The following is a 72,089-nucleotide window of genomic DNA, read 5'->3' as shown; positions in this document are numbered from 1 at the left end:
AGAGTCTCAATCCTTGGAGATAATAAGCCATCTGGACATGGTCCTGAGTTACTGGCTGTAGGTAGCTCTGCTAAAGGCTGCTCAAGGTGACCTCCAGAGGTGCCTTCCAGCCTCAGCCACTCTTGTGGCACTGCCCTTGGCAGCCTGGAACAGAGACAACAGATTGCATCTGCCTTACACATTGTGTGGGGGCCAGGTCTCCGCTGGGGCACATCTGACCTTGCTCCATGAGCACTTTGCCTTCATACCCAGGAGAGAATCAGGCACGGAGGAACTTCTGTGCACCTGCATTTCTCCTGGAAGGGAGCCCAGAGGAATTGCAATGTGTTTGTTCAGACTCCAGCCCAGGCCAGTAGACAAGAAGTTAAAATTCGCTGACTAGTGTCGTCATGACTGGTGATCCGACTTCCCTTATGGCTTCTGGATGCTGCACCAGCACTGGAAGAGCTGTCAAACAAAGGTGCTTCATGTCAGCCACACTTAAGCCACCTGACAAACCAGCTCCTTCTCCTGAGGGACAGGCCCCCATGGCTGGCACACCCGATTTTCTAGTCGATATTTCATCATTACTTTTCAAATATACCTTCCAGCTCATAATAATAAATGGAATAGGCTTTCAAAAGAGAGGTTGCTGCAGGAAAGAATTGCTGATACATTATTGCATACAAGTATTTGAGCCCCTCTAAGGCAGAAATAATACTACAGGCAGTATAGGAAAATCTTTGAATACATTTGTACTTTCATACACTCTAAGTCTTGATTACAAAAGCAAAGTGTTTTTTCCAGAAAATTTACCTGGGAGATTAAGACCTGGGAAAAAAAGGAGCCATTTATTCTTTAGTATGTGGGATTTAATTTAATTTTTAAACCATGTCAAATTAAATTATACATGCCTTTTTTAATATTAACAGAGGCTCGAATGTAAAAAAAAATAATAATAAAGGGAATATGGCATTGTGAAAGGAAGACTTTTTCAGTGCAGAAAACAAAAATAACCACAGGAAGTTAATACCCACCCTGTGAAAAGTTAAAGGCTTGTCACTTGAGGAATTTTTATTGTTTATGCATACATGTATTCCTTTGGCTAGGGTGGTACACCTAAATGGAATTCTTACTTCCCCTCTCTGTGCTCAAGGTCTAATAATACAAATATAATTAGAGATAAATGTCATTTTTATGCTTGTTTTTCATCCCTGGCAAGTCTACAAAGTGATCTCTAGGTAAAGTTTCAGGGCTAAAATTAATTCACACACTTTGCAGTAAGTCTGGATGGGCTGCAGACATAGTTACATTGAAATGTCATCTAATTACAGAAAATAAACACTTCCTATCCAAACCCATACCAGCAGCTTGTGTCCCATCTTTTTCCCTTAAAGAGAAAATCCCAGAGTTCAGGCATTAAATATTCTTAGGCTGGAGTGGGCTTGGAAGGCAGCTTTAGAGCACACAGCACTATTTGTAGAGGATGCCTTGAGCAGAGGGAGAGAGGGGGTCACACACCTTGCCTGCAAAGGATGGGTCACCCTGGCTCTTCGTACTTTGCCCCTTGCACTTGCACAGGACTGGCCACAGGGATGGGAATAAATTGGAACTTTTTAACACAGCAACGACACCTGCTGCAGTCTTGGGGGGCACTGACAAGCAGGCCTGACAACAGCCTCTCATTACCACCCTCAGAATTACGGTGAGTGACAGCCAGAAAATTGTTAAGTATTTCAGCAGGATTGGGGCACAGCTCTGATTAATATTTAAGCACCCATGTTTGCAGAAGCAACATTCTTATTTGCTTTTAAAATACTTCTCATTACAGTGTAGTCCAGCATTCATTAAGCAAAATGTAGCCATGTGGCATTTGTGAATAATCCTATCCTTCATTGTGTTCTTTGAGACAATTTCCATAACCATATGGAAGTATGTCAGAAATTCACACTGTAATTGAACTGGAACTGCTGGATTAAGACAATCTTCCATCATCAGTGCCTACCTGCAGAACCAATTTACTTCAGAACCTACCTCGCAATGGAACACTGTGGAAATTGACAATTTTCTGATTGCAACTATTGGCTGCAGGTGCTGGAATGGCAGGAGACTGCACTGAGCCTGTGAGTTTCTTCTGTTTCTGGCTCTTACTGCCATAAAACACCTCAACCATGAAGGAAAAAAAATTGCTCTCATCACCTTGAATTATATCTCTGTCTGCAACGACAACAACAAAAATCTGAGGTGAAGGTATGGAAAGAAATTGAAGTAAAGTAATTTTCTTTGTTTAGGTGGGAGTTCCTGGAATCCAAACAAACTCCTCTCAAAATAGTAAATGGTCTGAACCCAAATGTGGAAAATGCAAGACCTGAAGTACTGGTCTTGAAAAAACTACTTGAGATGAGACTGAAATACAGCAGGGCCCTTCCTCGATGGTACCTGTGTAGTAAATCTCTTACACTTTTGACTGTTTGAAACCTTGGGAGCCTTTGCTGGTGAGCCTCTGGAAGGTCACAGGAAGTGACCTTAAAGACGAATCACAATGACAAATTTTCACCATCAGTGCCAAGATGGTTGCCCTTCTAACTCTGTCCAAAACATAAAAAAGCAAGGAAACTTAGTTTTCAATTTGGTATTGAGATTAGCTATGTTATGGATAAAATCCTGGTGATCCATTAAAATGCAGTAAAATCCAATGGACACAATGAGACCTGTGTGCATCTAAGATCAAAATTTCAGGTGTGTCACAAGCTCATATATTTATTTTGTCATTGGAAATGGATTTAGGATTCAGTGACCAAGGTAAACTGGAAGGGGGTTAGCCCCTTAAACTCTTACTGCTGCTGATGAGCAGTACTTTCAACCATTGTCATTTCTGATATGGGGCTGCAAGGACTATACATTAATTATTAAAAATGGATGGAATCACATATGCATCGCATGTGCAGATGATATGTAGGCATAGACTTGGTGTAAAACCCCACATCTTCCTGTGCATCAGTAGGAGGGTGTTCATTTGCATCAGCTGAATTTCAGACTGACAGTGTTCAGAGTAATTCTTCAGAAGGGTTTGAAATATGAGCCTTCTTAATAAAAGGGTGGATTTACTTATGAGAGTTTATATCTGCTTTACTTTCTTGCTACTAGTAAATCTGTCAAATGAGTTTTCAAGGTACTCTCTAAATTCACTGCTCCAGGAACCTAACGATGATTTCATGTATCTTAAAGCACCGTGCATTACTACTAAAGTGTTAGATGAAGCTATAAACCAAATTCAAATGATTTTGAAAATACCATTATTTATCTTAAAGCTGTCACTGTAGCTCAGGAGAGATTGTTTCTACTCAACCACACAGAGCATCATGCAAAGTTTTTATAATAAAAGAGTTAAATGGCTACCAGTGAGCATAAACCAGAATACTGTGGATCAGATCTTAACAGAAATAGAGAGCAGAGTGAGTTTTGTGCTTGGAAATATTCCATTGAGTCCAACATAGTAATTTCATTTGATAAAGGAGATGTCAGTCTGTAATTCATAAGGCACTTCAGTTCTGTGAGCATTAAAAACTGAGCCAGTTTAAAAGATTGCATATATTAAGGTCCTGGTCCCTTAGTCAGGCAAAATAAAATATTTTGACTATGTCAAAGAAAAGCTTTGCCATAAGGCTTCAAGATTGTATTGTAAGGGAGAAATATTGCCCTCTCCTCAGGCACTAAAAGCCTGGTATTCAGTGAGCCACTATGCTTCTGAAGTATGAACACGACAGGATTTCTGAGCAAGGAGCGAGCAAACCCATTTTGGAGACACATCTGCACACTGACAGGAGTCTGAGAAGGGGAGTCTTCCCAGCCACAGTGCTCTTTAAAAAACCCTCCCTTTGAACTGCAAGACTCTGCTTTGCCTAAGTACCCCTTTCAAACCTTGTTTTGAAAGGTAATTCATAAGGAGTGTTCACACATCACTAACAGCATGGGGTTGCTGCTTTCATCGACCCTTGAAATGTAATCACTCAAAAGTATAAAATAGCTTCTGCTGAGGAGAATGGATTTGCCTGAGGGGAGACGATTTGCACACCAGGGCCACCTGTCAACACCCCAAAGCAGCATGAGCTTAATCCCTTCAGAAGCAGCTGTGATGTGCCCCCTTGGAAAATTATTGGGTGGCCAAACCACATATCTACCAAATCTAGACAGAACATGTGAGCACAAATGCTTTTGCCTGCGTCCACAGAGGAGTTAGGAGGCAGTCACTCAGAGAGAACCAAAGGTACTGATCTACCTGACCCCTTTCCAATCACATAAGCTCACACAAAAAGAGTTTACAGGCTATGTTTGGATGTGTATAATTGTAAAACTGTATTTAGGAACCCACAAAATATTACTCACAAGTGCTATCTTCCTAGAAAAAGATAGGTCTTCCTTACCCCAGAGAGAGATTTCACATCATAGAAAATGCTTCTTGCTCCGCTGACTGCACCACCTGACTGAGCTGGTACAAAGCCAATGCAGGTCGCTGAGAGGTACCTTCTTCATGTTCAATTCAGAAAACAATTCTGTGAAAGGAATCATTTCATAGAAAAATAAATTTCTGATGTATGTTCAATTCAGAAAGCAATTCAGTGAGTGGGATAATTCCATAGAAAAATAAATTTCTGACGCCCCTGCAGATAGATATGTATCCAAACCTTGCTTTAAACTCTGTATTGAAGGAAGCTGAGCAGCAGTAAATAATCAAAATACAAATCCACATTAAGCCAACAGGGAGGTAAAAGGCAGTGTGCCTACCCAGGACTTTCTGTTCTGGCTTCCATGCAGTATCCCAGCATCTCTGAGCAAGAGCCTAAAACTCCCAAGTCTGGTACTGCAGGACAAAACAGATCACTTGAGTGAAGAAAAACTGAGTTGTTTAGGTATTGTGGCATGAGGTCCATACAGGGAAGTCATCTGCAGTAATATGACTATTTCTGATGTCTGTGCATTTTAAACCACACTGGTTGAAAAACAAATTAATCATGCAGTCATTTACTGCCAAACTCTCCTGCAAAGCTGAGGAGGCACAGCCAAGCCCTTCATATTGTAAGAAGATCTGAAATACAGAGCATATTTTACTTCTGTAATTGGCCTGAGGAATAACTGTAACACAACAAACATTCCTGTGATTAGTGGTATCTCAGATAACAGCATGTACCGAAAACAGAATATATTGAGAAATATGGGAAACTACGTGATTTGTTCCTGTGTTTCTTCATTCAAATGTTAGAGGCAGTTTCAGACAGTTAAGATGACAATGAGGAATGAGACTGCAGAATACCAGCCTCAAGTATGTCGCGGCCTTAGTGGAGAAGGCAAAGTCTGGGGATGAAGAAAAGAAAAGCTCTAGTCTTAGCTAAAATACAGCTACTTTCTTTCCATCACCAACTTTGAAAACACTAAAGGATTTCCCTCCTCTGCTCCCCAGAGTGGCCTACTCCAGATAATTGTGTCCAGATTGAAATTAAGTTCTGGTAGGGAAAACCCTACAAGCTATGAAAAGCTTCTCACATCATTGTATTATTTCTAAAATTTTTCCTTCACTTAGCTACAAAGTATCAAGACTACTGTGCTCTGGTTTTCTCCACAACTTTTCAGTAAATCACTCCTGTTACACAATAAGTACTTAGCAGGATAAAAATTGAGTCAATCTCATACACAAACCCTTTGTTTTTAGTGATTTTCCAAAGCCGTTGATTGCAGGGTTTTCTTTAAACTGAATATGTTTCTATCCCCAAAAGGTTTAAGTGAAAGGGATAATAAATAAGAATAATTCTCCTGATTTTATATAAAAGTCATGACTTAAAAGGATCACAACATGATTTGTTGTTTATTAGGTATTACAGACCAGATTTAAACTGTGTTAAAATCAATGGAAATCTTTCCTTGGGGCTTAAATTGGCTAAATATCAAGACACACACACAGATTCCCTCCTCCCCAGTACCTCAGAAATCTTTCAGGTTAAATGGATAAGCCCTATTACACCAGTTGCTGTAGCTTCGTACCATAAATTCATAGATGCCAACTCTCTGGGAAAAGGGCACACAGAAATTGATAAAACACATATATCCCAAGTATACAAACTGTTTTGAAAGAGCTGGTATCCAGCTGTGAAACCAAGCAGACAAAATAGCCCAGGACTGAACTGGGAGTGCTTGCACATCCTCACAGTGGGGCTTTCATGAGCTCACTGCTCTGCGCCTACCCACACAGCTCAGAGGTCTCTGCCCACTCCTCCCAGCTTGAGGCTTCAACCCAGGCAGCTCATGTCTGCCTACACCTCCTGGAGTGCAGGATTATTGCAAGAGCAGCACTGCACAGCCAAAGCTACCTGCCTTCTTTACACAGGCTCCACTTGAACTGATTTGGCAGCTCTTTCATTTTGGTTCATGACCAGCACAAGGTTCAGCCCAGCAGGCATGAAAAACCAGTTATGTGAAATGTCCTGCCCCCTCAGATCCGCTGTCCTTTGTTCTGATTTCATTCCTCACATCTTATGCTTGTAGCCTCTTCCCAGTTAACCTCCTGCTGACAAAATACCTGTTTGCTCTATATCCCTCTGGCCAACCATTTTCCTAGAGCATTCTGACGAGAAAACTCTAGTCCACTGTAGTAAAGCAATCTTTACACCTCTAGCAGGTGTTTCCAAATACGGAAAGAGTTTCACTTTGCTTTTTGGCATGTTAAGAAGTTAACTGGAAAGTTCTGTGGATTTCTCTTTGCAATTGGCTTGGAGCCAGCCCAGAAGTGTAGGCTAGACCCTGGAAATGTTACTCAAAAACTCTTTTGGCCAAGGGCCAAAAGCCCACCTAAGCAATTAGGTACTAAAGAGAGAGAATAAAGGAACTCCACACTTTTCGCTTTTCGCGTTTCAAGGTGCTGTAGCAGGAAGTTTGTCTCTGTGCTGTGCTCAGCTTTGTTGTTTTGCATTTTGTATATTTTTCCATCTTTATTAAAACCCTTTTGATTTTTCAAGGCACCTGCGATCAGCCTCTCACTCATTATTATTAGCCATGTTTCTGCTAGGCTGGACCCTCAAGAGTGTGGGTTAAACCCACAGTGCACTAATTCCTCCATATCTTCCTCTGCGAGGACTAAGTTACTGGATTTCACTTTGGGCTGGAACATCTGATAAATGGCCAAGCCTGAGACCAGGACACCTTTGTCCCTATAATTATCTTCCTGTGTGCCAGGCAAAGAGCAGCTCTATCCCATCCATATAGGAGGAAAGCTTCACAAACTCTGTTCAAACTTCCAGAATCAAAGAAGAGCTGAGTGTAGTACCCACTTTCTGTTCTCCTTACACTTTTAGCCACTGTTTGCATCTTTTCACCTCATATCTAGAATTTCAAATGCTTTTCCCCGGTCTTTACTGTATCGTTCCTCATAAACAAGTAAATAATAGAAATGGGGAAATATTGTTCTGAAAAGAGATTTTTTTTGTTCCCCTCTAAGAAAAATGGTAATATTGAAACAAGTTTGTATTGTACAGAATTTGACTGGTCATTTCGTTCCAGAAATTATCATGTTATATTCATTAACCAGAGGACAATGGTGCCTCAAGGTGAGTGCCCAAGGTCTGGGAGTTTAGAATTTAGGTGACAGCAATTGTATGAGCCATGAAAAAGGCCACACTCGGTTAAGCCCTGTTTAACATGCTGCCTACATCTGCATGGTAACAATGAGGGTATTATGTCCAAATCCTGTGATAACATCCACATCTGAAACTGAAATCCTACATTTACATGATAAGACGGTGATGAAATCCATAGACTGCATGACAAAGCAGCATCTGCAATCTCAGTCCTAAACTCTGAGCTGATGGGAGACGGACCTGAATGCTAAGGGAACAAGGAGAGTATCTATCACTTTTATATCCTATATTCATGACACAGAGGAAAGATACTACATCTGAACAAATAATGCAGAATGATCCTGGTCTCTGAATACTTTGTGATTGAAAGGAGTGGGCACAATACATCCACAGAGCTGTAGGCCCCAAAAAGCAGTAATTAATTGACCCAGTATGCCTCTCTGTATTTTAAAAGTGGCTAATGCTCATCTGCCTAGTCTTGTACTGGAACAAGTATCTTGTACTTTAAGGACACATTCCAAAGAGGTGATATGAACATCAGAAGGATGGGGAAGAAATTTGTGGGAGTTTTGTTATGTTGTTACCAGAGCTCCTAGTTCAAAATCTGTGCTTTATTTGCTGTCTCCACTGGTGTAATTTTAGCTTGCAACAATAAGATCATGTCACACGCTTGTCTAGACTTCATTACTCTCTCTCCTTGAAAGAACTTCTCCACTGTAAACCTGTCACCTCTTGATTCTCATTGTTGATAAAATAAACTGAGATACTTAAGTCTTGTTTCAGCACCGGTCCCTAAGCCCTCAAAGAACATTCATTCTCACTTCATTTATGTTTCAAAAAATGCTTTTGAAACACCAGGCACTGGAAGACTCGGTAACAATCTCACTGTGGCCACACATGGGTCACATACTATTAATTAATAGCTCACTTATAGTTGAGTTAATAATATTAACACATAGATCTCAAACTATTAACTAATCGGTAAATCAGCCACAAGAATTATCTTTGTTTCACCTGTATTTCACCCTTCCTGAAGTACAACAGTCGTATTTCCTGTATATCATCTTTCTCTCTCCTTCCTCACCTCCTTTGAGAGAGATTCTAATTTTTGAATTCCAGAGGTTCTTTGAGACCATTACTCCACTCCACCAAAGCCTGTTTGTACCATCAGTGATAACTTATTAAAACCAAAAGAATCTCAACTACCAACAGGTAAGACGTTGCAAGTTTGACACTTATTTCACCTATGCTTATGTTCATTTGCCTCCTCCACTTCTTTCTATAACAGATAAAACTCTGTTCTTCATCAGCCAGTTGTACTATTCCATAGTTTCTTTTATATCAGTGAAAAATAGCAGGTGCTAGGAAAGCCCACGACCTACTCTGATTATTTTTAAGAATGGTTTTCTTCTAGATCTCAAATCTAAACTCACTTTCCTTAATATTAGTCTGAAAAAGTAGCACTTTTATGTCACAAGCTGAGATGCTCTGCACAACAACAATAATTACCATGTGTAATAAAGCACTTAATAATCTCTATTATGATGTCTACTGAGACTCATTATATCTCAAAATAAAGTCTTAGCCCTCAGAGCAGTATTTTGCAGCTCTATAAATCTTGCTGTTGACATAAGGAGTAGTCAGTGGTCATGACTGAGATTTCAATGGCATTGGTACAGAACACAACTGAAATTAAGAGAAAGCTAAGTAAATATGGCAAAACAGACAGCTCACCAGTGAAATAGTCTCACATTCATCTGTGGATGACAAAAATAAGACTGATCTTTGGTTCTTCCCTTCTAGTGACATACACCAAAATTAGTCACATATCTGGATTTGGAATGTCGGTCTGAATGACCAACAAAGAATTTAGAAAATACTGTGACATTTCTAAATTGAAGTCTACTATTAAGGAGTGAATATTCACATTAATTTTAATGATCTTCTAAATGCACAGTCTGAAACGTCTCAAATCAGCAAAATTAAAGTTGCAGCATTCTCATGATTTACAACATTTCCAATGTCCAGCTCATCCCCATCTTTTCAAACTGAATGCCACTTGCATTCTCTTGGTTTAGGATTTGGTTGGGGGATTTTGTTTGGGTTGGGGGTTTTTTGTGAAAGTCATCTGTAGCAAACTGTCCTTTTCAAAAACCTCCCTCAGGAGCCTAAAAACTGAAACTGGCACACCCCATGCAACAGAGGGAAGTAAAGACGTAAGATCGATGAGTAGAGAAACTTTGGAGAAGCAGCTGATCCCACTCAAGACCAAAAGCTCCTTGCCATTTTCTACTGACTTTGCTAATCAGGACAAAGCAATTCAGATGTAAGAGCTCATTTATAATGTCATCCTTCAGGTCAGTCTCAGACAAACAGTGCAAAGCAAAAGCACTTTGGTGTTCAATGAATCATGTTGTGGGTTTTGAATATGGAATGTGAATGAGCTTGCTGCTAAGGGAGAGCAATGGGCAGGAGCCCAAAGTGTCAACAAATGGAGAAGTAGGTGTGAAAAATGAGATTGTTTGTGAGCCTGGTGAATGGAGAATGAACGGTCAGCAGGATGAAAATGAACAAAAGTGAGAGATCACTTGGCTAAAAAGAGGCAGTGTTTTCTACAAAATGCCAAGGTGAGTATCCGAAGAGCAATCTACTGTCTTTTCTCCCCAGCAATCAGAAACTAGGTGGGCTTTAAATCACTAAGTTCCAGAAAACTGCATCGACAACAGGTACTACAAAGAAGGGAAGATGCAACTGCCACCACTTTGGGCTATCCAGGGTGAAACCCTCTAACAGGCAGGTATCTCAAGGTCTTGGAGTCTCAGCAGTTTCCGAAAACAGGATCCATTTAACGTGTCCCAGTTGGAGCATCAAAACAATGAGGTTTTGTTGTTGCTGAGAGACAGGGATAAAGGAAACAATCAGTCAGGGATAAAGGAATAAATGTGAGCGAAGCAAGCCCCTTATTTCTGCAAAGATATCAGTTCTTAGGTATAGAATTCAACATAGTGGCATACAGCCACAGGTTTCAGCATGAGCAAATGTGCACAAACTGGTAGCCACTCTGATCAGCAATTTCCTCTTAACTTCACTAGAGCAGAAATGGATGCTAAAGGCTAATTCTCTGGCCTGAATTCTTCGAATTCTCTGAGCAGCTGCAATAATTTGACCTGTGAAGTACAGAGGTGAGAAATGATATCATCATTTAGCCCCAAGGATTTTGTGAACCCATCTGACTCAGAAAGATCCAAAAATGTAAACATTTTCCAAGCTCTAACCATAGAGGTGATCCTCACAATGCTGTCAGTGCAGAGGACTTGAGAGACAGCAGCTGAAAGGTCATAAAATCAATACACAGAAAGTCATCTCATAGAAAAGCCAATAGGAGAATACCTGTCCATTGTTTCAGAAAAGGAGAGGAAGGTACATATCCCTGACGGTTTCTAGGTGGCAGCTTCTCTCTTGCTTTGAAAGGCCAAAGGGCATCTTCGGTTTTGTATATCCAGCTTACTTTTGCAATCAGTCCCATCTGCAGACCATTATAAGATCAGTCCTTTAACCCACAGGTAAACAGCATTTCTCCTGGATGATTTATAAGCAAGGAATGAGAGTAGTGCTATCTGATCCTTGAGCTTTCAGGACAGACCATAAGACTCCTCTGTGCAGGCTACAAAAGGAGCAGAGCTTGGGTGCCTATGGCTAAAACAGGCAGTGCAGGTGGCAGGGTGAAACCACACAGGGTGCAAACCCAGCCCAAATAAGCCCTGTAGCACAGCAGTGCTGAGGAGAAGCCTAGGATTCATTCACTTCCATCCCACAGCTGTGCATGCTTTCAGGACTCTACCCAAACCCTTCCAAGGATAAAGTACAGTTGCATAGACCATCTCCAACTGTCAGTCTCTGTTGTGGGAAGTGTCACTGGATGGATGTCAATCATTTAGTTTACAGATGGTTTTCCATCTGGACATGGACTCTTCTGCATGGTGGTGAAAACTGCATGGGCAGGATGTCAGCACACTCAGGAGGGGATATGCTGTTTATTATAAATTCTCATCTGGCTGAACAAAGACACCAGTCCACATGTCAGGGATCTCTTATCTTTTATTATATAGTCGGCGTAAGTTCAGAAACCAGCCCACTATATAATCAGAAGTGCTGACTAACAAGCTCTCCACTTTTACAACACCCTTTGACAAGTTCCCAATCCTCACAGCAAACTTCAGAACAGAGCAGAGGATAAGAATATGATAACTGCACTTTGCCAAGACAAAGCAAGGGAGGACAGAAATAAAGACAGAAAAGGGAGAAAGAGAAGGAGGAAGATCACCAGTCCTTAAATCTCATGTTGGTCCTGCCACCATCGATAGTTCAAATCTGGGGTCAACAGAGAGAGGGAGAAAGAGAGAAAAGGACAGATCCATTTCCTTTTCCAGTTGATCTGGTGCACATCTCTTATGTAAAATAGGTTTTTCACACCGTTCACTTTACATTATCTGTGCATGCACAGAGAGCCTTTTAGAGCCCTCCAGGAAGTCAGTCGTGCTGAGGGGGAATCATGATGAGCACAAGCCTCAAGGCAGTAAAGGAAGCTGGCTGATAAGAGTGCTGCCCCATCTCCACAGGACCCTCTGTTCCATTAACAACTTTCCTCTCACAACAGTCAGAATGCTTGAGAATAAAACATGTTATCTGCTTATGCCTGGTCCTCCACACAAGATTACCCTGGAAATGATGCATTTTCTTCTTGCATGAGCTGGCAACCATAAGCATAGAAAAATGGACTGTCACACTGCAGGTGAAGAGAAAAAAAAATTGAAGACCCACAGAAATGCTAGAGAAAGATATGATACACAACTTGCTATAGTGTATGAAATCCCAGCAATTCAGCTTAGGTTACAAGCACACGTAACCCTTCGTGTGCATAATGCATTTACTGCAGTGCCTTTTCCCCAGCAACCTCCCTGTCTCCAAATTCTACAGCCTAATTTCTTTTACCTGTTAAGACCCCAGTATAAAGTCTCCCACAGAACATTTTGCATATTTTCAGGTCCCAGCTACAAGTAACGCAGCTAACCTGGGCATACCAGTTATTCCTCCGCAGTGTTTCCAATGCTCTTGAGGGGTTATGGGCTAAAAGTGTGAAAAGCTCTAGCAGCACCTGTACTTTGGAGAAGCTTGAGGAAAAAAAATCCAAGCATTGTAGCTAAAGAGGAAGGTTCCATTAAGCAACAAAACAACAGAAACGAGCAAGAGCCTCACTTGCATCCAGCTGGCAGTGGAAATCACCCTGGTTGCTCTGTGTCATGGTTTAGAAATGGTACTCCCCAACTGAGTGCTCCCACTGAGACTCTGCAAACTACATGGCCTTCCCTCACTCACTCCTTCTCCCTCTTCCCCTGCAGCAGGATGGAGAGGAGAACTGGTGCCACAAAAGATAAAGATCATGAGTTGAGGAAATAACAATTTACTGGAAACAAAAAGAAATATGAAAACTAACAATAACATCAATAATATTAATAACAAAGGCGTGACGAAACAAAGGATTTGTACATGACTTCTCTGACAATACCCAGCTTCTCCCTCCACCATGCTACACCAATCTAGAAGAAACCCCTTCCCCATCCCTGGAAAATGACCTGAGGTGGCACAAAACAACCTCCAGGTCCCCTCCTAGCCACTGCAAAAATTAATCCTGTCCTCTCAAACCAGGACACTCTGTTAAATGCATAATGAGATCAGGAGTATCTACTTGTGCTTGCTTCCCTCAAATATTTGTTCAAAGGAATAGAAGCAAAAGCAATCATCTTAAGAGTGCAGTACCAACAAATGCATTTTTTTATTTAAAATAATTGATTGGGAAAAAGAAAGCATAGCCATACGATCTCTCAATAGAGATTCATATGATCCATATGAATCTCTGCTGATCCACCGTTCACCACACTTTTGCCTTTGAGATACCTCTGAATAATTTCCTGCTGAGCAAAAAAAGGATGATTGAAAATACAGTGGAGTACTCACAGGCCATATCTGGTCTACAGTACTGTTCATCCAGCTTTGTAATGAAGCATTCCTCCAGATTCTCACACGCATATATTACATCAATGTATTATATAGATATTTGCACAGGCCATTCACATGAGATTATTTCCAAGATGAAAGGGACATGGGGATGCTTTTTTAACATTGGAGTACAGCTATCTGGTAATTTGGACTCACTTCCTATGAGAAAGTATATCCATCCATACATGTGTGCATGCATGAAAGGGTAAAAGAGCAGAGAGAGAACACTCCTTGCAAAACTGAAAAGCTCCACGTTAAGGTGAGATGCATTGAAGAGTAAAATCTCCAACCTTATATGGGCTCTGAGCAACCAGGTCTAGTGGGAGGTGTCCCTGCCCATAGCAGGTGGTGGGAATGAGATGAAGTTTAAGATCCCTCCCAACCCAAACCATTCTGTGAATCTATGATGATTCTGTTGTTATTTTAGATGAACGGATTTTGAAAGCTTTTCCCTATGAGTTTTTATTACCTTAAAAACCTGTTCTGTGCTGCTGAGGCTTCTCAAGCAAAACCATGTGAAATTTTTCAATATATGTATCATTAAAGATAAACACACACCTATATATGCACATGCACATATATATATGTCTATTTATACACATGGACATTTATAAAATATGCTTCAGCTTGCACTATTTCTGAATTTACACACAGATTTTGGATAAACATGAAAGAACATCTACCTGAGGCAGCATAATTATTATTATTATTATTTCACAAAATTTCAAGGAATATATGTTATTAGCAATTTTACCCAAATCTGACATGATACCTCCATCATACTTCCTGTTTGACTAAGACAATAAAGGCATACAAGAGGAACAGTTTACTAATACTGATAACAACATTACCAAAGTAAAGGACCATGTTTGCCTGAAATTTTTACTTTCTTATGCCTTTGAACTTGTCAGCTTGTTAAATCATTTCCAAAGCAGTGAAAGGGTGGTTTTAATTACATTAATATACAGGCTTGATGTTGATATATTAATATTCAATTCAATTTTGAATATATATGCAATTTTCATATAAGCCATATTCTGAAATGCAGGGCAATATTTTATACAAGTTTTACGCAGTTCATTTTTAATTTAGCCACATACTCTCAAGTGATCAAGGTCAGAGACCTCATTTAAAAACAACACCTGAACGTATTTTTTAAAATGTGTTTTAAGATAGTTGCTGCACAAGGTTTTCAGGAGGTGCAGTATGGAGGGTTGGTACTGGTGGGTGTTCTTTCAGGTTTGCACAAGTAGACTATGCTGTCTCAAACATGCAGCATTATAGAGCCTTATAAAAGGTGGGAGGGATCATTAGACCATCTGTCCTGATGCTCAGTTTCATCCAAATATCCTGATGCTGCAGCTTTGCCTCACTCCTGCAAGAGTCAAAGTATGGGTCACTCATTGGAAACAAGATGGAGGTATGTATCACCCTCACCTGGCAGCTCTCCAGTGTCTGACCCTGTGTGGCAGACATGTGCAGGTGTCCCCAGCAGCTGAACCTCTCTGCCTGTAAAGAGACAGAACACCAACACCCTCTAACCTTAGAGGGAATGTTTTTTTTCTTTCCTTAGCATCATTGATTACCATTGTTAGAAGCATGTGAGCAGGACACAGTCATCAGGCCTTTCAGAGAAGGCTCAATGTCAGCAGCAAGCTGCTCCACTCAATTTTATGCCTATGAAAAATTCCACATGCTTATCAGCAAGGTCAGGAAGCAGAACTACTCTGAGCCCCCTGCAGTGTTCAGGTGCCTACAGACACTAACAAAGCATATATCCATCCATATGTGCGCATGAAAGGGTGAAAGAGCAGAGAGAGAATACACCTTGCAAAATTGAGAAGCTCCTTGTTGAGGTGAAATGCATTGAAGAGTAAAATCTCCAACCTTATATGACCACCCCACCTCCAAACAGGCTAGCAGAGGAAGCTGAAATCTTAACACGCCCCTCAAAACTGGCTTTCAACATAGGCAATTTTTTTTTTGATTTTTAGTGAAACAGATTGTCAACCACAGGAAAACACCTACTGCCTGATTTCCTACTTTGCTTCTACTGGACTCCTGGCAAACCAATCCAGCTGCTGTGGAGCAAGAGGGAAAAGAGAGACCCTGACGTAAGAGATACTGCACCAGCAGTTGTCTGCACCCTCCCTTTGCTTCAGCTGTAGCACCCCAACACTCCAGCCCAACTCCTTTTCTCCAGGCACACTGCCAGCAGACACAGGATTTCCCAGTTCTGGGAAGAAAGATAAACAAGAGCCCTCCTTGGATGGTGTGGCATGAGACTAACATAGAGGTGCCATGTGAGCAGCTGTTGCCTCTATAAAACCAGTGATCACACAAATTAATTTGGACCTGCTGGGATGCCAGCACTCCACTGTGCACCTCTGCAACGCAGCTTTGGGGCTGGGTGTCTGCCTGTGGCCAAACAGGATCTGCATTTATTTAAAAGAACATAATTGTTTTGATTTCAAGAAGATCCCTTTCAATAAGTTCCAAGTGAATCTGGCCTTGTTTCAGGTTATGTTTTGCTTATTCTAGCTCTTCCTGGAGAAGGAACTTCTAACTAAGCCTTTGTAATTTTGTTTTCTTGCCTAGGTACTTTAGTATCTCAAATCCAGCTGAAGACAATAATAGTGAAAGTTTATAGATTTAACAGCTGAACTCCACCCAAGCTTTTATTTTAGTGTGCTACTCGGACCTTACCCATTCCTTGGTCTCTGTGTGGACTCCTCTCATCAGCATTTGAATACACAGAGAGAAAAAAGGAAAAGCAAACAAAATAAACATAATTGGAGACAAGAATGTCAGGGTGTAAGTAGAGGAAACCGCTTAATTTTAGATAAGCGTTTGGCTCAGTGTGCTAATCTGCTGTTCAGGAACACCCACTCATGCTGGGAGTATTTCACTCACTGTTAGCCCCAGCACTTGTAACCCCTCTCCTGATGCAGCACCTCTCTCTGTGAGGAGTGGCAGAATGAGGCCTCCATGATTTATCCACCTTCCCTGTAGAGCCGCCACAAAAATCTGCACAAGTTGCATTGTTCTCCTTGTGTAGGCATGACTGGGATTGGTCAAAAGTGATGATACATTGGTGCAATTAAAGTGTTCATCTGCACCTCTGACCAACTAATTAGGCTGGAGACACATTAATTAGGCTGTAGAGCTGAACAGGATCTTGGGAGCTGTTTGCCTGGCACAGACAATTGTCCTGGCTTTCTAACCAGGGCAGAAGTGGATGAAAACACTGGTTTGTTTACTTATTTGTGTGTTCTGATTCCCCTGAATATGTCCTAAATTACAGCTTCCACATTTTTGGTTGGGTTGTTTAGGTTGGTTTTGTTCTGTAGTTCTTCTCAAATACAGGTAGGATGGAGAGCTGGGGGTCACTGAGTGAAGGAAATACCTCATTTGTTTAAGTCTAGGGGTTCTGGTTTGTCCTGGGCACAGAAGACTTGGAGACAAGACCATGTATCCAGATGCCTCTGCAGCAAAAGCTGTATATAAAGCTGATGACAGACTCAAATTAATTTGTATGAGTTAGGAGACTTGATATTTGGGTAAAAGATAGTGTCAGAGTGAAAACCGCTGAATATACTTTGTCAGCCATGCCACTGTATTTATTCTACTAATATATTTCTCAGCCATGCCAGGGAACACAACCAACACCCTTTTTCTCAGTAAGGTTTCCTGAAGGATTAATTTCACCCTCTGCATTTTGCAGGCAGCCCCTGTCCTGCCAGCCTTCCGACTGTGGCTCCACAGCTCTCAGCTTGTGGCAGGTGATAGAAGCACAGAGAGAAAAAAAGAAATGCAAGTGAGAGCCCCAGGCCAGGATAGTGCTGGCAATAATCGAAGCCCAGCTCAAGGTGTATGCAAATCAGCCAGTCAGTGCTATTCCTTCCAGTCAGGCCTTCATAATCTCATTTGCATCCACTCCTCCAACTTGTTTGCTTCATTCCCCTTCCCTAGTGCCAACAAGAGCCCTGTGCTACATCTTCAAATGCAGACAGCACCTAAAATACCAGTGAAACACTACAGCCTTACTGCTCCTACCCCAAGGTCAACCTGCAAGCACACCCATTTGAAAGGACAGAGGCAATCACTCTAATGTAGCCACAAGGGGAAATGAGGAACTGGCTCTTAGCTAGATAAATTGTTGTGATATCATCATCAAGCCCAGCGAAGGAAGAAAGCAAAGCAATGGACATCATCAAGGTTAGGGAGGCTGTATTCAGGCATTAAACACACAAAGCAATATACTTACCTCAGTGAAACTTAAAACTGCCACAGATAACAAACAGCAGACAGCAAATCAGTCCTTCAGATACCAGGAGAAACTTCTGAAAAGCAGTCATTAATTTGGCTACTGTGATGAATTCCTCCATGGTGAAAGCAACAACCCACTTCACTGCTTCACTGATTCATTGCCTGGGAGGCCATGAAGAACACTGTGATAATTTAACCTGTCTTCCTGCATAAGACTTCAGCTACCAGCAATCTTTTATAATGCCTTCAGTTGGTAGGAAAGGGGTGGTTTTCATGAAACAACATTTTTCATACCTTTGTGTGCAGATGTTGCCTTACTCAATTTCTTGTAGGGAGCCTCCTCCCACCTTCCTGCACTGGCAATGGAGAGGAAGCCCAGTGGCAGAATTACTACAACTGGCCCTATTTTGCTTTCCTTTTGTACTCAGAGAAGCAGAGAAACATCCCACCAAAAGACAAGCTCTGCAGAGCAAACCTGCCTGTTACACTGACAGGGAACAGTTTACAGCTGCCAGATGCTCCCACACTTTGCATGGTGATATATGTAATTCTCACACCTCACATCTTGATTCCAGCATTGCAGTCTGGGACAGACAGAAGTTCAGGGTTCAAGGGATTCTGCATCTCCTAATGGTTATTTAACCCCTAGTTAAGACTAACTCAGTCCCTTCCCTTTCCCCTTTGATTTCCCCTTTCCTCGTTCTCCATCTGTCTGAAGCAGCAACTGCTGACACACAATTTCTGCTCTCCAGATGTGTTTTCACTGCTTAGCACTCCTTCAGCTATTCTAGATAGTGCAAAGACATACAAAAGGCTTTTTACTGAGTGACGGAATGTATCATGTCTTTGGACAGATCTGCCTTATATGAGGCTTACAGAACTGAAAATACCAAATGCCCTTACATTGAGCTTTACTCAGAAGCTCTATTTGGTATTATTTGGTTTAAAGATACTGGAAATGTCCACTATGCCTGCCTGTTGATGGCACAGGGGGAAAATATATTGCTATTTGAGAATGTTTTCATCCAGCTTTCATCTGGAATTAACAGCTGTACTGGATCCTGAAATTTCTTCATCTGTTAGACTGCAATCTACTGAATATCCATATTTCATGCCAAATTATAGGTCTCCCTCAGGCCTTTTCTCCCTTAACCACTTTAATTTTTCACTAGTGAAATTGTCTCTTGCACTCTCCACCTGTTCTCTTTGGCTAAAAGCTCTCCTGGCCTTCAACAAAATTTCCACTCTTCCACAGATTGTATCTCTTTTACTGTCTCAGTAAGTGACATAACTGTCATCTGTACGTAGTTTTGATGTTGGCTACTCTTATTACAGCCTCGAAGAGGAGCTTGTGAGTACAATAATTCATTAATTTCCTGCTAATTGCTTCAAGTAATAGAACATTGTTGCCTCACCTAAGCTTACACTCCTAGTTCACCCCAGCTAAACCAACCATAATCTACTATGCTATCATAAACAAAGTGCACTGTATGGTTTTGCCTTGGTTTTGATACTAAAACCCAGTCAGGCACATCATCACCAGGTATTTCCCTTTGACAGTGTGCCTCTGCAGTTCTGCCAATTGGTATCTGTCCCCATCTCAGTGGAATTTCTTAGTTGTTTAAAGTGATGTCATGAAAGCTGTGTTATAATAATAATGAAGAGATTTGGCTTCTGGTGACTGCAAAACTCCACTTGCCTTGGGATGAATATCGGAAACCATTGCCACTTAAATTCATCACTCAAGACTAAAATATATGTATAAAATGCTAGAAGAGGCTGCATTTTAAAAGAAAATAATTTGCATTAAAAGAGGCAAATATAAAACCTAATTTCCTGTGCTGTCTCACTGTTCACTGCAAGTTTCAATTTGAGTCTTTCTTCTGCTTAAGTCTTTTATTGGGGATCATCCCCCACATGGTCTTTATAATGAGATTCAAGTACACACTGCAGATTTTTCAAATATTTGTGACTAACAGGATCTGTCTCTCTCTTCCGTCTACTCTTCTACTTACACATCATCAAAACAGAAATTTAATTCTCTTTTGGATAGCTATCACTGCATTAAATTAGGATTGAAAGGTCACTGGAAAGGGACACACACATGCAGAGTACATGGAGGTATGTCTCATTTCCACAGGAAATCAGGCTTTATCAAATATAAGATTTACAAGGAAAATAAGCCACACCTCTGTTCACTGACTTGAAACTTCAGAGATTAGTGAACATAAAAAGTTACCTCTATCTATTGGCCTTCACTCTGGGTGTTGCAATTCCTCAGAGGTCCTCTGAAGTCACTGGATTTACATTCATTAACACCAGTAGCCCATTAATTCCATATTTGTAAGGATGTATGTAAGTTAAGGAGGTAAAGAGAGCGTCTCTAAATCTACACACATGAGCATAGACATGAGTGTGCATGAGCACATGTGCACTCAAGCATCACAGAGAATTCATAGGGAAATATCGCAACAGCTCCTGTCCCAAAGGAAAGAGATGTGCACCTAAGCCAAGACCAAAATTGTACCAAACTGGAAAAGGTAGAGCTGACCAGGGAAAGATGGGGAGTGCAAACCATTTTTCTCCCTCTCTCTCACAAGCTTTCAGTAGCGGCTTTCTGATGGGCCACTTGAATGTCACCTCCACCCATCTGAAAGTTGGCCAACAACCTCAGTCTTTCTTAATTACTGCACAACTCTATTAAAGCCCTCAGTGGAGCCAATGAGTGAATGTCCCAGCCAATTTTACTTCTTGTATTAAAAAAAAAAAGCCCACACTAGTCTATTGAAAGTAATTTTTAAGAATTTTAATCATAGCAAATGTGTCTGAACTGTTCTCATTAAAGTGGCATTTCCACCTATACAAACGACAAGACTACAGAGGTTGACCTACAAAAGTACCATGTATTAGAACAGGGGCAGGGAGAAGGGGGTGGTTAGAAACTGAGCAGCATTTGAGACACTTTCTAGGCCAAACACAGCAAGCAAAGAATGCTTCTCCAGACATTCTGATTTATCCAGCACTTTGATTTCACACTTATAAAGGTAAAAATTTTGCAAGGTTTTGACATGGTGGCCCAGCAGGTCCTGTATCTATAGAGGCTGATTGGCTTCACAAGAAAAAAAAGGGAGAAGCTATGGAAAACCAAGTGATACATGTTCTTGCCTCTGAAACACATCAAGGACTTCAGTTCACAGCCACTGAACACTGCCAGTCTGCTTATTTAGCTAGAATATAATTAATGAGGACTGAGGAGGGAGCCTAGGGAAGGCAAGGGACCATGTAAAACAGAGTGTAAAACAAGGAGCAGAGACAGTGGTAGAGCTCTAGGAGAGCCATGTAATACCTGTGTGCCTGAGGCTAGACTCAACCTTCCAGTTTCTGGTGCAACTATTCTTAAAATAAGAGACAAGCCTTCATTCAGCTCTTGTTTTAATTAACACACTAAGTAGGTGAATAGAGACACACATCTTCAAAGCTGGCATTGAGACAGAGAACTAGCTCTCACTTCAAAGATGTGCTGAGGATACTTCAGCTGACATAAAGACTGTTCAATATTTTTCCTTTGCCTTTTTGTTTTAACACCTGTCAAAGTTTATTTGCCTTCAAAAAAAGAAAATAAACCCCAATCATCCAACCATCCTCACTCCTCCCTATCTTCCCTAGTAATACAGAAACCTTTGCTAATGGGGATAGTGCAAAGACAGGCCCTGTGGGATGGGCTTTTCATGTCTCCTTTAGGTTACCGCTCACTTGCAATGTCTTTGGAGCAATCAGAGGGATACAGTAGCTGAAGTAATTTAAACAGATACCAACTGCAAGCAGCGCAAAATACACATTGGGAAGCCGTCAAGCAGCACCTCGAGAGAATCTCTGTGTATGTGCAGCCAGTCCTGCCTCCTGCTGCTGCCCTGTGCTGCACCAGCCTGCTGGTCTCCAGCATAGGGAAAATGCCTCGCTGCAAGGACTGCCACTGCTCCTTCCAGAAACCACCGACCACATCTGCTCACTCCTGGGACTTCAAAAAAATTTTTCTTCCCAGAGGTCCTCTGCTTAGCAAGGTTTAGTCTCCAAAACAGGGAGCCCAGTGGGATTCATTCGAAGCATAGCTGAAATTCAGAGGCACCTCTGCTTTCTCCCAACAGAGTTTAAATAGATACAGAACAGATGGTATTAACGTGGCCTGCATGAAGAACAGCTCTACTCTTCTTTTTGTTTTTCTTAGTGTCTGTTTTTGTTTTCTCCAAAGCAATTATAAGGAAAAAAAAAAAAAAAAAAAAAAAAAAAAAAAGGGTGAGGGAGGAGGGGAAGGATGAGAAATACTTTTTAGAGGCTATGCAAAAGAGCATCTGAGCAGCACATTAACCCTCAGTGCATCATCAGACACAGTGCCCTGCCACATGGCAGGTTACTTTGGGACTTTCATCACCTGAAGCTGACAAGAGCAGCTCCTCTACTTTGCAGAGCACCTGATGGTCAGAAGAGCTTTATATTTCTGTCAACTTAGAAAGGTGAAGGAATCTTGCAGAATTTTACTATTTGTTTTAAAGCTTAAAAGTCCTATCTACAAGAGATTTGTGGTGGGTCACACCCCATCACCTCGTTCAACATCCATACCAAGACACCTCCTTCCTCTGGGCCACTAAGCAAGAACAGCAGGGTAGGACAGAGCCTGGACAATTTAACCAAATTTCCATTTCCTTTAGCAAAAGCTGAGTCATTGACCAAATCAGGCATTCAAGAATCTCTTAAGGAGGTGCATAACTTGCCCTCAAAACCTGTAAATGTCTCAAAGGCTGGTTGCTTTAAAATGTATCAAAGGCTGGTTGCTCTAAATCTATAAAGTTCGGGCTGCCACTGCATCTAGGACATATGACAGATCCTCAGAGGCCAGGCCTGCTAACAGCTCTAAATGAGGTATAAGACTCAAGTTTGGTCTCAGAGAACTGACAGTCACCACTAATTCCACATGCAGAGCCCTGGGTGCTCGACAGGCAGGAACAGGCTCTGCACATTTCAGCAGGCATTTTAAACTCAATAGGCAGCACGGGACATTTCAGTAAGATTTCGGTGCTACTGCAGCTTTCAGCTGTTAGGAGGTTCATGAGGTTTTACAAAACAGAAGCACATACACACATTCTGAAACTCAGCAGATCTAATCCGAGCTGTGAACGTGGGTTTTATTCCTTATCTCCCTCCCTCACCAAAGGAAATGGAATTGCAATATTAATGTCACTGATAAACTGAAAATAAAACAAAAAACAACCCACTTAAAAAAGACTAACAACAAAAAAACCCTCTAAAACCAAACAAACAAACAAAAAAAATTACCCATTCATGTTAATAAATGATCCTATCTTAAAAATCAGATTGCGCAAATTATCTCTAGTCTCCAAGCTGCTTTATCTTGTTCTGCTGTTGCTTTCTTTCCAAAACATTTGGGTTATATTAAAGAAACAATAATCCAAAATACTGATTTAGAAAGAACCTATGATAATAACAGCAGATAATGGGGTATTGGAAATAGAACTTGGGAGCCCTGGAGATGGTTCCTGTTTCTGTGAAGACTTTTTGTGAAGTCACCAGTTTAATCACCGAAAATGCAGTAGAAATTTGTAGTCACTCATTCACACAAAGATAACTTTGTTCTTGCAAATCTGTAGGGAAACAGGATGGCCCCAAACAAAGGGCTGAAGAAGAAGAAAAAGAAGACAGCACGCTTCTAAGGAAGCAGCACAAAGTGATTTTTAGGCTGCTTGTTACAACAGACAAAAGAAAGAACCCCAACCCAGAGATGTCAAGCATCAGCAATAACAGACAGTATCTAAGGTATTAAAAAATATCCTCATTTATGCACAGCTCCTGACATTTCTCTCAGTCCCAGGGGTTTGCTGGAGTTGCTGCAAGCTTGTTCTGCCTGGATGGCTGCCGAAAGACATCAGTGTTGCAATCCTTTGTTTATCACAAAACCACACTCCTTGCTGGTAACATTTTACAACTCTTATCACGCTGTTCAATCCAGCTACAACTGTCCAAATCTTGTCTTCTCTAAACCAGGGGAGGTCAAAATGAAAGAACACACTATATATCCATTGCAGTTAGCTGGTTTAGCAAATACAACCATTAAGCAGGGATTCAGTTTTATCAACCTGTAGGTTTAGCAAATCCCTCAGCATTTCAGCATAGCAGAAAAGAAGTGATTAGAATTCAGTTTATTTCTCCCAAGCTTTTTAAAGCATCATTGTTCTGGATTCTTAAGGTGGGTTTTGGTGTGGGTTTGAACTGCAAAATTGTGGAGTTTTCCACCATACATTAAGAATGGTCAGCTATGTTGCAATAAGCAATTAAAAACAGGAGCTACAGAAATAAAAGTTTTTAGACTCAAATGCTTGAAAACAGCTGCCTTAGGATATTAAAGAGCCTCTCCTAATCAATATTCCTTCAAATTTCAAAATAAAGCCTCCCCAAAGCAAAGCTTTTTACTTCAAATGTTCCTTAAGAATTCTGCAGGCTAGACAAGCATCAAGAAACAAATACGTGAATGTAAAGTCTACCTCTGTTCAAAGAAGTATTTAATCACCTGTGACTGAATCCCTTTGGCTTCCTCAGATTTACTACTTTGGTGCTTTCTCAGCACATTTTCTGAATTGTGTCCCCAGTATTAAAATACATTCTGTAAGCAAATCTTCCAGAAACAGCTGCAACCATTACTCAAAATTTAAGGGAGGAATTATTAATTTGCAATTCAATCAGCAAATTTGCCATACTTGGGAACTGATCTCCCTGCTATGCTCATACCCAGCCCCATGTATCTACCACATGACAGACTGCTTTGACAGTCTTCTAAGATTCACCACCGTTTCTAAATTCTTCAGTGAGATCACACACTTTACAATGACACCTGAATTCAAACCATCTTGCGGAAGATTATTTTCTCCCCCACCCCCTGATCTTGAGGCACATCCAGACTTCTCTCAAACAGATGCAAATCCCAGTGGTTCAGATCAAGTAAGGGCGTGCAGGCACCTATGGGCAATGCTTCCCAAACTGATGAGTGCAGTGACAGCACACACTCATCTTTTCATAACCCTCAAGGTAGGAATGTAAATAACCTTCAGCCACTCAGGTTTCTCAGTTCAGGTTTGGTTTGGTTTATTTCGTCTTGAAAACAAACCCAGAAAGCTACAGACCCCTAACCTAATCCTACTGTTTCTTTTGAGTGCAATAACTACCACATAGCCATTTCTTTTGTTTTCAGCTTCTCAGATCTAATAGGTTCATTAAGCCCTGTTTTCAGCTGTTTGGCATTACCAACTTTGTCAACTTCATTATTTGTCCTGGGACACGCATGCAAGTTTTTATTTCAAACAATGTGACTCAACTGCACAAGCTGAGAACTAAAGATTTGGCTTTTTTATCCCAGTTTCCCCCCACTGAATTCCTGTTCAGATTTAGTCCAAGTCCTGAGCTTCAGTGACGATTCTGTACCACAATAAAATTTCTGTACATCCATCAAGTCTTTCAGTGAGGTAGAAAACTGCACTTTTGAAATAGGCTGCTTCCCAGCTCAAAGGTGTTGAAGGAAAAGCAAGATCTGGAGTTTCAGTGATATTCCTGAGCCACAGTTTGATGGATGTGACATAAGCAGGCCACTGCAAAAAACACGCCCAGTAGATGTTTTTGCACATACAGATCTGAATTTCCAGGCTAGTGTCTATTCTTGTGCTCATTTTCAGGTGTCCTTTCTTTCTCCACCCACTCTTCACTCTTTCAAACCAGTAAGGCAAAATCTCTATGTTGCCTTCCAGCTTGCAAGAGTGCTCTATGCAGTTCTGTATCGAAAGAATTCCAGTTGATCCTACAAACTCCATATAAACTAAAATCCCAGGCATCTGGTTGTTCCCTTCTGGGTGGCTATTCCAGCCTGGAGGAACAGAGGAATGTGTGGTTCCTCACCTGAACTCCAGAAGAGGCGCCAGCTGTGGAGCAGACAGCTCTATCCAAGAGAGAGGAGTTGGTTTGCAGGGGACAGCTCAGACGGGGTGGCAACACATCCCACAGGAAATCCAGGTAGCCATAGCAAAGCTTCATGTTACCAAGCCATCCCAGCACCATAAAAGTACATGACCTTCCTGAGACAGAAAAGCCTGAGGCTCTTCTACCAGCCCTCTTGATACACATGAGCATGTGCTGTGTGCATGCGCCCCCAGAACAGAAATGCATCCCTGTGCTCGTATGCATAGGTGCTGTGCTCCGTGCATGCCCATGAATTCCCATTTCATCCCCATGATTATGTGCTCCAGTGTGAAATGGATAAGGTGAGTGAAAACAGACGCATGTAGATCTGAAAGGGGACTGTGGGATGGACTGTGAAATGTTTTCTTCTGCCAGTGGATCTTAACTAATCCCTTGCATTGACACTGATATCCAGGAACATGATTAGCATAAGAAATTATAGGATTTAGAACTACAATAAAAATATATTTAGGCACGAGACAGTGCTTTTAAAAATGCATTTTCTGAACATTCATTAAGCATTACATTTCACTGATCTTGGAAGGTTAGTTATTTTCATTAGAGATGCTCAGGGCAACTTAAAAAATGTCTTGAAAATTGTTCAACTTGAGGCTGAAGCAAGAAGCTTTGCTTGCTGACACGAGCATGCAAGAGGTAAAGTGACAGAGAGAGAGAATACAACATGCCCAGCTGTCATGCCTACAAACACTGTACAGCACCAGAAAGGTCACTAACATGTTTTAAATCCACTACATTTACAGACAATCTTGTCCTATTGAAGCTCTAGCACAAAAACTTTGCCTTTAGGGCCAGCAGATCTTGCAGCAGCCTCCCAGATGTTGCTGGGATTCATTTGCTGCCTTCTTCCCTCCCTTCCCCCTCCATCCATCCACAGAAAATGTCTAGGAAAAACAAACCTCAAGCGACACTTTCTGTATAACTTGGATAAAAAGGCATTTCAGCCCTAAAACTTACTAGAGGTGTTCACTGAACATCTCCTGCAGTACTCATGCAAGTGTCTCGTTCCAGTTGGCCCCATTCCCTGAGGCTAGTTTGGCTGTGGAGGGTGGTTACAGATCCATTCTCATTAGTGTGAGGAAACAACATCCTCTGCTCCCTGGCATAGCTGTGAAAAGATCCAGACAACACAGGCTCAGCATAATTTACATGATAGACTTATGCCTGGAGCTTTTGGTTCTGGGACATCTATGCAGGAGTTCAGACCATGTATTAATTGTTTGGTTTCAGTTCAGCCCTGCTGTGAATGTAAGAAAACCAGTGTATAATATCGATCACCTCTACTCCAGAAAACCATTTGCACTTTCAAAAAAAGCTGCCTGCTCATGGCTCCAGCAATCATGTGACAAGGAAGGTGGGGCTCAAGGCAAGAGGGAACCACCGTATCAGAGTGCACAATGCAAGCCAGCAATCCCTCATTCCTATAAGCAAAGCTTTCACTTAAAATTTTTAATTTAATTAAAACAGGAAAAAAATTGTGTGGCTCATTAGTCATCAGCCATAATTCTGTATTCCATAGTAATTGAACCGGAATGTCCTTTCACTATTTACCACAACCCACACTTTACATATTGCCTTTAAACGCCGAGTGATGAATTTCAGCCACCCTCTCATAAAACATGGAGCAATTCTGCCAAATTCCCTTCCGTGCTCTTCAATTGATGGCAAAATAAGAGAGGAACCATAATTCACTTGCTATCATTCTTTTCCTGCTAACGTTTTATTCAGAATGAGCTTCATTAGTAAAGATGAAACTTCGGACTCATGACTGCTCCATGTTTACAAAACATACAGGCTCCTTTACATCGTGGTTAAGCATGAACAATCACTGAACATACAATTTCCTAAAAAAATCCTGCATACCAAAATTGCATATTTTGAATTTTTAAAATTCACTAAACAAAATTTCACAGAGTGAACCCTAAAGTCTGTTTGCCAGCAAAGCACAAGCCAACAACGGAAGTTGGGACCATCCAAGAAAAAAAACCTGAAGCAGGACCCCAACACACACATCCTTCCTATTAAACAAGCAAATAAATACACATTCATACAGAGTAATGTGCTCTAAAAATGCAGGTGCTTGAATAATTACCCACACATTTTAGCATAAGTTTTGGTTTCTCAAACAGTATTGGGTCACAGTAAGCTTCTGTCTTTCTTTTTGGTGGAACTGGGCAGTGGAACTGGACTTCTTACTGGACACCAGAAGACAAAAGCTAACCTGGAACCTGACGATTTTGGCACAAGTCCAAATGTGTTTCTCCACAAAGGAAAAATTACAAAGACAAGGCTGGTTTTTTAAAATAATGATCATTAAAAAATTAGCAGTATCACTTTTTAATGCCAGGTATTAAACCAAGGAATGGGACAGACTGCACTGCATTTTTAAAGTAGTATGACTATTGACATACTCGAGAAACATTTTAACACTGTACATTACAACAAACTATTTAGTTCATTTCTACACAAGTCAGCAAAAAAGCTAGGTGATCTAACATATATGAGAGCTGCAAATTTAAAATTCTAGTCACAGTCCAAAGCCAGAGCAAAAACTTTTCCAGAAATCTTATTTATAAAAAGGAATGAACATACACACCATGCGCGTACACGCAGGCAAAAATCTTGAGGTTTTACTTATTGCTCTTACACAAGGCTGTGAGCAGGCAAATGTCTGGATCAGAAATTAGGTCAAACATGCATTTCAGCAGGCACAAAAGTACAGGAAATTCATATTAACAAAACAATGTACTGTGTTACGTAGTACAGGATGGTATTCTGCTAATAAAACACTTACATCATTAATTCCGGATAAACTCCAGGTCTGCCTGTTGTATAATGTGTTATGCAGTGTGGGTTTTTAACCTAATTTCTGATTCCTCTTTTATTCTGCACTCTCCATATGGAGATGAAGAGGGCCTTTCTTTGCAATGCCAGAGAATCCTCGGCCTCAAGAGCTTCAGTCGGGCAGGTATGGCTGGAAGGAGGTAACGTTACCACCACTGTGTCACCAGGACCTGCTCCTTGACTGCCTCATGGTTTTGTGCATTCACTGATAACTCAGACAAACAAATGCAGAAGCTGGTGCAAAATGCACCAGCACTGTTCTTGGAGCATCTTGCACCTATGCCATAAGCTGCTGGTACATCCAGCAATTGCTACAGGATAAGGCAGTAGAGGGTCAAGTCCTGTGTCTGGTCAGTTCCTCAAGGGTCTTATAAAAGACAGGATTTTTTGTGAACTGGCTTTCCTTTACACAATAAGCAGCATAGCATGGATGTCAGCAGAAATCTGGCTAGCTACTGGCGACAAGAGACGAGCACGTTCACAAGACACATTTGGGAATACCTGGTGTTCCCTACTGCAACCAAATGAAACATGCTGCAGAGAGGTGTTCATGTCATTACAGTATTTGCAAGCCAGGTTCAAGGTATACTGCACATGGGCCTTGCACAAAAAAGGCATTGAGTGTGTTGTCTGCAGACTTTCTTTTTTCTCCTGTGCTATGCATACACATGACAGTAGATAAAAATCAGCACAATGGTTCCTCTCCATATGTGACCAAACACACATAATCACAACTAAGGACACTATATTCTACTCTTCTGTTAAATGGGAAGTAAGGAAGAAAATGGTGGTTTAGAAACAGGGAAAGAAAGAAATCCAGCATGAAGTCAGAGGCATGTTCCTGACAGAAGTGTGAACTGAGAACGTTTATCGTGAACCAGCAACTGGATTTTGTGACAAAAACCAGAAAACCAAGGATGACTACGGAGCCAACTTGGGCACTGCATAGTCAAAACTATGTTATTAATATGGCATTCGGCAATCTCCAAGAATTAGAAAGAGCAGTAGGTAGACAACAAGAGGACACATTTCAGGGATGTTATGCCTTGTACTCACAAAAAGAAGCAGTGCAAATCAACAGGTTTTTCTGTCTTATTAAAGGTCTGCCATGTGCCCCTTGATCCAATCCCTAAATGTCATGTAACTTTTAGCCATCAGACTTGCCAAATACCTAAATTCACACTGGGCTCTATTTTACTTATGAGCAGTACTACTGAAGCTAGTGGGACTGCTTAGAGCAAGGTGCTACCACAGTGAACATTCAGGAATTTGTCTCCTCCCAAGAAGTGAACTGCAAGTGACTGGGGTTTCACGACAGTCACAGGTGGAGGGAGACACTTCCTGTGTTTGTTTTTCAGATCTGTCCTTATGAAATCACTTACATTAATAAAACTGAAACGTGGGAAGAGGGTCTGTTATGCTCACCCAGACATTCTGACACCAGGACAGCCACAGCAGTTTAGGAGGGGTGGCCCACCCAGTAAGAGGTTAGGCTGGCCTGGATTCTTCTCCGAGACATGTCACTGCCTCTTACTAGATAACTGCATACAAGAGTCCTTGGTCTCAGTTTCAATGGTGAAGCTTTCTTAGAGCAACACCTCTAGCAAACCACCCATTAGTGCACAGTTGCAACTCCTAGGAAAGAAGGAGGCAAAATAGGTCTAAATTCTTCAAAAGCAATTAAGTAAACCTAACCTGCAGAAAAAGAAAATTTAAGAGCAATATGTTATCACATCCTTGCAGGAGTCCTAGGACTTCTCATGACTCATTTCTTCACTAACAGCCATGAAGGCCAGGTCATCAGGAAGTCTGCAGCCAGACTGGAGGTAAAACACCATGTCCAATGTTTACCATGCAAAGCCATCCTTCCCAAAAAGCTAATTAGGCAGAACTATTTTGACTGCACTTTCAGGTATTCTTTCTAGCCCACTTTGAGTCCCTTCTTGAAAGCTCCTTCAAATAGAAGATGCTGGAAGTACCACTTCCCTGTAGTTGAAAGAAAAGGGGAAAAACAGAAGCAAAAAACAGACACCAAGGAAGGAAATGATTGCTTGTAAAATGCTTCCTTTTAAAAACTATCGTACAACTCCCTAACTTGGTTTAATTAATGCTCCATTTAAAACATAAAATGCTTTACCAGCTAAATGATATCTCCATTTTACGAGTCTCCCTCCCTCCCCTCATTAAAAAATAATGCATGTGTGGACTGGTATTGAACACCTCGTACAGTTGTGCGCCAGTTCTCATTTCATTCTACGTGGAGCAGTTTTGATTTTAATATACTGTGTTTAAAGAAGAGCCCATACTGTATACTTCACAGTATAACCAGCTACATGGAGGTCTTTAATCTCGTAACACAATAAAAAAAGATCACTGTGAAGTTGCAGTCCCTTTGATAAATGGTTGCGGTGACACATGCAGTCCTCCTCAGTGCCACTGCCGCCAGACGTGATTTTCTCCGCGGGCTGCCGAGAGGCCTGAGGCCACCCCTCTGGAGAGCACTGCCCCGGTGCACAGCGTCCTGCACTCACTGGGGAAAGCTGCACGGAATTGTCTCGCTCAATACCACCACCACCGACCCAACCCGACCCCCGGGGGAGCACAGCCCCCGCCGCCTCAGCCGCAGGAGATCACCGTGAAGCGCTTGGAAATGCACGACATGTTGTGGAGGACGATGCCCAGGAGGAAGACCAGGACGCAGGCCACCAGGATCACAGTGCACACCCCTGACCAGGTGGAGCTTTTCACAGCGCCTCTCCGGTCCGGCTCCTCGGCTCCCGCCTCGGCGGGAAGGCCGCCCTGCAGCGGCTGCTGCTCCGCGGGGATCGTCACCACCGTCAGGGACTTCTGCTGGCTGCCGGGCAGGAGACGGCAGCCAATGTCTCCCGGCAGCAGCGCCCGCTCCTTGGAGAGAGGCAAGGGCAGCATGTAGCACCCATTGCTGGGGAGTTTGATGAAGACGGGGGTGTGCTCCGAGGCGTGGGGGATGGCAATGACGGCGATCACCTCGGGGTCATCGGGCAGCTGTGACACAGAGTACCCCGGAGGCAGCTTGGTGATCCCACGGCACCAGGGGCAGCGCAGGTCCTTCTGGCTGGTCCTCATCTGCTGCAGGCACACGGAGCAGCAGGTGTGCTTGCAGTCCAGCAGCTTGGGCCGCCGGCGGGGGCTGTAGTAGTTGAAGCAAATCTGGCACTCCAGCAGAGAGTCCTGGGATAAGGTCTCCATGGCAGCCGGCGCAGGGAAGCACAGCAGGCCTTGCGATGAGCCTCGCCCCGACACGCCGTAGGCAAGGGGTAGCAGCCTTCCCACCACTTCTCCTCAGGGCACCACTTGCCCTCCCAACGCTGCTTTTCTTCAGGGCAGCACCGGACAGCAGCTACAGAGAGCACAGGAAAACCTCCAGCCTGAAACCTTCAGTACCTGAGACAAACAGAAAAATGTGAAAGAATTGGTTACTCATAGGAGCCAGTGGGAACAGAAGTGTCCAGCCAAGGGAGAATGAAAACTAGCACAGACTTTGTTATCTGGTGGGAGAAATAAATTTGTTATATTTCACTAGAAAGCATCTTCCCACTATCTCCACCAAACAGTCCAGTGGCAAACCTTCAAGTCAGTCACCAGTACTATCACTAGGTTTCCTTTTTTTAATTTTTTTTCCTAATTTTCCCAGCAATCAAACTCCCATCAACCCATCAGTCCACCGCTCACAGCTATATTTCTGCCCATAACAGAGGTGGCTGTATAGTTCACTAGCCAGGTCCCGCAGCAACAACATCCTGTCATATTTTCAGGACTTTTCAGCCCTTCCTACACCAAAACAATTGTTCTCGTTTAATCCTTTAAATCCCTGAGGATTTTTAGGTATTTGGCCCAACTGCTAAGTCTGCATAAAATGTGGGGGAAAGAAAAAGTATGTTTCAATGGAAGCATTTCCACAGGCTCCTGAATTTGTGCCTGTGCACAAACGAGCAACCAAGCGACTATACTGCAACACCGACATTTGCACATAATGAAGAGCAATGGTATCATTTTCAGTCAAATTAACTGTCTGCCCAGTTACACAAGCAGCTTGTTGAACATGGCCCTCTGAAATATAAACCTTCTCACTAATGAAAACCTCAGCCGAGACAAAAGGCTCTGTTTAGACCCAGGACCACTGAACACCACAAAGAACAGAATAAAACAGAAGAAAAACAGAAGGAAAGACAATACACTGAATTAAAAGCAAATTGTTACTAATCTTGTTCTAAACCCTTACAAAGGGATTTCCTTTATAATTTCTATTTTCTCACTTACTACTTACATCTTTGGAAAAAAAAAAAAAAGGCATCTATGTTTGCCTGCACAGTGCATAGTTTAGCTTTGATTTTGGTCACTACAACCCAATAAATATGAAGAGGTGACAGTTTTACAACATTTTACACTTTCTTTCTGTGTTTGAAGAATTATCAGCCTGATTTTGCTTCCAGAAGAAAAAAGAAAACCCCAAATATTTGCAGGGTGACATCTGAACTTCTCTTTTTGCAATGTTATTGCCAAACAAGAGTTAACACTCAAGGACCACAGCTTGCAGAAGACTTCTTCCTTTCTATACAAGGACTTCTTGCTCTACTCTCTAGATTATAGCAACTAGGTTGCAACATACAAATCAATGGGTGATTTCAGTAAAACAAATATTGTAGTTTAAGAAGAGAAGGCAAGCACAGGCATGGGGTTTGCAACCCAGGACAGCGCCCTGGACCTCACAGTCCTGTACCCTGCTTCTGGCAGTTACCAGTATTTGAACAGGGAAAACAAAATGCACGTCATCCCTTCAGATGCTGATGCCTGGTATCACCGACATTGGCAGAACTGGCCCTGCTTGCTGATTTTGTAACAGCAGTGGATTTTGGCTCACAAGATGCTTCAACAAACACACAGTGATAATCCTGACTCAGGAGGGAGTGGGAGCTGCAGTTAAGAAGGCAGGAGCTCCTGAAACACACACAATGGCTGCAGGGGGAATTGGCACACACTGTCCACCAGCACTTTTGGGATGCTTTATCTTTATGTGGCACAGAGGCCACTGCTGAGAGAGATCCCCACCATCATGAAGCCCACGTGACACGTGCTTCACACCAGTACCTTGCTACACAAAGGCATCAACAGATACCCCGTGTGCTGCTGCAGAAGGGGCTACACATCTGCTGCCTGTGTGCAGGCCACACCGAGAGAAAGTGGAAGAAAATGAGGAGAGGTTTTATCTTCCTTATCCATTACTATCTCCACATCCCTATGGTACAGGCACACACAAAGGAAGACTATCAAGAAAGGAGCTGACATGATAATAGACTAGCATGCAGCTGAGAGAGAAAAATGAAAGAGATATCCAAGATGCTGGGCAATTTCTGCCTGAAAAAAAAAAAGTATTAAGAGACAATGGCCAGAATAGAAATTAGTTAAAGAAACTCAAAAGAATCACTGAAGCTACCAGATCCAGTTTTCAGCAACAAGCAACCTAACAGATCTGCATTTTGCATAGAAGTATCCATACAAAATCTGCAGTTACAGACCGTCCAAGTCAAAGCTGAGCTCAGACATCACAAGACACAACTCTTATCTGCTTTATCTGCAAATCTATAAAAAAAATCCTCAGGTACAACAATACTACAGTATCATTACAAGAAATTTCCCAATGTCTGAAATTCAGAAATTAAGGCTGATCACAAAATCATAGAAGAGCCTCAAAGATCATCTGGTTTCGACACCCCTGCTTGTGGGTAAGGACACCTTCTGCTAGACCAGGTTGTCAGAGCTCCATCCAGCCTGGTATTGAACACTTCCACAGATGGGGCATCTACAACTACTCTGGGCAACCTGCTCAGTGCCTCACCACCCCCACAGTAAAGATTTTTTTCCTAATATCTAACCTAAACCTATTCTCACTTTAAAACCATCTCTCCTTGTCCTGTGACTACTCTGGCCAAGGACAGAGTGGAGGTACTCCTTCTGCAGATGTAAATTAGTATTTCTGCAAGGTCAAGATTGGGCTTACCACCTACATGACATAAATTGTTCATACTTTCCCGAAACATCTCAAATAATAACCAGAGGTGTTGATCAGCAGTAATGTCCAGTAAGCAGAGAGGTTCCTATGATTCCTTCAGAGCATAACTAAAGACAAGTTAAAGAGTAGCCACAGCCCTCTAACCCCTTGGCCTTTGCTGACATTGCCCTGTCCAAAGGTTGGACGTGCAGCTTCACAGGTGCAATGCAACTTTATTTCCAACCATACAACCCTCCTGCAATCTGACACAGCTCAGTTTCAGGATAAAAGAAAGTCAAGCCATCACCTAGAAGAAATAAGAATCTATTTGAAAAAAAATTGCACTATGTACCTAAGAAGGAAAAATCCATGGGAGCTCTCAGTACTCTTCCACCTCTTCACTTTAATAACTATGCCAAGAGAAGCAAGTTTCCTCTTGGACAGGAGAGAAGCTCTTTAGTTTGTGCTCAATGCACCCTCACACCAGCTGAAGCTACTGAGCTGTCACAGGTGAACAGCTCATTCAAAGATTTCTCAGACTGGACACTTCTCTGTGCTTCAAGCACAAAGATGGAGAAGCGGCCAGGACTGCACATGAGGGCACAGCTGACATCCAAGTATCAGCCAAAACCACTGTTGTGTCATTTGCTCTTGTCACACAGTGACACTCAAGGTGGGCAAGGGGACCGTTGACAGAGGAAAACAGAGAGGGGAGAAAAAGCAGAAAACACTGTCAGGGATACCCACAGGTCTGCAAAAGCAATAGCACATGTGTAAGTATGAATAGGAGCACACCTGTGGAACGGGCACTACGACAGAGAAACCACACACACAGAAGCAACTGCAGCTACAAGTAGTGACTGCCTGGCACAAATCTGACAGCAACTGGAAGTTCTTCAGGGCTGAGATCTAACTTGCAACACAAATAATAACTAACTGGAAATGAAAATCCACAAGCTCCAAAACTCATGTGTCAGAAAGGTGCAGCAGGAGCAAAGGAAGCAACAAGAGACAGGCCATGAAAAGAAGCCTCTCTGCCTGCCCTGCACTCTCTTTCCCTTTCTGTACATCTGCCCAGTAACCACAAGGTTGTTGCTGACTGGCAAGGAGAGGAATTCACAAGCAATTACAGAGACCCAGGGTGAAGCCTGCAAAGCAGATGACTCCTGCAGCAGTCAGGTGGCTGAGAACATGGCACAAAGGTGCACCTTGCAGATTTGGGCTGCCCTCACCTCTGCACAAGCTGTGAGTTTTTCAAATTATATGACTCAAGAGCAGTAAGGCTCTAAAGAATAAAGCAAGTATTTCAGCTGTTTGTCAGTCATGCTATCTGATCTGCCAGTACACCAGAGACCACAACAATGGCCCAAGTCCTATTTGTTTGGGTGAGCAGGAGGCCAGGAATGCCAAGGCATCACCTTCCTACTCCCGAAGAAGCAGAAGCGGCATTTGCTGCTCTTAGTACTGACGCTTTCCCAACACCATGTGGGGAGGTGTGCAGGAGGTGAACAGATGAAGGTTGCTGTAGCTGTGACAGTGGGAAGAATGCACAAGTTAGCTCTGCACAAATGCTAACTACAAACTGGTCCCCAACCGGCCAGGTCAGAAAAGACAGCTATTTTGGGAACCAAGTGCAAACAAAGACACTGAACGTCCAAGCCCAGAGCTTGTATATAAAGTACATAAAGCTTGTACATAAAGTCAGAGAAGACAGTAATTAATAGCAAATCCTTGCCTAGCAACATGATATTTTTCCTATGTTAAGGATATAGCCCCTGTGATGTTAAGCAATGGAAACCACAGGCTTGAAGGGGTGACACATTCACTGAAGGACTCAGAACTACCTTAAGACACACTTCCTAACTTCCTGGGGGACAAAATTACATTAACTTGAAAAGCCCAAAAATATACTTCAGTGATGCCTGTAGAATCCAATACAATTCACAGATGATTAAACATCATATAACATTTTAAAAGGCTGGCTCTGGGGCATGCTGATGTAGTTAACTGATCACTGAGAGAAAGCCTCAAAAACTTTGCACAGACTTACACATGGATTTAGGCAGTCTACTTGCCATACACCAAGGTTGTAACAGAATTTCAGCAAGGCAGTGCATCAACAATACTTCACCTTTACCGAGGAAGGTTCATTATGTAAACTCCCCAAACACATTAACAATTCTTTGGCAGTATTACTGACTATGTATGATTTATGAAGAAGAAAGAATCATTCGTTTCAGGTGCCCTTAGGCTGTAGAGGAGATGGGGTGAGGAGAGAGTGCTGTTCTCAATAGGAGAACTAATTGCAAGAATCATGTGCCCACAGATACGGAAGCAAATGTGTGCCAGAGTTACTTCAAAAAAGATAATTGGAAGCATTTCTGCTACAAAAATTCGGCATCGGTGAACATTTTTTACAAATTCATATTTGGACAAAACACACAGGTTACTGCAAATGCCTAGGATGTACTACCTGATTTCCTCTGAATATCCTTCACTAAATGATCTTATTTATTTTTAGGCTGTTCTGTAGCACTAATTACCATAGTAACTGAGAACAGCACAATGAACAATTAATTTATTCATCGGAACAACCTTGTTAAGAGACAAGTATTATCATCATTATATTCTTTCATCATCTAAGGAAAGAAGCGCTGAGAGACGAAGCAGTTGGTCCAAGGTCATGCAAGCACCACCCAGATTGCCTCAAAGTTTCAGTACAATTTCATCACAACTCTACTTTTCACCTCAGGAGGCACAGGGCAGAGGTGACAGATTCTTTTCTGCAACAAAGCTCAGAAACCTACACATTTTTCCCCACCTCTTTCAGCTGGCAGCATCCCCATGGGATGCCTGGGATTTGGGGAGCTTTCATTAAACATATCAGCTTTTTCACAGACATTGAAAAACACAAGAGCCTGTGCCCCAAAAGCTAGATATTTCCACAGGCACAGCTCATCCACCATGCAGATTGCAACTGAGACTGTATGCATTTTGAGGGACATAAAGCTAACAATAAAGCAACAAAGTAAATCCATTTTTCTCTCCAGAATTACCTATTTTCCAGAAGCCTTCCTATAAGCCAGGCAGCCTACACCCACCATCCTTTCATTATTCACAACTGCACAGAAATATTGCAGAAGGAAAGTATTTTAATTTAGCCAAAGCCTTAGCCAGTGCAAGCTGTCACTGCTCCTTTAGCTTTTAGTCCAGCCCTTGCCAAGATGAGCATCTTGGTATACACAGTCCTGGGTGCATAAAGCCACAAAAAATAAAGCTGAATGAAACTGTGATATATGAGTCTGTAATCCTTTGAACCAGCACCAGGGGATCCATGCTGATGGCAACAGAACCTGCTGTGGATGATCCTGACGGTACACATCAGACAGAACACCAGTTTGTCCTGTCTCTCAGGCAGCTGAGAAATCAGTAGAGGATCTCAATAAAGGAGCCTAGTTGCAAGGTATCATTCCACAACATTTACCCTAGAAATTGTCACCAGCCAGCCCTAGGAAGAGGAGACAGAGGAAGAAAGGTCACCTACAAGAATGTAATGAGATGTAGACATTTATGGGCTTGGAGCAAAAATAGATCAGGTGAAAACACTAGCTTTGGTGTTTAGAGAAAACAGAGAGAGACTCACATGCTGCTCCGTGTTCCATCTCACATCACCAGCTGCACTGCTCTCTCTTTTTATCTGCAAACTTTGACACGTCCACATTCCCTGCCTCCAAAGACCTTATTTTGGTCAAATATGACCAGGATAAGCTGCACTTTGTTCCAACAGCAAACACTACTAATCACCTGCAACGTGCCAGGTCAGCAAACATTTCATGGTGCTGAGGCAGAACAGTACAGCTGTTCTGTATGATATGCTCATCAGACAGTTTCACATGAGGCACTTTACAACTGAAAAACGTTATCTGAAATTAAAATATTTCACAGAAATATGCCCATTTCAGAGAGGCAGATACAGAGAGGGAACAACTTTCCTGCCCCTCAGCAGCTCTCTGTGCAGGTGGTCTGAGAGGCCAGGTGGTGGGAGCATGATCTGCTCCTCACCAGCCCAACTCTGATATGTCTGCAGGTTTTTGACAAGGTCAGTTATCAAGCTGTCCCAGAGTTATGGTTCTCTAAATCTCACAGTCCCCCTCCATGCTGGCAGAGCAGCCCCAGGTGCAGCTCTGCCCTGCTATAGGAGTGTGATGGTACTTCTCACCATTCCTACTGTTCTAAGCTTCCCTTCTCTCCATGAGGAGTGCACTAGCAGAATTAATGACCTGACTGTGATCCTAAGACACATGACATCTGAATATTTTCCAGCACAGGATATAGAAAGACTCCTTGTATTTTGCAAATAAACAGGATCTCCAGTATTCAAAGCATCCCAGGGGATGATGCTCATTTCTACAGCCCACTCTGAGCACAATGCTTGCAAGGCCATTAGCACTTTCTCAGTTTTGTTGGCTGCTCTTAATTATGCCTGACTCACTTCTAAATCTCAGGATGAGAGGAATGAAAAGCCAGGTTTTTCCACTACCAAGTGAGAGATCCATTTGCCATTCAAACCAACACTGAGAAGAATGGCAGTGGAAGGTGCGACATGAAAAGAACTCTACCTCTCAGTCCTGAATAAAAGCAGCACCAGTAGCTATTTATGACTATGATATAAAGGGCAAGTGGTTAGGTAGCTGGCAAAGACAGTTTTAGAAACTGCTTCCCTAACTTAAAGTGAGGTCACAAGTTAAGTCACTGAGGCAAAAATCCCACACAATATAGGAGGAGCTACTGATGCTAAACTCACACTCAGAAACAGCTTTCAAATGCAATGTAGTATCCTTTCTAAGGGGTTTTCACTTATGGCAATATCACATACTACTGTGGCATTCAAACTGCTGAGAGAGGCATGATGCACCTGATCACTTAAATTATAAACTTTACTCTCCCATTGGAGCTTTATGCCTTATCTGTCATTGATAGAATTTGCCTGATACCTAAATAGAAACTTAATTAAAAGATTCTTCCCTCCCTCCCCTGAGGATCTGGTATTAGATTTCCAAAATATATCATCCAAAAAAAAAAAAAATTAAACAAAGCTCAGATGCAGACTTTTCTCACTGATACAGGTCAGTGGGTGACTGAGTCTATTAAGACACTAGTCTATAGCTACAGGAGAGTGCTACAGCTTTCCAAGGTCATTGAGTGGATTTTGATAAAACTAGCATAAAATCTACCTGCCTATGGGCCCAAACAGTAAGGAAAAGAATCAATGCTCACATGTTCGTACACTGCATAAACAATGCAAAAACTGCAAACTTGATTTCACACTTACCTCAGGAACCAAAAGCCCTTCAAATGACAGTTTTAATTTCTGTGACTGCTCTGGGCCCCCACCTCGTCCCCCCTCGACACCTGCTTAACATGGTTTCTGCTCTCTGCACTCATCCAGCACAACTTCCCTGAGGTTGTGACTATGTGACCCACCTCCACACGGCTGCTCTCAAGGCCTGGGGCTTGTTTTCTTCAAGTGCAGGAAGGGGTTGTTTTCTTTTTATTGCTTCAGAAAAAATGAGGGGTAAAGCACAACAGACCTAGAGGAGTCAAAGTAATACATCCTTTTACACTGAAATAGATGGAATTAAGAAATTGAAAAATATTTTGCTAATAGCCCCACAAGAATAAGTAAGGAAATTCTTTTCATTCATACGCCATAATTGGTAGAATAAGGTCTGAAAGAGATTAGAAGGGCACAAGGAGCTTTGTTTATCTTTTTACCTTTCTCCTGCAACCCTCTAGGTGAGCAGCACAAAAGAGTAGAGCGCCCTGTTTACCCACAGAGAATGCATAACAGCTGTGTTAATGCCAAATCACCACTTCCAGGAGTTTATCTTCACAAGAGAGGGGAAGACAGCCAACTAATATGCCTCCTCAAGGTCAATGGCTCTGTCATTTTGTAATGCAGACAAATCATGATCTTCATGAAGTTTTGGCCTCTTATAACCGCTACAGCTACTCCAGGTCACAGCACTGGTCATTCATGTTTGCAGATTACACCAAAAGGAACTGGAACTGATCCAAAAGCTCCTTTCTTATTGGAAACTAATCATTCACCCTGTAACATTCTGTCAACTAGTAATATTAATAACTACCCTGCTTCCTGGATTTTGGGAAGAGTCCAACTCTCGCTGCAAATATGGATCACAAGCAGAAGTAGATCAAGCCTGAACTGCATAATATTGATTATTTCCTATTTTCACGATTTATCTCTCTGTCTTTAAACCAGTAAAATCCTCTGAAGAGATGTAGCAGGCTACATCGGATAAATTACTTCCAATACTTTTACAAACTACATGTTTCTACCTGTGACTACACACTCCACAAGCTCCAGTTCAGACAAGCTATGAAGCACATGGCCTGACATTAGCCAGGGAAGTTAATGGGATGACACTTGCTCTTGAGGTCAGTTGCACATTTACATACTTAACACACGATCCATCAACACCACCAATGTAGAACCCGGTGCCAGAAGCCACAAGCAGATCAAGGTAATTTCCAAGTACTGACACCTTTGCTTCCCTACACCACGCTGAAAAGGTGTGAAGAAATACAGTGGCAACCTTCCCAAAATAGCTGCAACTAAACAAACTGGTTACACATCAACTATCCCAACCAGTTCCACACCGTCTCACAAAGCCCCAGTACCACCAAGTGAAACTGCAGGTAATTGGTGACACAATGAATTAACACCAGGAAAGGCTCCCGGCTCTCTTCATGCCCACGGGCGTGGGCATCACCATGTCCATGACTCCCAAGGATGGACTCCTAGAATGAAGCCTAGAACAAAGTGAGGGGATTTGTACCCAATCTCTCCATCATATGAACCAGCACTGTTTTCAGAAGTCATCTTGCAGCTAAGCAAAGCAGTGCCCTCAAGGGCGATGATCATAACTCATGTTAGCACTACCACAACCCTCTTCAGTGGGCTGAGGTAAGTTCCAGCTCTGGGACACTGAGCTCAGAGCTGCTACCCCTTCTGCTGTGGCAGACACACTGCAGTGGGGACTGGCAATTGGCTGCTCAAATGCTCAGGCATGGGAAGATGAACTATTCCTGTCTACATTACATGAAACCTACTGCTGCTTTCCTACACAGAGATGGTACTCACTTCCAAAAGCCACTCCTGTAGCTGCATAAAGTTTACCAGACCTGCCAAGCTTTGTTATACTGAATTTAATTCTTTACAGTGAGTTTAAAAGTTTAGGCCAGACATTGCCCATCATACTTCTGCCAGTCAAAATCTGCTTTTTAAACATCCTGGTGTGAAAACACCCTCCATTTGGCAGCACTAAAACTAAGTTTACACCATTTTTGCTGTATGAAGAAGTGCAAATGCTCAGAAAGGGCTGTGTTACACCACATCAGGGCAAAACAATCTAAGTGAAGCAAACTGCTTCACACCTCTTAATTCTGTGTTTGGTTCTGCAGTCCTTGCAATGTAACAGCAGAACAAACTTAGACAAGGAAACCAGCATAATGCTGCTAATACTCAATGCATCATCACAATCCTGATAGTCTATGGCCACAGTGAGTAGCACAATCAAGTCAATATTCTGTAAAAAGAAAGCTGCTAATCCTGCTTATCTGAAGAAAAGCCTGGAAACATGAACTTCAGATCCCAGTAAGGTAGTACCCCTAAACTTCTGTCTCTGATTTGCAGGCCAGTCTCGTGATTTCTGAATGAGGTAGAGATAACTAAAGGAATGAAGTTATGAGGTGAACAAATTCATTGGCAGTTTCAGATCAAATTATGCAAATACTTTCTCCTTCAGCAAAAATGGAAATTTCCATTAATGTGTCAGCTCATTTCAACTTCCATTTCAATTTGACTGTTTTCTTTCAGAAGAAATTTATGAAAAGGTAATGTAAAGGGCAAAGCTTTTTGTACTGACTCTGGAATGATTTTTCTTCCAATATGGTCAGCCACTGGCTGAGCCAGAAGTGTCTCTCACACTGCTCTACTGCTGAATGTGGAATGCTTAAGTCTAATGATACACCATGACGTTTTTTGCTTTCCTAGTCTAACAAAGGCAAATGAGATACACTGAAACTATCAGCTGTAGTTTTATAGAAGTGTGTTTTCAACAATTGTTATCCTGCTTTTTTGGCTGTTGGCTCAAAAAAAATCATAATATGGGTGGGACATTTTGAACATCCAAGTAATCTTTCATGATGTGGCGAAAAGCTGAATAGGACTATGTGGTCAATAGGATTGCTGTTTTTTACAAATGTTTCTTGCAAAGGATCTTACAGCAAAAAGGCAGGTGGTTCACAGATTTCTTAAAAAAAAAAATTAAGTCACACTCACCCCAATGTTCTCTACATCCCAAGTTCATTAATTACTTTTAAAGCCTTACATCAGAGATGCCTTACCATCTATTTCCAACATGTATTTCACCTTGAATTCAGTGTCCAGTTCTGGTCCCCTCACTACAAGAGGAACATGAGGTGCTGAATTGTGTCCAGCCAGGGAAGGGCAATGAAACTGGAGCACAAGTCTGATGAGAAGCATCTGAGGGAACTGGGGGTGTTTAGCCTGGAGCTCAGGGGAGACCTTATCACTCTCTAAATTGCCTGAAAGGAGGTTGTGGTGAGGCAGGGGCTGGGCTCTTCTCCTAGGTAACAAGTGACAGAACAAGAGGAAATGTTGCACTACGAGAGGTTTGGATTAGATGTTAGAGAAAATCTATTCATGAGAAGGATTGTAAAGCATTGAAACAAGCTGCCCAGGGAAGTGGTGGAGTCACTGTGTCTGGAAGTATTTAAAAGACATGGAAATCTGGCACCCGGGGACATGGTTTAGCAGTGAACATGGCAATGCTGAGTAAATGGTTGGACTCAATGATCTTAAATGCTTCTTCTAACCTAAGCAATTCTGTGATTCTATTCCATGCAACATCTCACAGAATAGCAATTAGGAACCAAAGAGGTGCCTTAGGGACAGCTCACTGAGGAAAGGGAAAAGGCAAAAAATCTAGAGCATGTTGCACTGGATGTGATTATCTAAGACATGGTGTGAATACACACAGCTTTATGCATATCTGCAAGATCTGCCATATTCCACTCAGCTGAGTTCTCTACCTCATTTCTGTTATAGCATCGTATCTGTGTCTCACAGCAGCACAATGAACATTGGCAAGGCCAATGCACACAACCAAACTGATGCCAAAGGCACCACACAGACTTAACACGCATGTAGTCTTTGACCCACAGATGGGAAATCAATGTCAAAAAACAGAATCAAAAACTGCCTCTTTTATACTGCCAAAACAAGTTCTTGGCTAGGATGAAAAAAAAAATTCGGCTCTGGACCCAGATCTGCTTTCTGACACAAACTACAATATCTCTTGCTTTACAACCAAAAGGTTTTCAGAATTACTTTACTGACGTAAATTTTACTTTTTAGAGTTCAGTCAGTGTTTTCTTAACTTTTGCCTAAGTGCCTTTACTGTCAGGTGTCTTTCAATGGAATGGTTACTGCTTTGGGGTATGGTTTTTTTTGCCAACCACAGAAATACTCCAAACATTTTACTAAAGCAAGCCGTAAATTTTAAAAAATGCCTCATATTTTGCCAAATAACAGCATGAATTGGAAAAATAATTTTCTATTTTTTAAACCACTCCTTCACACTGTGCTCTCTATTTTTTAAGCTGTGAAGCCTCTGCCAGTTTCTTTCATGCCAAGTTTGCAGAACACCTGCCAGAGTGTGTTCTCTGCCAATAAACAGGATCTTCAAGTGCCATGATGATTAAAAAAAAAAAAACAATGTAAAGATCAATACAAATAATTAGTACTCTTATTCCTATTATTAACATTCATGCTTCTTTGCTCTGCGTTCTCATCTTCTGGATCAGCTGCCTCTAGAAAGGAGTGAAAGAGAGAAGAGCCAGCAGGTGGCACTCCAGAATATAAACCATTAAGCACCAGGGCCCTCGGGACCAAGGAAGCCAGTTCTGCTTGGCTATCCCACTACCCCTCTAGCACCGTTCAGGAGGTCTGGTTTAGGATGACTGTCTCCACCTTCCCTCTCCCAAACAGCAGGGAAAAGTGCTGCCAGTCCCAGCTTTTACCTTGGTGCTGGATGGGATGCAACCAGCACACTGAGATGCACCTCGTGCAGTCCTTTCTAGAAGTAAGGGGCACCAGCACACTCAAAGCACTGAGCACACTACTCACTCCCTGACCAAAGGGAGAACACTCCCACAGGGCAGGCAGAGTGCCTTTTCCACCTTGTGCATGCAGAAGTGCTGGCATCTTTCTGCCTCCCACCTCTCTCCTACAGGACAGAGATGAAGTAATGCTAGCTTTTACTGCTTTAAGACAGCACCACCAACAAAAAACAGACCCCAGCAACTAGGAGACCAGTTCCTTTGTGTTTCTGTTTAGCTGTGCCCTACACACACCAAACATCTACAGCACTCACCTGCAGGGCTAGGAAGGGTCACTACAGATGGTTCCCCAAGGCACCAGGGTGAAGACACCCACCCTGCTCTCAGCCTTCTGCCTGGCCCCCAACACTTGCACTCCCCCCCACAGCAAAGAAAGTCACACCAGCACTTCTTCCAATCAAACACTGACTGTTAGTAAAGCTTCTCATCCAAGTCTAAATTTCATCCAATTTCTAAATTTCTCATCCAAGTCTAAACAGCAATCACTTATTTTGCTCCTGCTGAAAACATTCTCAACCCTTCAGTGTTCAAAATTAGGCCCTTTAAAACACTGTGCAACTTGAGGCAGATAGAAGGAGGTACCCTTAAACCCAGAAGGATTGTGCCATTCCCTTAGAAAATGAAATTTTAAAGAAAAACTGTAAAAAGACAGCAGATTTGTCAAGCACAACAGCCAATATTTAGAGAGGCAATGAATTGCTTCAGTTGACAAAGATGCAATTTTAACATCATTCTACCCTGATAAAACTTAGAATTTAGAAGCACTGAAGGGTCATACAACTGGGTTAAAAAAAAAGCCTACATTTTTATCAGAAGTCTTTCTGAATTACCTAAAAGCTGTATAAATATGGAACATAATCACCCCTCTTACAATAAGCGAAATATTTACTGCTTAGATTCTCCTTAAAGGCAAACCTGTACCATAGGATCCATCTGCTCATGTGGAAATAGCAGAAAAGATCTGTCATAAAGTAATTTCCTTTCCTCTCCTGTATATGTCAGTGGATCACTGGCATTTCCCTGGCCCCTCCCTCCAAATTGACCCCAAATATAAATAGACACAAAACTGGAAAAGTTTAAGGTCATATCTGTGGATATAAGCAACAAATAAAGCCAAAGTAATATGTCCTTCTTGCAGAACAGGGCCCACGATCAGTGCCATGACATCCATTGTGTTTAGGAAATTCCTTTGTATTTATAATTTCAAACTCATTTCCTCACAAGCTATAAACACCTTTTTTCGTGAACTAGATGGTTCACTAGTATCACGCACTGAGAGAGGCACAATTCAGCTCAGCGTTTATGCACTATGTGCTCTGCACATGTTTGCTCAAAACATGTTTTTAGAGTGTTATCTTTAATACACAAAGATGGGGTTGCAGCATGGAAAGAAGAATTAGACAACTGTTCATGCTTACTGTGCCTTCCTAGTTGATATCTCACTGTGGATGTGGACCATAAAATATTCACCTGCGGAAAAACAAATTCTGAAGCACAACTGTAACCCATACAACAGAGCAGCAACTGCCTGGTTAATACCAGAAGTATTTCTAAGTTCCCAAGTCACACAGCTGCTGCTCAAAGAACTTACCAGAATCTCCTGTTTCCACAGATGTCCCTGAACAAACACATGAATATCCTCAATATCCCACCCACCAGATCGGGAAGCAGAACTAAGGGGTGATGAGGCTTCAGTATTTTCCTTGCCATTAGGCGCAATACACCTCCATCTCTGGTGAGGAGACTGCACTGAGTGTGGACTCTCAGGAGCTTTAATGTTGCCAGGCAGCAAAAAGCAGGCAAGTGCATTTTTAAGTAGGTTCAGAAAGGCACACAAAATTCTCTGGCACTGACTAGGCAATAGACATGAAAAGGGTCAATCTCTTTTTAAGTTCTGTGATTCTGTGAAATTTTGAAGAAAATATCATAAATTTAATGGAGGTGGAGGACCAAAGGAAGAACATTAGAATGAAAGCTTCTTGCTTTAAAGACAATAGTTTTATCTACCTATACTCTTTTTTTAGCTTGATTTTTGCAAATTAGCTCAGATTTTGCAAGTAGACTTTCAGGCTCCTCAAAATAAAGAATGCAGGTGGCAAGACACAGGTGTGAGTTGTACAATCATAAGAATAAAGGCATGAGACCTCTTGTAAGAAAAAAAAAATCATTCAGTATTTTCATTCCTGTATGTTGATTGCATAACCTCTCTAAAGAAAGCAGTAAAGGTCACTGAAATGCCCAGGCCTTTGCTGATGGAAAAATGCTATTGGATATTGTTTAAAATGACACAAAAGAAACCAGCACGAATGATAGAAAATGAGACTTCTAAAGGAGTGAGCAGAAAAACTCCAACTCAGCATTATATCCTGATTTAAAAATGTACAAGTACAGGTTATGGACCTTTGTGTCCCTCTTCATTAGAAAAAGCAACAGTATTAACATGTTATTAAAAAAACAAATCATAGATTTTTGTAACTCCTTAAAATTGCCTGTTCATGATCCTTAATTTTTCTGTTCTCATTTCATAATCATCCATTAACATTGAAGATAAGAGTTTCTCCAATGGACAACATTAAAGGAGTTTCAACCAGCAGAGGAAGCAGCAGCACAGGAATGTAAGCCTTTAACACTGGAAAAAATTAGTCAGGTCCCTCAAAATACAAAGGTTTTTTTGCTGCAGCTCCTCCAAAAGCTACAACCACAAAGTTCCTGTAGTTGTGGGATTACGTTTCCACTGCCCCTCACCAAACACTGCCACTTATCTTAGGGTCACACTAACTCCAAACAAAAGGACATTAGAAAGGCAAGCCAGTATGCCACACAATTCTAACTTTTCTTCAAGTAACTCCTCACTACCATAAGTAGCTCAGTTCACACCTTCTTGTGTCACGGAGGTAGCTGCATCAGAAGAGATCTGCACAGTACATCAGGACTCCAAGAGGCAAATCAATGTGAGGGAGTTTCTTCCCTAAACTGCTTTTGAACATAAGCAAAATAAACTCTTAAAATGCACATTTTCATACCAAAATGCTTTTCACTTGTTTAGCTTGCCTTTTTGCAAAGATATTCAGGAGCACCAGTATGACAGCATGAATTAATTTATTTTATGCATGAAAATAATTACAAATTTATGCATGAGTTGAAGGAAATGTATCACAGACACTTTGTAGGTGAACATACAATTTCTTTAAAGCTGTGAAAATCAGCCTGGGTCCAGTTCTGCCAGCACTTCATTCTGCCACTGACCATCCCATACAAAGCAGCTCCACTGAGCTAGGTGAAGTTCCTTTCACAGAACTGCTCTCAAGAGCAGATTTGAGCCAGACTTGCCCAGAAATCTTTCCAGTGGATAAGCCATCCTGGTCAAATTCCCAAATGCCAAGAGATGTGACATGTGCTGTCTGAGAGGAACAGACCTTCCCAAACTTTTGATAAAGAGGAGGAAGGCTAAATCTCAAACATTGAGCAAAAGCTTTCAAAGAAGACAAGCACTGGATTTTTTAAGACCACCTCAAAATCATCCTGACATGCCCTAGATTTCATGATCTATTTTAAAATTCCCTTTCAACTACTATTACTTGTGTTTTCTGTAGAAGTCACACAAACAGGGAGAGCGGCAGCTTGCATGAGATTGTAAGCTGAAAGGCAGAAGACACTGTGAAATTGAGATGATTAAAAATTCCAAGTTTCTGTATGCTTGAAGACTTTCAGGAGGGTCATTTTTCTTTCTGAAGGGGGTTGCTAATTAGCCAACCATAAAAGTGGCAGTTGTAAACAGTCCTCGTAAAAATAGCTCATTGCTTATTGAAAGCAAAATGTGAGCAATTCAACTTCACTGAATTCTAATTTGCTATTGCTGACCAGCTTCTCTCTTCTAAGACATTCTTAAACTTCATATTGACACATCTCCTACTCCATAGCCTATCACTCTGTTCAATTAACACAATTTCAGTATTTCTGCTGATTTCTGTTTTAAGAAGGGAATCTTACCTACTTCAGAAAGTAAAATCCTAAATCTGAAGAGTAGTTTGTTCCTGTTCCCAGTCTAGCTCCACTCAAGTGAGAAATATTTATGCCAAACAAGAGGTCTCCTCAGGTAAATCATATCATATCCCCTACTTGCTACACTTTGAACTTGCTACTAACTCCCGTATCCTAGCATCACAATTCACCTAGTGTGGGACAAGCCCCAAAAGTGCTATTGTGTGCTTGTAAATTAAGCCAAGATGATGAATTAAAAAATAGAGAAAAGTGAGTTTGCATGAAAATTCACGAATTTTCAAATTAACACCTTATGAATTATATGAAATGAACAGCTAGGCCACCTGTGCTAAGGGAAACGGTGCCTTTCTACTAAATACTGGAAATTTGGCAGTCCATTTTCAGAACTGTGAAATGCTGCTTACTCCAGCTCAAATTACTCGCATACAGGATGACCCTTGTTCCCAACCTCCAACAGGGACTAGGCTTCCCAGCTAGACTGCATCTCGCATAACCACAGTGGCAGCTAAACTTTAAAGGAGGAGATGGAAGTCAGCCATAAAGCCAATCCCCAAGGGAAGAAAGGGAAATAAAGTATGCTAATTACAGTTCCCATGAGATATGGTGCTAGCATTCCTCAATCTAATCCTTCAGTTCTATTTTTTGGTGAAAGGAGATTTGGGGGCGAGGAGGGTGTAGTGTCCCTCCATAAAATAAACCAATGAACTTCGACAAAATTAGGATACAGGAAAACTCTTCCAGAAGGCAAGGCACAGTAAACCCTCAAACCAGCTTAAAACCAACTGAAGAGGCAAACAGCTTCACCCTTGTACTGCTCAGAAGCTAAGGAGGAGGGATTCTTCTAAGAACATTCTTGAAGCTTTGTAGCAATATATACCTGACCCCATCCTTCACCACGCAGTTTGTCCCATTTTCACCTTAAAAGAAAATCATTACACAGGACTGGATCTTTACACACTCAATTCCCCAAAACCCCAGAAGGCTTTAGCTAGTTTGCACCAGTCTGACAGAAAGGCCTTGATGCATAGTCTTCACGGTGGTGGCCCAGTGCTTGACACTGAAGTGGAATGGAATTAAGAGAGGCTCATGGCTTCTAGATGCTGCAAGCACACCATTTCCTCATGCTACAAACACCTCATCCTCAAATTAGAATATAAATATGTCAGGGCTTAGCAATGCGACAAGACAGCCAAAACACAGCAAGTACCTCATTAAACATGAGGGGAAAGCAATCCTTTTCATCATATCCAGGATCGCTGTGCAAGTTACCACAATGGAAAGAAAAAAAAAGAAAAACACCCAACCAACAACTATTCAGAGAATTAGGTACAAACAATCTAGTCTGATGAAAATATTCATCATTTCAACACAATCCAATAATCTAGCGTATCAGCAGTGCTGATAACCTGCACTTTTCAATGGCCCCTTGTTCTTCTCCTTACTCTGAAAAAAAGCTACTCCAAACTGCAATGCACCTGGAGGAGCAATGAATGTGTCAGGCACGCATCTGCCACAGGGCTGGCTCACCTATGCAAGGGGCTGGCTTGAGAACTGCAGCAGTCTCTCCAAGGGGTATCTAGTGCCTACCTTCCTCAAGGTAGAACCTCAGACAGAAGATAATGCTTAAATTAACCCTTTTGCAGACAGTCTTTCAAGAGAGTCTCAACAGTGGCTGCCTCAAAGGGATCTGGGGAAGGTAACTAAGAAAGTGAGCCTGTTGACTGCAAAGATTACACCACCACCATTTAAAGCTTAGAAAAAGTTGAAAGGTGCATAGTTGCAATACTGGGTCTGTGATCTGAAATTTAGAAACCACCTCTATTATTACAGTTCTGCACTGGAATGAACATCTAAACTATTAATACTGACATTATTGGAGATCTCAGCTTTACCTGCAATAGCAAGATGTAAGCTGGCCTAAATTTAGCTTCAAACAAACCTTCAGTTCAAACTGAGCTGCATGCAATAGGGTCAGGACTTCCCGAAGCCACATGCCAGTAGCAGACTCAGTGAACTCAGACAAGATCCTGGGTATGCTCATAACAGAAGGAAACTTTTCTTCACGAAGGGTCAATCTGACTAAGTTACAATATTCTTTTCCCTTCTCTCAGATTAAAGTTCCAAGTACCAAGAATTTCAGTAGTTCAGGAGAGCTTCACCAATGCCTCCTCCTTAACCCCATTCCACTTTGAAGTGCATAATTCAATATCCAGGACAGAAAGGAAAAGTGAGTGTGAAGGGAAGGAAGTTCCTGTCCCTGCTCCAATGAATCTTTAATTATTTTATATTAAAAATTAATTTGGAAAAGGGCTAGAGTCTGTGCAGTCTAATGGGTTTACCTATGAAGAGAAAAAGATCCTTGATCAAAGGCTGCTAGACAAAGGTGGGGAACTCAAGCTTTAGCTTCCTTTGGGCTGAGTATCAGACCTAACTCAGAGAGAGCAAGCCCTAACTTCTCCACCACTTACAACTCATCAGAAAGTAACTAACTCCAGGAAGGAGTACAAAGGAGCAGTTCAGCTGATTTTTGTGCAACACAAAGAGAGATACTTAGAAGTCCTTATCTTGATCCTCCCTTGCAGCCAGTTTGTGTCTCCTGATTTAGGATGCCAGCTTTTGCAAATCCCATTCCAGCTTTTCTCTGGGTATTGCACAAGAAGCTTTGTTATATGCATCCCATAGAACACAGAGTCCAGAGGCTGGATACCGCAGTACTTTAAATCTTTTGTGGACCAACTCTGTTGCAAATGTTCCCAGATTGCTTTAATGTTTTGAAAACCATGTGATTAATGTTACAAATGACAGCCAACCTAACTGAGCAAAACACTGAACATCAAGTACTGTACCTTCCCATCCACTGTTCCTCCTCAGCTGAAGGAAGTCAGGAGGGTGGCAGGGTTTCAGATACTCATCTGAAGCCACATGCGAATAGTTAGTATAAAGAAAAATTGGAGCTATTCAGAGCCATTTCACAAGCAGAAGAAAAAAGCAAATAAATTATCTGTAGCAAACAGCCCACATGCAGTTAGCTTTTGATTTAATACATCTCAAAAACAGGACAAGCTAGCAGATTTTCTTGCCAGTGAATGAAAACTCTACAAACAATCACACTGCCATAAAAAGGTTAAACAGGGTGGGTGGGAGAAGGCATTCTCTCTGCAGAATTCAGGAGCTGAATCTCCTGTGCAAACAGGAAGCCATGACCCGGGCTGTCCCTCCGGCCAGGAGGCCAGACAGGGACTCATTGGGCTGCCTGTCCAATCAGGCAGCCCCAAGGCAGCCAGCAGCACATCAGCTGGCAAGCAGGATGCTGCAAAGCTCTGGTAAAAAACCTGCCCTAGCATGGCCATCTTTCCCTGAACACTGGGGTTCAGCTTTTAAAATCAAAGTATTTGTCTCTCCATCTCAACCACAAGTGTCCATCCACAGCAGACATAACAAAAATTAATTTTCAAAACAAGCTGCTTGATTACTTTTTTGTTATTTTGTATGATCCCTCATTCAGAGAGTGGCACCATTACTGCCTTTAGCTAAAGCCACATGCAAGGGACAATGTACCAGGCAGCTTTCACTGCGTGAACTGAGGGTAGACAAGAGGGGGGAAAGCAGATGAACTCCCGCTCAACAGTTAATTCAGACTCTAAGCTATCACTTGAAAGTTAAATAATTATCCCATTTTAAAAAATCTAGCAATTATATTTTGCATTCCCCCCCACAAGCAGCTATTCCTTTTGTGACAATATTCATCTTGTCCATGATGTCTATTATCTGCTATATAAATATTGATGATCTGAGTAATTGCTGTTCTGTAGATATGGTTCTCAAAGTTATATTTCTCTGCCTGAAGTAGGCTGCTGACAAAGTGCTTTCCTCCTTTTGCATGGCAATGAAACATTACTGGATGTGCCACTGGGAGGGGAGAAGAAATTAAAAAAACAGCAAGTAACAGCCTTTGAAGAAGAGAAATGATGTTTGTCTGTACTGGGAAGATCAAATAGTAGCAAAGAACAACAAGTTAGCTAAGCTGGTATTCAGGCAGCTTAAATTTAGCTTATGCTGTGCCAACACCAAGCACAGCTGAAAAGAAAAGAGCTCCTCTGGACTCAGCACTGGCCACAGCTAAGCTGGGCAGGCCTAGTAGTGACATGCTGTGTACAATATCCATGCTGTACCCACCCTGTGGTGGCAGGAGTTACTTCTTCCAGATCAAAATCCAAGCAAAAAGCCAAGCCAATCTTGTGCTGGAGGGAGCACACCACACTGAACATTATGCTGGGACAGACAGGCATCCAGTGCCACCCTGTAACCTCTGCCAGCCAAAGGCCAACGTGTCACACAAAGGCAAAGATGGTCTTGATGCAACCCAACACTCATCCATGGATACCACAGGCACAAAACAAAGCACTGCTTCAATATGATTGTACTGGTTCAGTGCATTTGCCCAGCAGGCCTTGTGAACAGCCAGGTAGTCCTCTGTCTTCCTGCAATTGATAAAAACCACTAAAAACACCCCATTGCACATTCTGGCTCATCTGATCATACGCCCTCTGGTCTGGCAATACAAAGACCCTATTTTGAGAAAACCCTCCCAGTGGCACATGGCCTCACACTTACAGACTTGAAATTTGCCCCTGGACAGTAACAGTATGTGATAGATGAAGGCTCGTCCTTAGTAGACAAAGACTTACTACAATATAAAACCTGAGCCTGAACCTCAATAAAATTATCCCTATGGAATTATGGGTCAAGAGACGATGTTTTTAGCCATGTAAAATTTGGCCAAGTTTATTCTAAGAGAGTTTCCTTGTAGAAATAATCTAAGGTTCTTTAGCAATCATTTACAGTATCTGGAAACAAACAATGGGCAAAGACCTTCATTAATTTTTTTTAATCTTTTGAACTTACATATGCTACAGAAATTAAGGGGGAACTAAAAATCTGCCTGACTGACATCTGTATTACTGAAGTTTAGGAAGTGTGTGAAGAGGATCGAGAAGGTAGCAGGAGAAAAGACACCAGACTCCCTATGGGAGCTGGAGGCCAGGGCAGGGGCAGGAGGTGGGTAGGGACAGAGAGCGAGCAGGAAGCAAGGGGGAACACAGATAACATGCAAGCAACATTTGGCGTGTCCAGAGGCAGAGAGAGTGGAACTGAATGTTTGTAATGAGTAAAAGAAGTACGTCTGGAAGTCTAATTTCTCTGTTGCCTTGTTCTAACAGCTACATAATAAGCCATTATACATAATCACAGCAGCCACTGTTTTTTTTATATATATTATACGCACATTAAAAGACTTAGTCAAAGTAGTTACTAAACACTCATACAATCTATCTTCTGCCTGCAACACTGAATGTTAGGCCATCTGCTTTTTCAGTGGATCCCTTGTCATATAATTAAACTCCCCTTCGAGTTTCTACAGCTTCTTTCCTTACCCCATAATTTCTACAATGCTTTGGGGTTTGTATGTTACAATCTCTAATCGTAACTGCTGTACATCTCTGGATTTTGAAGGGAAGTTGCTTCCAGCAGAAAATTAAAGGTTGAACTCTTACCAGTAACTCTGGGCATGCTTAACTAATACTAAGCCACATAGCATAGCCTAATTAGTCCAATAGGTCTTTTAAAAAAAACCCCACATGACCTCGGTTCTTCCACTGAGTCATTTTGGACACCAGTTGAAACAGAGCCCTGAGCAATTCTCTAACATCAACAGCAGGTTGCATTACTCAAAGTGGACTGGATTCTAACTACAACAATCATGTAACCTCCCCATCTCACCTCCATTTTCTTTCCCTCTTCTGTTTTTAAGACAAGACACAATTCAGTGACAAGGCACAATCCAGTGACCAACAAGTAGCCAGTCTTAACTACACAGACTCCTATATTTCTCAAAACTACTTTGGTTTGTGTGCAGATTAGTTCTAACACACGCTATATGCACACGGAATGCTCTACTGCTAATGCAAATTACTTTGCATGTAAACACAAAATCCAGGTGGGCCAAACCACTAACTGCCCAATTCACAAGCACAGACTTCATACTCTCAAGCTTTTACATGCATATTAATTTCAATGCACTGAAATGTAAAACCCCTTGAAGAAATGTGCCTCAAATCTAAATGTTCACATTCCTGAGTCACCAGAAAGTGAAATTAAATTACAGATCGTTCTTAAACCCGTGTTTCGCTGTGAACTCACGGTCATGTAACTTTACTAAAGCTATGCCTATCCAGCCCATCTCTTCCTGCACAGCAATGTCCATCTGGAGTGTGACAAAATACAATCTCCATCCACCACAACTGCATCACCAAATTTCCTCAGAGAGGATGCAAACCAGCAGTATTCCCAGCTCAGTGTGTTTTCATGAAGAGAATAGCGAGCTTCATCACAGCTGTGCCAAAGTCACTATGTCCACAAAAAGAAATGCCTCACTGGGTTTGTATCCTGCTACAGTCTCTCTCACGGAGATATGAAAATGCAATTTCACTATAAAAATAAATACAGTGGAGTGAATAATTTCTTGCACTGGGCACATGGCCATCTAATTTCACTGCTTCCAAAAAGCCACTGTACTAAGACCTAGGAAGCAGACAGTGTGTGGACTGCAGGACCCTGCTTCTCTAGCTCTTTCTGATTTGCCTCAGCTTTCCCACGGAGAGTAAGGGTTGCATTATGGTGTCTGTCCCAGATGCTGAGCACCCTTTGTCAACAGGTAAGGGCACGGGCATCTCCCTACACCAGTGCAAGGTCTGTAAGGAGGCCTTGCACTGGCAGCCAAGGCTGGGAAAGAGGGTTGAACATCACCTTGAACTGTGATGAAGGAAGAGGTAAATCATCAACATGCATCCTCAAAGTAGCACAGAGAACTGTGCTGTTTCAGGAGGAGCAGCACAACTCCTAGGCATTCCCTTTGAGTGATCAGAACTACTTGGCACCAGCTTTTTAGAGGAAAGGCGTTCACAAGAAGAGATTTTGCCAATACCTGGAGTTTTGTGCTTTACAAAGCTAGCAAAATCCAGTCAAAAGACTGTCAGAAAGTGTATTAGCACCACTCTAATTAAATTTATTTACATTATGTACTTCTGATACAAAGCACCAGCTATCAAATACATCACCCAATAATTCAAAGAAACCTAATAAGCAGTTTGAGATTCCAGGCAGTCCGCTGAAATTGCTACTCCTACAAACCTCTTTCTTCTTGATTTCTGGCTACAGAAGGTAACATGCCAGCAATCCATCTTAGAACAGAAGCTGATGAAATGGGGGTATTTACAAAAAAAAAAAAATAAAAAAAAAAGGCAATACAATACAGTTCACGAACCCATGTGCTTACCAAATGAACATGTTTAGCGATTTCCTTTTATGAAGCACTGAAGAAATGCAACTTGCATTTCTTCTGCTTATGATTTTTGCGACTTAAGACCTTTTCTTCTTCAGCTAATGGCTAGATGACTCCCAGTTTTCATTTTGAGAATATTCAAGGTCCAAATAGCCTAAGCATATGTATTCTCACACACAAGACTAATCCCCACTTCCTAGGTGCAGTACAACCAAACCACAGTTCTGTTTTCAGATGAAGATGATGTTCAAAAGCTTTAACAATGTAGTGAAATAAGGCCAGTAATAAATTTGGGATTGCCTTGAGGGGGAATAGGAGTGGTCAGTCCTCTTTGTACTTATCTCCAAATGTTGACGGTTTTGTGGTTTTTTCCTTTTTTTTCTTTTGCGGTAAAGCTCAGCTGGTTTAAACAATTGCCTTTAATGTTCACCAACACAGGAGAAAAGAGGAAGAGCTGATGCAGGAGCCCTTCCTCTTTTCCTTTTGGACAATTCAGAACTTTCAGTGCTCTGGCTTGCAGGTTTCTGCCTGCTTGGAGCTTCAAATGGAAAACACTCATTAGATCCACTGGAGGTCATAAAACACTCCCAGAAATCAGATGCAGATAAGATGCAGTAAAGAAGCAAAACAATCAAAACCCCAAACTATCTGTTCCTTTACATTGCTTTTCTTTTTTCTTGCCTTGCAAATCTTGCCACAATTGGAAAAGTGGCAAGAAAAGAAAATGTTAGGGTGGTCATAGAGTAAATACTTAAACCAGGTTTTGAAAGTACAGTCAAGGACTTCCCTCTCTTAGAAGAGATACATTTCACACAAATTAGTCCAGAATTTCTGTCATGTGTAGCAGTACTGAAACACTCAAAAACCAGTTTCATCCACCTAGACAACTGCATGCATCCCGTTCACTGAACAAGCAAGCCATGCTGAAATATAAAAGGATCTGCACCTTACACAGGTCGATTTTACAAAAGGGGGAAGCTGATACATCTCAGAAGTATGCAGCACAACACACCCATGACTTCAGACCCTCCTAAGGCAGTCACTGGCTGGCTTTTGTTTAGACACAGGTCACGAAGGAAATGGAGAAGAGAGGTGCCCAAACTGTGATGCAGGACAGGACACTCCAAAAAGTGCATTGCACACCTCAGAACTAAGAGTTGCCACCACCTGTAGTACTAATTAATAGAAAAAAGAAAAAAAAGAAGCCAATGAGCTGAAAGAAAATTAATTGGACATGGCTGTTCGATACCCTGGACTAGTTTTACATGAACAGCAACTGTGCTGTAAGTTAGAAAAAGATATGCAGGGGCAAGAAAGTGGAAAATTAAGCCTATGTTTATATACCACCAGAATACAAAGCAGAATAACTTGCAAAGTTACTGCAACTTATTAAATACATCTTTTTCATACAAGTAGATATACATAAATCACCGATTTTTCACTAGCCTATTTTTGGTAAGTCAAAAACATCCACATATTTTGGTTTTTTTCTCCATACACACATGTGCGAATGCCCATACAAAACATTTTATTCAATCTTTACTTTTCTCATTTTGCCACCAAGAGAAACACAGAAGAAAAAGAATGAAAGAAGGAAGCAGAGAAGAGAGATCTTTTTGTATTTTGCTTTTAAATTAAAACAATAGGTGAAGTAAGTTTCTTTTCATGGAAGTTTTCTGGTTTGGGAAAAAGCATTTTCCATTTGATTAATTCAGTCAGTAACCAAGCATGTGACAAATACCAAGAACAAATAGTTTTGGACCAAAGAGCCTGGCCCTTTGATTTCAGCTATTTTTAAAAAATGGATATTTCTATACAAAGAAAGCCAACCATCAGTTCTAAACAGACATTCAGAAGACCCTGCACTACGCTGCTGATCCCCCTGCACTACGCTGCTGATCTACAGCATAGAGGAGTATCTAAGCCTCTGTGGACCACATGCCACGGCCACCTTTGTTCCCATTCGAGAGCACAGAACACAATTAGCATTTTCCAGCTTCTCCTCCCCACTGCCACTGTGGAACAATTAAGAGTACGAATGAAGGTCTGAGCAGCAGCCCTCATAAATTACACACACACAGAGATCCTTCTGTTTGAACCAATCTTCCACAGGTCCCTAATGAGAGCCATGAACACTGTCTACTAATCATCTCATCAGTAATGCAAATAACCATCTTGACCTCCCATCAAGTGTCGCTCCAGCTTAAAACACTGTGCCCTCAGACTGCACAGCCCTGAGTGCCAAAGCTGCCATGTCCCACTGAAAGAACCTCGGCAGGATAACGCCCCGTACATCACAGAGCCTGCTGAGCACAGCCACGCACCAGGAGTCAAAGCAAACCCTCAACTACCCTAAGGGCGCACAGGTCACTGTCCCTGGCTCTGCACACCCCAAACAGCCAGGAATTGCAAAAGCAGGGATCTCGGATCTCACAGAGGATGGACGCCTTGTTCATCTTACACAACACATCTTCAGGCCCCCTGAAACAAAACACTGAATAAGCAACGCAGCACTGGCCTGGCAAAGAATGCCTACAGCACTGGCCTGGCAAATAAAAAATGGAAACATGACCTTGTTTTAGATCCCCAGAGACATCACAACCTGCTCTAGGGATGTCACACCAGTGCTGCTGCCCTGGACAAACCTCAGGCTCATCCTATGCCCCCAGGCCTATCTCCATCCCCATCCCCTGCTGCTGAATCCTGATGCATCAGCAGACCCCAGCTCCTGGTGCATCATTTGCCATGCTTAAGACTGTGGATGGACCCTGTTAGAGCACTTTGAAATCAAAATGAAAAGAAAGGCATTCTTCTGTGAAATATCATTACCACCCTGCCAGCGAAGTGTGAATTGCAAGAGCTTCCAAAATAAAAATAAATGTATTTGTATTAGTCTCTTACCCTTGGCATCAAGCCCATACTGCCAGTTCTCATAATATTTACAGGGAAACTGGCATACACAACAGTGCAGCAAACAAAAGGAAATTCTGTGAGAATCGGATCAAAACACACCAAGCAGGGCTTGATATCACAAAAGCAAAGACAAGCTTCACCTGGACAAGCAACCTGTAGCTCTAGTCACTGATGTTAACAGATCTACCATGGCAGAAGGAAGAAAACAAGCTCCCAAGCATCAGCAAAATAGCGTATTTCAAGTTTTCTTTTAAATAAATAGATTTGGAAAGTATTGCTAAGGGGGGGGGGAAGCTTAAAGGCTTTAAATATTCCAAATAACAGTGCCAGCACTTGAGCACCCCTGGTCCTGCTGAGGCACAGCTCAGCCCCCGCTGGCAGTTCCCTACCCCACTGGAAGGAGAATTGCTGGGCTTCCAGTGCCACTCTCAGCAAATTTCTACTTTCTAAGCAGCAAGCGTCTGTACAAGAGAAACCCTCCTATCAGCACTACCAGCTGTGCCCACAGCACAAACAGCGCACGCACGTACACTAAAACAATCTCCGTGTTTGCCTGTGTGTAAACAGCACACTTCTGGAAAGGCAGAGAGAGTATTTTCAGAGTAAACACTGCAAAGATTTTGTGTCCTTTAGGATGTCAGAAAGCCGCTGTGATCCACTGCTCATCTTACCCATTTACAGCCTGCTCAGCTAAGGCACCTCTGGAACTCACAGGGATCACGACTACATCTCACAAGCCTGTTTTCCTCCCTTGTGAGAATGGGATGAACTTCTCCCCTTACAGCAGTCCAGCTCCTTGGTGTGCTACCCTGCCTAATGTTAGTTTACAGACATTAAAATACCAACCAGCTCCAGAGCAGGAAACGAAGCCAGAATTTTAAACGAAGCCTAAATCTAAACCTCACCACTGCCATCCTAGTGGTGAGGTTTAGAACCAATTTCTAAACCTCACCACTACAACAGCAGCTGCTGCCCCATGAAGTTAACTAGGGAGGAGTGGGGGAGGTTCCTCACTGCCCAACTGGATCCCAGAAATACTTAAAAAGGCATGAGAGAGATGGATGAAACACACATGCTAAAGCATTGAGGCAGAAGACCATCTCCACCCCAAATTATTCATTTTCAGAAATAGAACAGTCTTCCAAGACCCTGAGGATACCTTCGCTCATGGAACTCCAGTTGCAGCAGATGAAAAAGAATGCTTGTTTGATGAAGATGCCAGGACTCTGAGACTGAGACTTCAAATTCAAGAGCCCACTCTTGAAAGGTGTCCCATTCTCGTCTTTTGATTTGGGAGAAAGCATGAGGAGGCAAGCAGAAAGACGGATGCTTTCTTCTCTTAACCACCTACACAAGTACTTTTTCAAAACATGCAGAATTACACCAAGTTATGTTTGAATTAAGGAGCCTATGGGGAGAAGTTCTCAGACACAGAGGAAAGAAAAGCTAGGAAAAGTACTACAAAGAAAATTGGTTTATTTAAAGCCTGAAGAAAAACAAAAGTTAGAAGAGAGTGTTTTGGTCCAATCCTGAATGAAGCGTACTCAAGCAAAACACCTGTCCAGAAGAAAACCTCATGCAGCACACAACTGCTACTTGCAGACAGAGCAGGAGAGCTTCATCAGCTGAAAAACAATCTCCCTCCGGTTAAAGGCAAGCACTGCTGGTTACCCACAAACCAGACAGCTCCATCATCCTCACTCCTTTCCATTGGGATGAAGGACACACAGAGGGAATTACAAGTCCATAACTTAGATACCCCTTACAGGCTTTAAGCACCTTGACACCACAGGTGCTTGCAAGAGCCTCTTTTTTCTTTAGCTGCATCAGGACAGTATTTCAGATCTGATTTTCCGTCTAGACACAGCATACTATCACTCAGGACAAGTGAAGAAGACTGAGAGCAGCAGAGTGTGGAAAACAGACTGAACCAATCTTTTTCTTTTTTAAAAAGCAGTACAGTGTGCAGTCCACATCAACATCCTCACAAAAATGCTTGATCTGTCCTGCACCTCAGAAACTGGCTGCTGAAAACAATCCAGAATACAATTAAAACATGGATTCTGTTAACTTTCACTTCCCTCTGCAATTTTGTAATCGTCTCATCCATCAATTTTGAAAGAACATTAATAGTGGCATCAGCTGGCTCTCCACCTCCTCTGCTGAGCCAGCTTTTTCCGAGCCCTGTCCTTGCTTCTCTGCATCTGACCACAGATGCTGTGAGGAAGAGGAGAGAAGGGAGGCAAACCAGGGGTAGAGAGAGGCCAGCAGGGCACACTTAACATGGGGGCCACCCTACAGAGGAGCTGCTCTTTCCCAGGGGAGCTATGGAAACTTGCAGTGCCTGAAGGTCTGCCTAAACATGCTTACTCCAAAAGAAAACCACACTCACAAAATAGAGAGAATAGGGTTCTATGAGGGATTAAGTGAAGCCTATCCAAGCTCAGACCAAATCCTAGGCACACAGGTCCTCCACCACCACCTTTCAAGCTGGAGATGCCTAGGCCAGTGGTGTGCAGTGGTTTTTGAAGTTTACCTTTTTCCCCCCCACACAACCTGTCCCCCATCTCTTAAAGATGTGTAGATGTCTCCATTGATACTAGCTATTTCTCTCAGTAACCTTCCACAGGCTTGACAAAGTCCCTGGAACTCCAAAAACTCTCAGATAAGAGCTGAAGACCAGTCCCATGTTCCTGTTAATCTTCTCTCCTCAAATACATGAAGTTCAGTAATCAAATCCTGGCTCTTAGACTTGCACACAGTGGCAATGCAAGGAGTTGGTGCCAGTTTTTAGCATCTGGCTTATTAATTATTTTATAAAGGTGTACAATCCTTTGAGTCATCTGAAACTTTTTAAGACATTCTGACATTATTTTATGAATCCAGTTTGACATGGCTTATAGCGATCATGGCCATGATTTATATCACAAACTCCCAAGAACACAAGTCTGACTTTTAAATTATTATCATCCCAACTGTTCCACTGCAGGTCAGCCTGGTCTGTTCCAAGACCAGATTTGTTGGCAAGCATATTTTCTTTGCTGGTACATACACTTTTCCTCGTCTAGTAAAATTGAACAAAAAATCCCAAAGTACATGAAGAAAGCCTATTGTTATGCTCATTTCAACACAATCAGAAATTGTCTACTTCGTCCTCTCTTGCTGCTTCATGAGGTTGTTATTAACCACCTCCCTCCCCTGAATAAAGATGTAGAAAAGGATTCACTGTAAATTGGTCAGAAGACAGAAGTGCAGACATCTAATGACTTGCTGGAAGAACAGACATCACTTCTTTGGAAAGTGGCCAAGTTCACTAACTTGCACTTCAGCTGGAAGCTCAGCCTCTAGAACCTGCATGCTCTTTCCTGCACTATCATGTTACTATTCATTTCCAGAAAACAAAAAAAGCACGAGCAACTAGTGCTCCTTACTACAAACTTGCAATTTCAGTATCATATTCAACCCCACAGAAGGTAGGTCATATCAAGCAGGACTACATTCAACAAAACATTGAGGAACACGGTGGAAAACAGCATATTCTTTAGATATAAGGTATAAATAGAGTTGGCCTAAAGCAGCCATTTCCCCATTGCTTGATCTTAAATTATCTCATAGTAATGGCTCTGGTCTAAAAGTAAGGAAGATGAACCCTCTAAAAAGATCCAAAGGCATTGGGCTGGCCTTCAGCTACAGTTTGAACAAGCAAAAATTACGGATCTACACCAGAATCAAGATTGTACATAACCCTGCCGGGCTATCTGGGACCTCTGGAAAATTATAAGCAGCACCAGAAACGAAAGTGATGTTGCCCAAGAACATGGAGAGAAGCAAATGGCATTTGTTAGGGGAACACAGAAAGAGAGGAGGAAAGCAGGGAGGACTGGGATGGGCAAGTTTTTAAGGGGATGACTAGGCTGCCACATAGTGAAGAGCAGAACAGACACAGGCAAGTCAGAGAGGACTTGGGAAGCACCAGAACTCTGCTTACCCCATCCTTAACTGGGATCTGAGGATATCCAAACTCTGCCCCGGTACAGCACCAGACATCCTGCTGAACATATCAACCCACTCCACCACTGACCACCATCCATAGCTTCTTCACCAGGCCCTTCTCTCATGGGTTAGAAATTAATGCTACATCCCAAGGGTCTGTGCTCTCTGGATGACCCAGGCCACTGCAGATTCATATGACAAAGCTTAATTTTTATTTATCTCCCGCTTTTCCCTTTGTACAGTTATAAAACTACATTTAAACCTAGCTATGTTATTTTTTTAATACAAAGACTGCAAACTTGATCACTTCAAAATTAGGGGCTGTCATGATGAAAACTGCCCATACAACCTTCACCCAGCCTCTGTATATATCTGCACTGACTCTATTTCCAATTCAGTGATCACAAAGCATTTGAGCTCTGGAAATGAACTGCTTTCAAAAAAAGGCAGTACAGTGGTGTGATAAAAGCAACAGCTGTCCCTCAAACCCTGCCTCACTCAGTGAGGGTCAGAAACAGTGAACAAAGCAATGCAGGAAGAAAGAGACGACCACCTTTCTGGAGGAAGTTTGACATACCACCTGCAGGCAGGAATTACCTCCTTCTTGGCTCCACACTCAACCTTTTAAGAAGGACAGCAACTCTCTGAAACCAGTTTTCTCTTCAGGTGACCCATAGTGGGGCAGTTCCACCCTCAAGTCAAGGCATTTAGGGCTAATCTACAGACACCAGCAGCTGAGGTCAGCTGTCCTTGTGCTTCCAGCAGATGAAATGCAACATCATGCCAGATAGTCTGGGATGAGAGAAAAATAAGATCATGCTCAAGCTCCTCTCTGATGCAGCCAAAACTGAAGGTGTTTCAATCATCTGAGATGGATTTGCTCTTTGACTTCATTCCTCAACCATGAAAACAAAGACAGTACCTGTACCTGATATGCTGCAAGAAGAACTTCCTCACCGGAAAAAAACCCCTCCAGGAAGGAATTAGCAATTGTTCAGTTCTAAGTCTGGGTAGGGTGTAAAATAAATAGATGTAGGGACACATGGAGAAAGTAAACATGGGGAAGAGAAAATGAATTATGCAACAATTACCTATCCAGTGAAAAAGGGACTCTGTGAATGGGAAAAAATGATGCAATTACAGAATTAAAGATTGTATCATAATGCAGATGCAAAGGGGAGTTCTGCAACATTAGTCCTGGAACTTCATTGCTTTTGTCCGCCTGATTTTGCAACCCCTTTGTTCTCCTGATGTCATTATTTTGCAAGCAAATGAAATGCAACACAATTATGTGATCATATGTTTATATCTTTTCATCATTAATAACATGTGGAACAACCAGCAGCCTCTGCTCCCAACATGATGGATGCCTCCAGCAGATGGCTGTGAAAAACTCCCTTTCTTCCACCTTTATCTGAGGTAAAGAGCAGGGAGAAGAAAGGGAGTTTTTATGCTTCAATTCCATGCACAAACATTTGAGGATTTTGGGGTTGTTTCAGAAGAAGAAACCAAGACCAGTATCAATCACCTACTCTGAAACTGATGGTCACAAATCAGATTTTATGAACAGAGGCACTGAGCAGCTGATGCACTTTGCCCAAGGTCAGAAGGAAAGCTCCCAAGACCTGGATCCTAAATGACCCCACCAACAGCCTTCTGCCCAAGCCACAGAATCCCTCCCATCTCCACAATAAAACCTGTTGAAGTGTAATCATTGTTCCTAACTGCCCGTCAGTAAAGAAGACCATCATCGCCAGGCTGTGTTTGCTGGTAGATGGAGTAAATGAGCAACTTCAGGGAGAGCGTCATATAAAACACAACTGGCAAGCAAACATTACAGTTCCATGTGCTCATCCTGGATGATAACTGTTATATTGAGTCTTTCAAGTAAATTACCCTGCATATCTCTGACTTCAGGCCAATTGCCAACATATTTCTCAGCGTCTGGATCGCCCCTGCTTTGTGAGGGAAAGCAGCTGCAACAGCAACAACCTAACTTGTTTTATTTGCAGATGGTATTAGCTGGCAAGAGGCAGTGTGTCTGACAGCATGCTCCCTTATGCATGCTCCATGCTTCTCAAAAAGTCTTATTTGCCATTGTATGTCTCTAATTACAAACATACACCCAGCCTTTCTTTTAAGTAGTACTTTCACCTTGTCTGTGGGGTGCTGGCAGCTACTACCACAAGCTTTACATGATCTTGTGCACCTAACAAAGCAAGTTTCACTTCTATCTTTCCCCATCCTCAGAGAGCAGAGCTTGCAAAACCTGCAGCTAGAAGTCCCTGAGGTGCAGTCAGTCAGAGCCTGCAGTGTCCCAGGCACCCGGGCCACACCAGCTCTTCTCAGTGCACATCTTTTGGAAAAGCTCCACCATGGAAAAGTCCACTGTGGTAATGGAAACATAGCAATCCTTCCCTCTTGGCACGCAACTTGCTCAGTCCAGTTTAAAAGCTAACAGAGAAAGCACTGCACCATCCCTAAATGTATACAGGTAGCACCACACATCTAACAAGAACAGGCAAAGACAATACCACAGCCATGTTTTACGCCGCAGCTGCCTGCTTCAAGATTTCTGACACAGAAGCCTGGGTGGCTGGCACCTTCAGAGAGGGACCTGCAATGTCTTGTCCAAGCCCAGGAGTCCATTCTTACCTACCAGAGTCATTTACCATGCCAAGCTACCAGTGGTCAGAAATGGTGTCCATGGAGGAGAGAAGAAGGGAAGTAAGAGATGTTCAGCTTCACTAAGTGACATATCCCTAACACTTGGATGCCAGAGATGCCCAGGCAGATTTTTCAGGTGGGATAAGGGAATATTTTGCCTAACTGCCATGACTTGGTGCTCCAGATCCTCTGTAAACCATGATGGGAAGCCAGCTATACAGTTCCTCCCTTCACCTCACCTTGACAGAAGCATCTGATTTTACCTAGCTCTGTATCGGTGTTTGAGATTCACCTTGGCCCTCTAAGGTGACACCTATAAGGTGTCATCATAATATTTTGACATTAGAGCCTGACACTGGTGATCTCTGCCATGCTCTATGCCCCAGGACAACAGGTATGCATTGTCTGATAATCAACAACAACAAAAAGGGTCTCAAAATGCACACTGGGTGAGGAATTGCATGTGCATCCCATAAATGCTCGACACCTCTGACACTCCTATTTCTACTGTCAATGCTTGTCTTTTCCTTCGGTCCAAGTCCAGAAGAAACGTGCTCACCACCACATCCAGCATGCCTATGCTGTCTAGCACAGACACATCCTGCGTGAGGGTAAGTCTGCTTTTCTTAGCACAATGGTGCCCACATTTCAGAGGCAGACCCCTCAAGGCAGCCATGCCAAACCAGCTGCATCTATACTGGGATGCTCAGCAACACATGAGCATGTGCCTGACATTTCACAGCAGCACCTCAGCCCAAGTGCACACCTACCTAAAGTAACTCTAGGGAGAGGGCTGTGTGGGAATCCACGACTCCATTCACTCACAGAAGCTACTCTGGGAGAAACATACAGCACTGAATGTTATCAGTGTCAAATTACCACTGAATTCGACAGGATGGCGCCAGTGAACACCCAGATTATCACACTGCCATTGCACATGTGTGAGTTTGCCAATGCACACACACCTCTGCTAAGTCCTGCCCAGCGTGCACATTCCCATCTGCTCCAACGCTCACCTCCCAAGGTGTCCTGGAGGTCAGAGAAAGCAGGCTTGTCTAAGCTGTGGCAGTCAGCCCACAAGCCTTCCTAAATCTCTGGTGGCTTTAGGTTGACAAACCAAAGGGCAGCCATGCTGCAAGGAAGAGTAACAAACAGGACTCATCTGTGGGACATCTGTGTCCTCTCCCTCCTGCCCCTGCAGCTCCCTTCAAAATGCTGCCTCGCATCCCACCCCCCCCCTCTGGCTCTGGGCACCACACACACTCTGCAAATCGGCCAAGGGTACAGAGGTGCTGCATGTTTGACCACCACACATGCAATGCCTGGCTGGGCAGCCACTACCAGGCAGAACAGAGAGCAGTTGTAAGCAGTCTAGTTTTCATCAGAGAGAGCACTGCTTCAAAGATTTCCTAGCCACCCACGACTCTTAACAAACACAAGTGGAAAATTAGTGATCTTCCAGACTGCCAACCATTGGTGCAATCTGGTTGAAACTGGCCAAACAGGAGATAAACAGCACTCATTTCCTGGGGAAACTAAGTTAAAATGAAATAAAATAAAACCAGATGAAAACTATGATGTTTGATTAGTGGTGTTCCCATGTTCTGCTACATCCCAAAAAACAACGCCTTGCTCAATCCAGCCTGTGAGCTGCATAGCACACATTGCAGCTCAGCTCTGTAACTACCCAGATGTTACACATCTAGAGCAGGAAGGGGCAAATTTCAAGCTTATTTACATCTGGGGGCTGCTCTGAAGGGGTAATTTCTGCACCAGAAAAAGAGAGCAAGGGGATTTGCATCGGGAAGTGATGGAATGCTTTGTCAGGGCTGAAGGACTGTTACTCAGATCTCTGCGTGAAAGCAGCTCTCCTTCACAACCCTGCAAATGATTTCATCCCGGAGACCTCAGCACCCTCCCTGCAATCGCCGGCATCCCTTAACCCATGCTGTTGGTGCTTGGCCACCATCACTGCCTTTGAGGCAGGGGGCAGCTCTGCTGCAGTCAGACCAGCAAATGCTGAGCCCTGGCCAGTCCAGGACCCAGGGAGAGGCTGCACTGATCAGGGCTGGGAGGGTTTCCTTTAACCCCACTCTGTGTGACAGATCATGCTACAGAGCTGCATCCATTCCAAGGACTCCTCTGCTCCCTTCGCAGAGCACAGCAGGAAGAAACAGCAGCGACAAAGCCAGAAGGCAACCCCAGACAGACTCAGAAACAGCTGTGGAATTTCTCTGAAGAGCTGCTTTCTGTAAGGGGAGGAAAGCCCAGCCTTCCATCTGACTTCCAGCCCACCCACCCACCGGATAGAGGCAAAGCATAAGAACAGGAGAAAATTTAAGGCATGCCAAGATCCCAGGCTCTGGAAATTAGTTTCCCACATGCTCCACAAAAAGAGCACTCACACCCAAAATCTGCTGCTTTGAACTTGGATTGCACACCATTTACTCAGCTGAATAATCACACTCAAGTCAGTGACATCACTTGCCTGAATATCTTCTACTTGGTGCATGGAAGGGGGCTGCAGAACTGGCTGACAAAAAAACGCAGGTATACAAAAGGCACAAAAGGCAGCGTAAGGACACTCTTAAAAAGGCTGGAGCCCTAGGTCAAGTCCCAGAGTCAATAGCCATGTCGTCAGAACCACAAATCACCAGGTCTTCGGTAGAGTCATGTCAACTGATCAGGGCATCACCTAGATCCATTCATACCACTAGACCTCTATCCTCCAGGCCCCATCGACTAACTGAGGTCACAGTCTGAAAAGTACTTCACTGGCTTAGAAAACTAAATTCTGGTCAAAAGGATAGCTTGCGCATTTAGGAGTGTAAGCTTCATTAGCTTCCAGCAAGACTTCAAGCCCCAAGCACAAACTAATGCTCCATAAAACTCCAGCAGAGAAGCACCACTGCTCCTACTCTGCCAGTACTGGTCCCAAGTACAGTCAGCTGTTCAGCAGGGAACCCAAACATGATATGCCATTTGTTCTCAGCCCCATGCAAGGAAAAACAATGTGCAGTTCACACCCCGGAAAGCTTATGAGAGGCAGCCCTGAGCTTGAAATCTCCATATACAAGCTTGCTTTCAAGCAGCCCTCTAAATTCACTGGGGCAACTCACATGACTGAAGTTCAATGTGTGCTGAAGCCTCCTCAAAATGATGGAGTTTCTGATCTAGTTCATCACGGGGTCAAGGTGAGAACCCTGAACTGACGCCAAGAGCAGGTATGATAAAAACATGTCCACGGATTTTGGCAAAGCTGAAGGACCAAATGAGTCCCTTGGGGAAAGGTGACCAGCAACCAGAAGGATCTACTTGCCTATTCCCTGGGCACAGCAGGTCTTTGGATGAGAGGCTCATTCTGAGTTCTTGCATTTCAATGTACAATTTAAACACATTACATTAAGGCCAAAATAACATTTATCATCTTCCTGGCATTTCTAATCTGGATATCTCACAGCACTGTCCAATACTCACAAGAACACTTCATAACATGTATATAAAACTTCTATCAGGTGTGATCCAACCAACGTTCTTCCCCACAGAAAAGCAGCAAAAAGAGGTATCGTTTTCATTTGTCTTTACAAAGACCAGCTGTCCAAACCCTCTGAGAGACCTCACAGCTTTGACCCAGAGGCTTGGACTTTTTAACTCAACTGCCAGCTTTTGCATAGCGGGAATTTTCCACAGAGCCCCATCCCGACAGCCATGGGCATGCCAGTGCCACAGACAGCACAAGGCTGTCCCAGCTTTGCACCCCTCAGCCAGGACGACTTTTAGGTTCCATCTCTCACATAACTCGTAAGAAGCTGAAATCCAGCCGCACACTTTTACATAGCCAAGAACAGAGTTTTCAGCAGAGGGTTTTTTTCCCTAGATTGCTATTGTTGTCATCCCACAGGCTCTACATTAGTGCAGACCCGCTGGGCACTTCAAAAAGGCCTGTGGTACAGAAAGGCTGAGAACAGGACCTTTGTACTCATCCTAAGTTGAAAGGCTACAAATAATTTCCAATAGCCTAGATCAGACAAAAAAAATCTAAGTAAAACTGTATCAAAAGCTCTCTAAAACATCCTAGTTGAAAACAAAAAAAAAGCAAATAAAAACAAACCATGGACCATATCCATGAGGAGGAAGAGTCTCAGTGAGCAAACAAGCACAGAGGAATAACTATGTTTACAGTTCAATTAATGGGACCTTATCAAAAGCCTGTCTGCATTTTTTTTTTGTAAGACACCTATTACACGAACACACACTCTTAATGTCTCGCCGGCTGGCACCCTGGTGCACATATCCTAAGCGAATCCACATTTCAGGAGAGGCAGAGCTGCTCCCGGAGAAGTCCCTCCACCGGACGGTGTATCGGAACAAAGCGCCTGGGTGACGGATGTCGGCAGGGTCCGTAAATCACATTTTTGGCAGCTCGACCTCAGCTGGGTCGGCATCTAACGCCGTAAGGAACTCGGAGCTCTGCCGCTCCGTTCGGCGGGGATCCTACCTGGGCAGGGGGCTCCACGCCTCTCCTCCAGGCTGGTTAGAAAAATAATTGAAGCCTTTTTCTAAAAGCCCGGTGAGACGTCTGGCACTTACTGACAGCGCCCGGATTACCGCGTATCTTCTCCGCTAACTGCCGGTATAAGGAAGAGAAATCAACCCAAGGGAAAAAAAAAATAAAATAAAAAAAAAAACAACCAGACCAACGCAAAAAGCACCACCGAACCTCCCGCTGGAACAAAGGACCCCAGCAAACCCCGTCTCTAAGTTATCTGGATTTACTTGCGCGCACAGCACACGGACAACCCTCCTGCGCTCGGAGCAGCGCTGGTGCGATGCAGGCGCGACCCCGCCGGGTTCCGAAGTAACCTCGGCTCCCGCCGCCCTCCCGGGACGCGGCGGCGGCCGCGGGCGCTGCTCGGCCGCTCACCTGCACCGCGCATCGCGCCGCGGCACCGCCCGGGGGTCCCCGCTCTGCCGCGGCCCCCCGAGCGCGGCGGGGCCGGCCGGGGCGAGCGCTTACGAAACCCGCGTCTGCCCCTCGCCCGGGCGGGAGGGAAGGACAAGGGAGGCGTGGCGGGGGCATCCGCGCCCGCGGCGGCCCCGCTCCCCGCCGGGAAGAGGAGGAGGGAGAGGCGCCCCCGCCGCTGGATCCACCGCGCGCGAGCATCGCCCGCCGCCCCGGGGGGAAGCCGTGAGGGGAGCCCGGCCGGCGGGCAGCGGGCGCCCACTGACCTTGCCGCCATCCGCCGCCGCCGCCGTGCCTGCCCGCGGGATGGCAGCCCCGCCGCCGCAGCCGGCGCCTTCGCCCCGGCAGCCGGCGCCGCCCCCCGTCCCCCCCGCCCCGCCGGGGTGCGGGGCCGAGCGAGGCGTGGCCGAGGCGCCGGGGAGCGCCGGAGCCGCCCCGGACCCCGGTGCGCCCCACCCCGCCCCAGCCGGGGCCGGCGGCTGCTCTGTGGCGGCCGCCGCGGGCGAGGCTGCCCAGGGGGGCCGGAGCGGGGCGGGCTCGCAGCAGCGGCGGCCGCGGACACCTCGTGTGCCCTGCCCGGTGCCACCCGGCCCCGCCAGCGGGGAGAGAGGCCGAGGGGCTCCTCAGCGCTGAGAAAGGGCTCTGCGGCTTTAAGCTGCAGCTCGCTGTGCCACCTGGCCCAAGGTGAGGGACGGCTGCACCTGAGCGCGCTCCGGCGGGACGGAGCGCCGCGCACCCTCCGGAGCTGTGGGACGGCCCGCGCAAGGCAGGTCTCCGGCTCAAGTGCCTTCATCAATCTCAGCGGGAGGCTTAGAGCTGTATTAATAGTGCACATTAAAGTAATATGTACATGTGGTGTGTTGTCTTACCACGGCAGACCCAGAGCCAGGCGAGGGAATAAGGCCTGGTTTTTATCCACTGCACCAAGGCCTATGCCGGCAACAGAGCACAGGACCACAGACTCGTTTCTGCTCTCCCTGCAGAGAAAACAATCCTATTTCCATCAGCAGCAGAAGAAAAAAAATGCATTTGTACCTCCTAGCGTCTCACATGGGATCAGTAATGCCAAGCGGCAAGAGCTACAAATGGCAACAGTAGGCAGGAGTCTTTTACTCCTCATTGCCTCATCTTTTTGCTGATCCAGTGTTT

The 72,089-nt window shown here is 43.1% G+C and overlaps 1 protein-coding gene across 1 annotated transcript; it reads right to left on the bottom strand.

Moving 5' to 3' along the window:
• Window positions 1-27,665: 27,665 nt before the first annotated feature.
• Window positions 27,666-71,284, bottom strand: RNF152 (ring finger protein 152). Its single transcript, XM_066326134.1, has 2 exons — window positions 71,207-71,284; window positions 27,666-32,231 (listed from the first exon to the last, which is right to left on the bottom strand). Exon 2 carries the CDS (start codon window positions 32,034-32,036, stop codon window positions 31,425-31,427), a length of 612 nt encoding a protein of 203 aa, XP_066182231.1. The 5' UTR covers window positions 32,037-32,231; window positions 71,207-71,284; the 3' UTR covers window positions 27,666-31,424.
• Between the last annotated feature and the right edge of the window lie 805 nt (window positions 71,285-72,089).

The sequence above is a fragment of the Sylvia atricapilla genome, chromosome 1, assembly GCF_009819655.1.
Source record: "Sylvia atricapilla isolate bSylAtr1 chromosome 1, bSylAtr1.pri, whole genome shotgun sequence".
Lineage (NCBI taxonomy): Eukaryota > Metazoa > Chordata > Aves > Passeriformes > Sylviidae > Sylvia > Sylvia atricapilla.
The sequence above is the reverse complement of the archived record's forward strand: the minus strand, read 5'-3'. Positions and strand labels throughout refer to the sequence as shown.

What these genes read in the sequence shown, in the direction of transcription:
- RNF152 (XM_066326134.1), bottom strand. Translation starts at nt 32,036, where the DNA reads ATGGAGACCTTATCCCAGGACTCTCTGCTGGAGTGCCAGATTTGCTTC.